Source organism: Pistacia vera, unplaced genomic scaffold (genome assembly GCF_008641045.1).
Source record: "Pistacia vera cultivar Batoury unplaced genomic scaffold, PisVer_v2 Contig1214, whole genome shotgun sequence".
Lineage (NCBI taxonomy): Eukaryota > Viridiplantae > Streptophyta > Magnoliopsida > Sapindales > Anacardiaceae > Pistacia > Pistacia vera.
The window spans coordinates 1-60,640 of NW_022195265.1; the positions used below are offsets into that span (position 1 = coordinate 1).

At 35.2% G+C, this 60,640-nt stretch overlaps 4 protein-coding genes across 4 annotated transcripts; 3 read left to right on the forward strand and 1 right to left on the reverse strand.

Moving 5' to 3' along the window:
• Positions 1-2,497: 2,497 nt before the first annotated feature.
• On the forward strand, positions 2,498-4,153 carry LOC116114216 (calmodulin-binding transcription activator 3-like). The gene is made up of 7 exons (XM_031400374.1): positions 2,498-2,537; positions 2,616-2,738; positions 2,830-2,945; positions 3,033-3,121; positions 3,391-3,433; positions 4,042-4,098; positions 4,145-4,153. The coding sequence occupies exons 1-7, from the start codon at positions 2,498-2,500 to the stop codon at positions 4,151-4,153; spliced, it is 477 nt and encodes a 158-aa protein (XP_031256234.1).
• A 10,392-nt stretch (positions 4,154-14,545) lies between these two features.
• LOC116114228 (calmodulin-binding transcription activator 3-like) lies at positions 14,546-23,233 on the forward strand. Its single transcript, XM_031400384.1, is given in 15 exon segments — positions 14,546-14,585; positions 14,668-14,787; positions 14,879-14,994; positions 15,081-15,169; positions 15,439-15,481; positions 16,088-16,309; positions 16,562-17,092; positions 17,577-17,784; positions 18,124-18,452; positions 19,357-19,860; positions 20,062-20,759; positions 21,220-21,619; positions 21,622-21,807; positions 21,958-22,275; positions 22,767-23,233. Coding segments are annotated over 15 exon segments (3,996 nt in total). The 3' UTR covers positions 22,959-23,233.
• A 1,325-nt stretch (positions 23,234-24,558) lies between these two features.
• On the reverse strand, positions 24,559-29,253 carry LOC116114283 (ubiquitin carboxyl-terminal hydrolase 4). The gene is made up of 6 exons (XM_031400443.1): positions 29,017-29,253; positions 28,102-28,218; positions 27,518-27,616; positions 26,271-26,459; positions 25,803-25,984; positions 24,559-25,343 (listed from the first exon to the last, which is right to left on the reverse strand). The coding sequence occupies exons 1-6, from the start codon at positions 29,131-29,133 to the stop codon at positions 24,938-24,940; spliced, it is 1,110 nt and encodes a 369-aa protein (XP_031256303.1). The 5' UTR covers positions 29,134-29,253; the 3' UTR covers positions 24,559-24,937.
• Positions 29,254-32,026: 2,773 nt separating this feature from the next.
• Positions 32,027-32,956, forward strand: LOC116114246 (zinc finger BED domain-containing protein RICESLEEPER 1-like). Its single transcript, XM_031400408.1, has one exon. It carries the CDS (start codon positions 32,027-32,029, stop codon positions 32,954-32,956), a length of 930 nt encoding a protein of 309 aa, XP_031256268.1.
• Positions 32,957-60,640: the final 27,684 nt, after the last annotated feature.

Here is a 60,640-nt window from a genome sequence, read left to right on the forward strand (position 1 = left end):
ATGTACCCATGATCAGTATTACTTGAATATTCCTGGAAACAACGGTTATGGCTTTTCACAAGACTGACATGGACTATTGATGTGACTTTTTCGTACATGCTAGTACGTAGATTAGTCAATAAATAATAAAGTGATGAGTAAAGTGTTGAATACCACCAGGATGGAATGCTAAACAAACAAATAAATTGGATAATTTATAAGTGACGGAAAATTGCGATATGAATTTAAAATTTAAAAAAACAGAAATTACTAGAAATAAAAACAACTAAAATAACACAACAAAAGATCATTATACAATGAAAATATTAAGGGTTTCATTCTCCCTAAACCAATGTTGATAACTATGTAACGTAAACAATAATACTAATCTCACAAATATCTCACGCTAACACCTCTCACTAACCCTATGTGGTAGCTTGCAATTGGTTTGGTGAGGTGAGACCCATTGTTGGACAGGTGAGGCTCATGCGAGTTGAGCAATTGTGAGCTGACACGTGGTATTTGTGAAAGAAAGTTAATAAGAAGTGTTTGTGAGCATGGTTGTTAGTATCCTACGATACCCGATACATATCATACGATACGATTCGATACAGGTCGTCAACGATACGTATCAGAGAGTGTATCCTAAACCTTTCGATACGTTGATATGTATCTTACGATACGATACGTATCCGTTCGTATCCTTAAAAATATCGATATAAATCGATACGATTTTATTAATTTGGGCCAAAGTCCAAAAAAAATTCAAGTTGAAACCGGGTCACCCAACTCGATTCACTAAAACCTGTCCAAATTTATCCATTTTGCATGGAGAAAGTGAAGAGGAATATGTATTACCCATTTTACATGATAATAATAATATAAGTGAAGATATAGATATTGACATTGATCTTGGAATTTTGTGATTAATTTTGATTATGTAATACCGTAATTTAAAGCCAATAATACCACAAAATTCTTTAATTAATCTTAGGGATGATATTAATTTTTAAAAATTTTTGATTATTTTATTAATTTTTTTGAAAAAGGCGTATCTTACGATACGATACACGATTCAAAAAATTAGGTTTTCGATACACGATATGATACACGATTTGATAACCATGTTTGTGAGTGTAATATTACTCGTAATGTAAAAATCAGATTCATAAATTTATTGATATAAAGATGACTAAATTCCTGAACTTAACACAATTGTGAAATTCATTAATAGTTAGATTTCGCTCCTGCTTAAAACCTAAGCTGGCCACATGAATTTTATAAAACTCTCCATAGTATCCTATTCAATTTCTAATCTATGTTATTCTAAAGACCTAAAGTAATTTCACCACCCGATTCATCATTACGTCAATTAAACAATTGAACGTAATAAAACCCTAATCAAAAGGTTTCTAATCAAATTTCACCGCCCGATTCATCATTCAATAAAAACCCTAAATAATTAAGGAAAAATCAAATCCAAAAGCATTATGTAAATAACATAAATTCTTGTAGAACAATAAAAATTATGAATACTTTCAATAAAATTGAAAATCAAGTCAACATGGTGTTCCGTAGAATCTAATCCTTACAAAAGAAAACTACTCCATAATCAAAGTAACTAGAATCATTATGAAATCATCATTACGAAAATTCCAAACTGAAAATAAAGGTAGATTAAATTGAAATTGAAATTAGAATCTTAAAGGATTTATCTCTAGAAAGATTCCACGCCAACTTCTCCTAAATGAATAGTGCTAAACTCCCTCCTTTGATCTCCACTTCTCCCTTAATGTCTTTTCAAAAGCCCTAGCCTCTCTAAAATATTGCTAAGGACCTCTATTTATATTATTCAGGTTGTGAGCGTATTATGGTAAGAAGTCATACTTCAATTAAAAACACATAATAAAAAATCTACTTGTCTTTCATGCACTAACGTAACTTTTAGCTTAATTGTTAACAATTTTCCAAGTTGAACTGGATCCCGACTAAAACATGAAAGTTGTAACCCTGTCTCTTAACTTTCAAACGCAATTAGAATCAGGTATTAGAAAGTATTATAAAAGTAAATATCATAAATTTATGTATATTACTTAATTAAAATCATAATTTTAATTATAACTTTATATGCAATCTCGTAAAGGGAAAAAAAAACCATAAAATTCTCAATAAAAGAACAATATGTTGGGCGAGGTTGGTCTCCATGGGGGCGGGATTGACGGGCCGGGCTGGGTCGGGAATTTTAAGGGACCATCCCCAGCCCCATCCCCAATATTTCCAGGGATTCTCCCTCCCATTCTGACCGGGTCGGGCCAGATCTCCGTGGGGCTGGGGCAAACGCCCATGGCTAAGTATGTGGATTGAAAACGCGTTTATAAACAGTGTCTTTAAAAGTCAAGTAAACTATAGCTCGCAAAGTCAAGGGAGGCGCGTAGTGTAACAGTGTTCAGTCCCCATAAGCTAATTTTATCCTATAAATAACGGTCTTACATTTAATTTTAACAGAAACAAACTGTTAATGGCGGGGAGTAGGCGCTTTGCTCTTGGAGCTCAACCAGGTAAGACAACTTCAATCATTCTGTGTTAGTTTCAATTCTTTCTAGAAATGGAATGATTTGAATTAATGGTGAGTGCAGATGTTGAGCAGATACTGTTAGAAGCACAACATCGGTGGCTTCATCCACCTGAAATTTGTGAACTGCTGCTTCGAAACTATAACCAAATTCGTATTTGTCCTCAGCCTCCTAACCTGCCGCCAAGTATGGAAAGAGAGAATTTTAGCAAATAGTTTTTGTAAATTTATTGTCACAAAACCTTGGCTTGAATCTTGATTAACATTTGTGATTTCAGGTGGCTCGGTTTTTCTTTTTGATAGGAAGGTGGTGAGAAACTTTAGAAATGATGGCCATAAGTGGAGGAAGAAGAAAAATGGGAAGACACTGAAGGAATCTCATGAAAAACTGAAGGTGAGTAACCAAATTAATTAATTTTTTTTTTTTATATATAAAATATATTCAAAAGAAGAAGCTTTGTTGTGGGGTTTAATCTTTCAGGTTGGGAGTGTAAATGAGTTGCAATGCTACTACGCCCATGGAGAAGATAATGAAAACTTTCAAAGACGAAGTTATTGGATGCTCCAAGAGTAAGTCTCTGAGATTTTGTTCGCTGGTGTTCGCTTACATTAAATTAGCAACTCTGCTGCTAAATGAAGCTTATGTTTATTTATTTCATCGGCAGAGCTAGCTATTTGTGCTCGAAATGAGATGCTGTGGGGTTGTGTGATTAGTATTACTACCAAAATGAATGCAAAAATGTGAACACCCCTTAAGCCAGTTGCGGAATCAGAAATGTTCAGTTTCTGTTAAATTCTGCTGTGATATCTTATTTAATTGACCCTATTGACTATTGCAGGGAGTTTTCAAACATAGTTCTTGTCCACTATCGAGATGTAAAGGTTAGAGACAATCATCTCTTTATATTCTGTGCTCATTATGCCATCTTTATATTACTTGAAACGTATTATAAGCTCAGTGAACGAAATAGAGATATATGAAAAACAAAATAAACAGAAAACACGCAAACGCAGACTGTAAAGAGAAAGAAAAAAATGCACGATTTACTCTGATTCACCTAATTAACAGGCTACGTCTAGCAGAGTCCATATTGTTTCGATATTGTCTCACCTCTCTTATTTGCAATGAATGAATTTGCCCTATTATTTGCTAGTACTCGTTATAAGAGAAAATTTTGTTTATATACTAGGTTTAAAAGACTAAAACTTAGTATATAAACCTGTTGAAGTGGACCCTCGAATGTGTCTGTGTAACCCATCAATGTTGAAGTGGTCGACAACTCCAACACTTAGAAACCTGTAGTCCACTATAATTTATCTCTCAGCATCTTGTATTTATCCATGTTGCTAAAAAATTCACGAATTGGCAGCTAAGCCTTTTCCTTGCTTGCTTTGTGCCTTCTGCAAATCTTGTATGGCTTAAAAAGAATATACTGATACTTGAGAATGCACATTTGATGGTTTTATGCTATGTTATCTTTTTGTGCCAGCCCCAAAAAGTTCCTAACTTCCAGCCACAGGAATATATGGAAAAATGTGATCTCGATGTTGGATCTCTGCCTTCTCACCCATCAATTTCTTCAACTCAAACAGAAACCATAGGAAACATTCCTGAACAAGGACATGGAATTTCGGAACAGCTTTTTGCGAAAAGCTTTGGTGAATCTGAGGAGTTTGGGAGTCACCTACAGTTTCTTGGGGAGTGGCAGGTACAATATCATATAGCTCTTCTTTGGCCATAGTTTCAAGGTTGGTAGAAACTGTTTAAAATAGAAAAAAGATTTATGAAGTTCATTCTACAGTATCTTTTGGGTTTTTTATTTGTAATTACATTACAGTGACAAGAATGGATACTTTGGAAGCTGTTAGGACTGAGAAATCTAGTGCTTTCTTGATACATCACATTTCTTTATCTACTTAAGTTCAATTATTTTTTCAGACTTCAATTTTTCTTGTCGACAGACATTTGAAAATGATTCTGCTAGCAAATATTTCACATATTCAGACTTGGATCAAGGTCTTACTTCAAAGTTGTGTGAGCAAGACAGCGATTGTGTCGATTTACTTGATTTCTTGGTCCCTTCCTATGCACATCCGTACAATCAAAATGATCTTCAGAGACAGCTTCCAAATGCAGAACATGCACAAATTTTGCAATCAGATTCTGAAAGAATTTCGACTGTAGAGGGAAAAGCCATCTACTCTGATGCTATGAAACAACATTTATTAGACTGTTCACTAACGGGAGAGGGTTTGAGGAAGATTGAAAGTTCCTATGGGTTGATGGGTGAGGAACTTGCAAGTGCTGATGTTCAGTTCAGTTCTGAGGCCTACCGGGAGACAGGTGATACTGAGAATAGGACTGATGGTTCTAGCATTCCTACTCGACTGCACTTGGATACCTCTATGCCGAATTCTTCTCTTTCTGAAGACCAGCTATGTGACATTATTGATTTCACAACAAATCGGGCATGTGTGGGCTCAGAAACAGAGGTATACTAAAATTTATGTTCCAATTTGATTGCAATATGTCAACTAAGCTCTAGGCATCTCAACTATTCAATACAGGCAGGAAAATTAACCAAGTTGTCAGCGTGAAGCTTTATTTCCCTTATGCAGTAATATTCAGTAAATGCTATTATCAAATTTATGGTTTCTTTTTTGTTTGATTTTATTCTGACTTTAATTTTCATTGTAAATAGACATCTAAAAATGATTCTTCACATTTATCCAAGCGCCATATGGAACAGAAGTTATATTCAGACTCAGCGCCTGATCTTACTTCAGGCTTTTGCAGTCAAGATATTGATCATTTTGATTTACTTGATGTGTAGGCCATATTTTGAAATTTTTGCACTCATGATCGTTGCAGATCGTCCCATGATATGTCATGTTCAATGGCATTATTACTGCAACTCTATTTCACTTATCTTATATTTCAAGTCTTATTATTATTTTTTTTCTTGAATAATCAGGGAAATAGGACAAATTATAACCGCATTAAAGCAACTGAAGAAACTACTCCTTATTCCCAAGAAATCGACAAAACTATAGCCAGTTCTGAGATAGAAGGTTCTATGTCTTCCAGTTTCCATCCCAACAATTTACCTTCACAAACTACAGAGACAACAAGCCTGACCAGTGCTCAGGCATCAGAATATGGGAATGCTGAATCAGGTGCATTTCTTGAATCTTTTTATGTCTTAGCTCTCAATTGATCATGAATGTCTTCTGTAAGATTTCTTTTTTAGGAAGAATGCCTCAAAAAATTTCATAATCATATGAAAGATGATACTTGATGCAGTGTATTATAACCATACAAGTTCCAGATTCCGCTCTTCTCTTGATTTACAGCACCCTGTAATAGAGAATATAGATGCTGGATTCTCAGATCCTTATTACCCTGCACCATTCACAAGTAAATCAGTTTTCTCATTTTTATTTTAGTAAGATTACGTTCTGGTTAACATGTCTGTTATTTAGTTGGTTCTTGCGTGAGCTGACATGCCAATTTTATAGTCATACTCTGTTGTTAATAGATGATTACCAACGAAAGTGCTCAGATGTTCCAAAGACAGATTTTAGTTCACTTAGTCAAGCAGATAAAAGTAAGGATAGTAGTGATGCTGGGTTAACATATGACCTCTGGAAAAACCTTGAACTCCAGTCATGGGAGGATGTCTTGGAAAATTGTGCTTCTGATGTTGGATCACTGCCTTTCACCCCAAGCTCATTTGCACAACCCTCTTGCGTCACCGTCGATTTTTTAACCGAATTTAGCATTTTTCTGTGAAGTTCGGTGATAAACAATGGAACTGCCCTTGCTGGCGTGCGTTGGGAATGGAGATCGATGGGTACTTTAGTTTTTCACAATTTGTCTTTTAGCAGATGAAAATTCCTAATAGAACATGACGAAAAGTGAGTGTTGTCATTTCTAAACCTTTTGAGTACCACTTTGTCTATACAACAAATTTGGGTATGTGTAAGTCGTTCCCCCATTCTGAATACTTTCAATAAAATTGAAAATCAAGGCAACATGGTGTTCATAGAATCTACTCCTTACAAAAGAAAACTACCCTTAATCAAAGTAACATAATCAAAAACGGTTGTGAAATCATCATTACAAAAATTCCAAACTGAAAATAAAGGTAGAGTAAATTGAAATTGAAACTAGAATCTTGAAGGATTTATCTTCAGAAAGATTCACGTCAACTTCTCTGAATGAATAGTGCTAAACTCTTCCTTTGGTCTCCTTATCTCCCTTAATGTGTTTTCAAAAACCCTAGCCTCTCTAAAACATTGCTAAGGACCTCTATTTATAGTATTAAGGTCATGAGAGTATTATGGTAAAAAGTCATACTTCAATTAAAAAACACATAATAAACAATCTACTTCTCTTCATGCAATATCATAACTTTCGCTTAATTGTAACAACTTTCCAAGTCAAACTGGATCCCAACTAAAATATGAAAGTTGTAACCCTTCTCTTAGCTTTCAAACACCATTAGAATCAAGTATTATAAAGAAAATCATAAATTTAGGTACATTAATTAATTTAAATCATAATTTTAATTATAACTTTATATACAACGCGTAAGGGGAAAAAAACATAAATATTCATAAAAAGAACAATATGAGGGGCGAGGTAAGCCTCCATAGGGGCGGATTGACAGGCCGGATTGGTTCGAAAATTTTTAGGGGACCATCCCAGCCCCATCCCTGATATTTCAGGATCCCCATCCCATTTTGACCGGGTCGAGCTAGATCCCCATGGGGCCGGGGCAAACGCCTGTCGCTAAGTATGTGGATTGAAAATGTGTTTATAAACAGTGTCTTTAAGGGGGCGTTTGGTTGAGAATGTTAGATTACTGGGAATGTTGGATTATTGAAAGATAGATTACCTTGAAAGATTACTAGGAATCTTTAAGAAAATGTGTTTGGTTAGTTGGTGGGTATGTTATATTAATATGGTTGGTTATGGGGATAAATTGGTAGGTAGTTATTTAAATTACTAAATTGTCCCTTTACAAATATTAATATAATTATTTTTATTATTAATTTTGAATATTTTTTTAACCCCCAATATTTCAGATTTAGTTAAAACACCCTTGCTTATATAAAACTTTAATTTATTACGAAATCACCCCCGCCTCCTGCCGCCACCGCAGACCACCGCTGGAAGTCTCCGAAAGTCCCCATCAGCAACTCACCGTGACCAAGAGGCTTCGATATGGCCGAAAACGGCCATAGCGATGACTCCGGAGCCTCCCACCGAAACTCTCTTTTTTAGGGACCCGACGAGTTTTCGAGGCGGTGTGGTGGTTGGCCATGTAGGCGGTGGTGGTTGGGTGGCAGTGGTGGTGGTGGTGGTGGTGAGTGGCAGTGGTGGTGGTGGCTGAGTGGCATGGTTTGTAAATTGTTTTAAATTCAAGGACATTTGTCCAAATTTTAGTTAAATAAGGGTAAAATTGAAATAGGATATTAATGTAAATTATTTTAAAATGAGGGCATTATGCCAAATTTTCATTAATAAAGAATAAATTGTAATAAAAAAGGATACCATGGTAATCTAAGAATACCTAAGAAAATGAGGTAATCAGATACATTCCAATATTACCAATAGTAGTTATATTAGTATTTGAAGATTACCGAATCTTATATTACTGACAATCAAACGTGGTAATCAAATAATATCAGATGACATTACCCCAATAATCTGACATTACCGCCAACCAAACGCCTCTAAAAGTAAAGTACGTAGATTGAAAAAGCGTTTATAAACAGGTCTTTAAAAGTCAAGTAAACTATAGCTCGCAAAGTCAGGAAGGCGCGTAGTGTAACAGTGGTCAGTCCCCATAAGCTAATTTTATCCTATAAATAACGGTCTTCATTTAATTTTAACAGTAACAAACTGTTAATGGCGGGAGTAGGCGCTTTGCTCTTGGAGCTCAACCAGGTAACACAACTTCAATCATCTGTGTAGTTACTTTTAATTCTTTAGAAATGGAATGATTTGAATTAATGGTGAGTGCAGATGTTAAGCAGATACTGTTAGAAGCACAACATCGGTGGCTTCATCCAGTGAAATTTGTGAACTGCTTCGAAACTATCACCAAATCATATTTGTCCTCCCTCCTAACTGCCGCCAAGTATGGAAAGAGAGAATTAGCAAATAGTTTTTGTAAATTTATGTCACAAAACCTGGCTTGAATCTGATAACATCTGTGATTTCAGGTGGCTCGGTTATTCTTTTTGATAGGAAGGTGGTGAGAAACTTAGAAATGTGGCCATAAGTGGAGGAAGAAGAAAAATGGGAAGGCACTGAAGGAATGTCATGAAAAACTAAAGGTGAGTAACCAAATTAATAATTTTTTTTTTTTAATAAAAAATATATTCAAAAGAAGAAGCTTTGTTGTGGGGTTTAATCTTTCAGGTTGGAATGTAAATGAGTTGCAATGCTACTACGCCCATGGAGAAGATAATAAAACTTTCAAAGACGAAGTTATTGGACCTCCAAGGTAAGTTCTGAGATTTTGTTCGCTGGCGTCTACTTACATTAAATTAGCAACTCTGCTGCTCAATGAAGCTTATGTTTGTTGATTGCATCGGCAGAGCTAGCTATTTGTGCTCGAAAGAGATGCTGTGGGGTGTGTATTTAGTATTACTACCAAAATGAATGCAAAAATGTGAATACCCTTAAGCCAGTTGCGGAATCAGAAATGTTCCGTTTCTGTAAAATTCTGCTGTGATATCTTATTTAATTGACCCTATTGACTATTGCAGGGGTTTTCAAACATAGTTCTTGTCCACTATCGAGATGTAAAGGTTAGGAGATATTTATATTCTGTGCTCATTATGCCATCTTTATATACTTACAACTTATAAAGCTCAGTGAATGAAATAAAGATATACAAAAAACAAATAAACAGAAAACACGCAAACGCAAACAGTAAAGAGAAAGAAAAAAAAGGACGATTTACTCTTATTCATCCAATTATAGGTTACGTCCAACAGAGTCATATTATTTCGATATTGTCTCACCTCTCTTATTACAATGAATGGATTTGTCCTATTATTTACTATTACCATTACAAGAGAAAATTTTGTTTATATACTAGGTTTAAAAGACTAAAAACTAGTATATAAACCTGTTGAAGTGGACCCTCGATGCGTGCTATACATTAATGTTGAAGTGGTCGACAACTCCACACTCAGAAACTGTAGGTCTATATATTCTCTATAACTAACATACAAATACAGATTTTTACATTGCTCAAGCCTTATTTACTTTTGTCTTTTTCTTTATGTTAATCACATGGCAACTTAAGGAGCTCAATACTTGGATCATTATATTCAAGTTACAATATCTAATACGACCCAGTTCATGTTTCATTAAACATGTTTATTTCTTCTTAATGCAGGATAAAGCTCTCAACAATTCAGAAGTTTCAGCAGATTTCGACGATGACCTGATAGATATTGAAGCATTATTAGATGATGACACTTTCATGCACACTGCTTGAGTGAGATAAAATGTGGGTTCACTCCATAATCTTGTAAAAAAAAAAAGATTGTATTAATATCCGTTGGTAAAAGTTGTAACTTCTCAATTAATCTGATTATTCCTTCACAGTTGAAGTGTGAGTTAGGAATTGTATCAAAATCAGCTGTCTATCTTAGACAAGGTGTGACTTGTATCATTAATAATATCCTTTTAACATGAATGTAAATTACTCAGTTCAATGTCAAGTGGCATATTAATACATTACTGCGATATCAGTACCAATATATTAATGAATACTAGCAAGTAGGAACCATCTTTATAGTAGTAGTGAGTGAGTTGAGCAAATTGCAGTTTTCTAGTGTTAAATTGACATTCTCAAGCAGGAAGAATACAAATTGTCTCTGTGATAATCTCACACACCATACACACTGCTGCTTTTTTTTCCTCTTATTGTTGATGTTAGAATTTGAGTTGTGCCTAACTCTTCACCTAAAAGGCTTTATTGAGTGGGAGGATTGTCCATTCTTATAAACCCATTGGCTTGAACGTGTCTAGTCGATATAAGATCTCTAATACTTCCTCTCACGATCAAACTCATATGGTCCACTTGTCTATGAATGGAGGTAGTTTGACAGCTCACCGCTGGTCAATCACTCAACTCAAATGGGACTGGCTTTAATACCATGTTAGAATTTGAGTTGAGTCTAACTCTTTACCCAAAATGCCTTATTGAGTAGAAGTATTGTCCACTCTTATAAACCCATTGACTTAAGCATGTCTAATCGATATGGGATCTCCAAACAGTTGAACAAAAAACAAAAGGACAGAAGGGTGCTGCCACCACCATCCACTGTACATCCTAAGTATACATTTTTCACAACCCATTTCCATTTCCATCTCTCCCTCTCATTCATAGCTCTTCTCACAGGTTGAAAAAAACAAAAGAAAATTAATAGACATCGACAGTAAAACTTAAAATCGAGTCCGAATGATTAAAAAAGTAACTAATAATTGTAATAAAACCAAAGCCCTTCCTCTCCTCTCAATCTCCTCTACCCAGCTCTTGTTACTAGCAGTCTAGCACCGATGCTGTCATAGAACAAGATGTACCCATGATCAGTATTACTTGAATATTCCTGGAAACAACGGTTATGGCTTTTCACAAGACTGACATGGACTATTGATGTGACTTTTTCGTACGCTAGTACTTAGATTAGTCAATAAATAATAAAATGATGAGTACAGTGTTGAATACCACCAAGATGGAATGCTAAACAAACAAATAAATTGGATAATTTTTACATTATTCGAAGTGACAAAAATTGTGATGTGAATTTAAAATTTAAAAAAATAAAATTACTAAAAATAAAAACAACTAAAACAACACAACAAAAGATCATTATACAATGAAAATATTAAGTGTTTGATTCTACCTAAACCAATGTTGATAACTACATAATGTAAATAATAATACTAATCTCACAAATATCTCGCGCTAACACCTCCCACTAACCCTATGTGGCAGCTTGTAATTGGTTTGGTCTAGTAGGATCCATTGTTGGACAGGTGAGACTCATGCGAGCTGAGCAATTGTGAGCCGACACATGGTATTTGTGAAAGAAAGTTTGTGAGAAGTATTTGTGAGTGTAATATTACTCGTAATGTAAAAATCAGATTCATAAATTTATTGATCTAAAGATGACTAAATTCCTGAACTTAACATAATTGTAAAATTCATTAATAGTTAGATTTCGCTCTTGCTTAAAACCTAAGTTGGCCACATGAATTTTATAAAACTCTCAATAGTATCCTATTCAATTCCTAATCTATGTTATTCTAAAGACCTAAAGTAATTTCACCACCCGGTTCATCAGTACGTCAATAAAACAATTGAGCGTAATGAAACCCTAATCAAAAGGTTTCTAATCAAATTTGACTGCCCGATTCATCATTCAATAAAAACCCTAAATAATTAAGGAAAAATCAAATCCAAAAGCATTATGTAAATAACATAAATTCTTGTAGAACAATAAAAATTCTGAATGACCGAACGACTTTCACCTACCCAAAGTTTGGCATAAAGACAGATTGATACCTAAAAGGTTTGGAAATGATAAACAAATATTTTCTGTCATATTCTGTTAGAGATCTCTGTCTGCTAAAAGATAGTATAGTAATTTCATCTATAGTCACAAAATTTTTAAATTTTAAATCTTTTTCTCCGTATCAATTCTCACCCCAAGCTCATTTGCACAACCCTCTTGCGTCACCGATCGATTTTTTAACCGAATTTAGCATTTTTCTGTGAAGTTCGGTGATAAACAATGGAACTGCCCTTGCTGGCGTGCGTTGGGAATGGAGATCGATGGGTACTTTAGTCTTTTCACAATTTTTGTCTTTTAGCAGATGAAAATTCCTAATAGAACATGACGAAAAGTGAGTGTTTGTCATTTCTAAACCTTTTGAGTACCACTTTGTCTATACAACAAACTTTGGGTATGTGTAAGTCGTTCCCCCATTCTGAATACTTTCAATAAAATTGAAAATCAAGTCAACATGGTGTTCCATAGAATCTACTCCTTACAAAAGAAAACTACTCCTTAATCAAAGTAAACATAATCAAAATCGGTTGTGAAATCATCATTACAAAAATTCCAAACTGAAAATAAAGGTAGAGTAAATTGAAATTGAAACTAGAATCTTGAAGGATTTATCTCTAGAAAGATTCCACGTCAACTTCTCCTGAATGAATAGTGCTAAACTCTCTCCTTTGGTCTCCTTATCTCCCTTAATGTGTTTTCAAAAACCCTAGCCTCTCTAAAACATTGCTAAGGACCTCTATTTATAGTATTAAGGTCATGAGAGTATTATGGTAAAAAGTCATACTTCAATTAAAAACACATAATAACAAATCTACTTCTCTTTCATGCACTATCATAACTTTCAGCTTAATTGTTAACAACTTTCCAAGTCAAACTGGATCCCAACTAAAATATGAAAGTTGTAACCCTTCTCTTAGCTTTCAAACACCATTAGAATCAAGTATTATAAAAGAAAATATCATAAATTTAGGTACATTAATTAATTAAAATCATAATTTTAATTATAACTTTATATACAATCGCGTAAGGGGAAAAAAACATAAAATTCTCAATAAAAGAACAATATGAGGGGCGAGGTAAGCCTCCATAGGGGCGGGATTGACAGGCCGGATTGGTTCGAAAATTTTTAGGGGACCATCCCCAGCCCCATCCCTGATATTTTCAGGGATTCCCCATCCCATTTTGACCGGGTCGAGCTAGATCCCCATGGGGCCGGGGCAAACGCCTGTCGCTAAGTATGTGGATTGAAAATGTGTTTATAAACAGTGTCTTTAAGGGGGCGTTTGGTTCAGGAATGTTAGATTACTGGGAATGTTGGATTATTGGAAAGATAGATTACCTTGAAAGATTACTAGGAATCTTTAAGAAAATGTGTTTGGTTAGTTGGTGGGTATGTTATATTAATATGGTTGGTTATGGGGAATAAATTGGTAGGTATGTTATTTAAATTACTAAATTGTCCCCTTTACAAATATTAATATAATATTATTTTTATTATTAATTTTTGAATATTTTTTTTAACCCCCAATATTTCAGATTTAGTTAAAACACCCTTGCTTATATAAAACTTTAATTTATTACGAAATCACCCCCGCCTCCTGCCGCCACCGCAGACCACCGCTGGAAGTCTCCGAAAGTCCCCATCAGCAACTCACCGTGACCAAGAGGCTTCGATATGGCCGAAAACGGCCATAGCGATGACTCCCGGAGCCTCCCACCGAAACTCGTTCTTTTTTAGGGACTCCGACGAGTTTTCCGAGGCGGTCCGTGGTGGTTGGCCACTGTAGGCGGTGGTGGTTGGGTGGCAGTGGTGGTGGTGGTGGTGGCTGAGTGGCAGTGGTGGTGGTGGCTGAGTGGCAATGGTTTGTAAATTGTTTTAAATTCAAGGACATTATTGTCCAAAATTTTAGTTAAATAAGGGTAAAATTGAAATAGGATATTAATGTAAATTTATTTTAAAATGAGGGCATTATTGTCCAAAATTTTCATTAATAAAGAATAAAATTGTAATAAAAAAGGATAACCATGGTAATCTAAGAATACCTAAGAAAATAGAGGTAATCAGATTACTTCCAATATTACCAATAGTAGTTACTATTAGTATTTGAAGATTACCGAAATCTTATATTACTTGACAATCAAACGTGGTAATCAAATAATATCAGATGACATTACCCCAATAATCTGACATTACCGCCAACCAAACGCCTCTAAAAGTAAAGTACGTAGATTGAAAACGCGTTTATAAACAGTGTCTTTAAAAGTCAAGTAAACTATAGCTCGCAAAGTCAAGGAAGGCGCGTAGTGTAACAGTGTTCAGTCCCCATAAGCTAATTTTATCCTATAAATAACGGTCTTTCATTTAATTTTAACAGTAACAAACTGTTAATGGCGGGGAGTAGGCGCTTTGCTCTTGGAGCTCAACCAGGTAACACAACTTCAATCATTCTGTGTTAGTTACTTTTAATTCTTTCTAGAAATGGAATGATTTGAATTAATGGTGAGTGCAGATGTTAAGCAGATACTGTTAGAAGCACAACATCGGTGGCTTCATCCACGTGAAATTTGTGAACTGCTTCGAAACTATCACCAAATTCATATTTGTCCTCAGCCTCCTAACCTGCCGCCAAGTATGGAAAGAGAGAATTTTAGCAAATAGTTTTTGTAAATTTATTGTCACAAAACCTTGGCTTGAATCTTGATTAACATCTGTGATTTCAGGTGGCTCGGTTATTCTTTTTGATAGGAAGGTGGTGAGAAACTTTAGAAATGATGGCCATAAGTGGAGGAAGAAGAAAAATGGGAAGGCACTGAAGGAATGTCATGAAAAACTAAAGGTGAGTAACCAAATTAATTAATTTTTTTTTTTTAATAAAAAATATATTCAAAAGAAGAAGCTTTGTTGTGGGGTTTAATCTTTCAGGTTGGGAATGTAAATGAGTTGCAATGCTACTACGCCCATGGAGAAGATAATGAAAACTTTCAAAGACGAAGTTATTGGATCCTCCAAGAGTAAGTCTCTGAGATTTTGTTCGCTGGCGTTCACTTACATTAAATTAGCAACTCTGCTGCTCAATGAAGCTTATGTTTGTTGATTGCATCGGCAGAGCTAGCTATTTGTGCTCGAAATGAGATGCTGTGGGGTTGTGTATTTAGTATTACTACCAAAATGAATGCAAAAATGTGAATACCCCTTAAGCCAGTTGCGGAATCAGAAATGTTCCGTTTCTGTAAAATTCTGCTGTGATATCTTATTTAATTGACCCTATTGACTATTGCAGGGAGTTTTCAAACATAGTTCTTGTCCACTATCGAGATGTAAAGGTTAGAGAATTATCTCTTTATATTCTGTGCTCATTATGCCATCTTTATATTACTTACAACTTATTATAAGCTCAGTGAATGAAATAAAGATATACAAAAAACAAAATAAACAGAAAACACGCAAACGCAAACAGTAAAGAGAAAGAAAAAAATGGACGATTTACTCTTATTCATCCAATTAATAGGTTACGTCCAACAGAGTCAATATTATTTCGATATTGTCTCACCTCTCTTATTTACAATGAATGGATTTGTCCTATTATTTACTATTACTCATTACAAGAGAAAATTTTGTTTATATACTAGGTTTAAAAGACTAAAACCTAGTATATAAACCTGTTGAAGTGGACCCTCGAATGCGTCTGCTTAATCCATTAATGTTGAAGTGGTCGACAACTCCAACACTCAGAAACCTGTAGTCTACTATAATTTATCTCTCAACATCTTGTATTTTTCCATGTTGCTAAAAAATTCACGAATTGGCAGCTAAGCCTTTTCCTTGCTTGCCTTGTGCCTTCTGCAAATCTTGTATGGCTTAAAAAGAATATACTGATACTTGAGAATGCACATTTGATGGTTTTATGCTATGTTATCCTTTTGTGCCAGCCCCAAAAAGTTCCTAACTTCCAGCCACAGGAATATATCGTGGAAAAATGTGATCTCGATGTTGGATCCCTGCCTTCTCACCCATCATTTTCTTCAACTCAAACAGAAACCATAGGAAACATTCCTGAACAAGGACATGGAATTTCGGAACAGCTTGTTGCCAAAAGCTTTGGTGAATCTGAAGAGTTTGGGAGTCACCTACAGTTTCTTGGGGATTGGCAGGTACAATATCATATAGCTCTTCTTTTGCCATAGTTTCAAGGTTGGTAGAAACTGTTTAAAATAGAAAAAAGATTTATGAAGTTCATTCTACAGTATCTTTTGTGTTTTTTATTTGTAATTACATTACAGTGACAAGAATAGATACTTTGGAAGCTGTTAGGACTGAGAAATCTAGTGCTTTCTTGATACATCACATTTCTCTATGTACTTAAGTTCAATATTTTTTCAGACTTTAATTTTTCTTGTCGACAGACATTTGAAAATGATTCTGCTAGCAAATGTTTCACATATTCAGACTTGGATCAAGGTCTTACTTCAAAGTTTTGTGAGCAAGACAGCGATTGTGTTGATTTACTTGATTCCTTGGTCCCTTCCTGTGCACATCTGCACAATCAAAATGATGTTCAGAGACAGCTTCCAAATGCAGAACATGCACACATTTTGCAATCAGATTCTGAAAGAATTTCAACTGTAGAGGGAAAATCCATCTACTCCGATGCTATAAAACAATATTTGTTAGACTGTTCACTAACGGGGGAGGGTTTGAGGAAGATTGAAGGTTCCTATGGCTTGATGAGTGAGGAACTTGCAGGTGCTGATGTTCAGTTCAGTTCTGAGGCCTATCAGGAGACAGTTGATACCGAGAATAGGACTGATGGTTCTAGCATTCCTACTCGACCGCGCTTGGATACCTCTATGCCAAATTCTTCTCTCTCTGAAGACCAGCTATGTGACATTATTGATTTCACAACAAATCGGGCATGTGTGGGGTCAAAAACTGAGGTATACTAAAATTTATGTTCCAATTTGATTGCAATATGTCAACTAAGCTCTAGGCATCTCAACTATTCAATACAGGCAGGAAAATTAACTAAAGTTGTCAGAGTGAAGCTTTATTTCCCTTATGCAGTAATATTCAGTCAATGCTATTATCAAATTTATGGTTTCTTTTTTGTTTGATTTTATTCTGACTTTAATTTTCATTGTAAATAGACATCTAGAAATGATTCTTCACATTTATCTAAGCGCCATATGGAACAGAAGTTGTATTCGGACTCAGCGCCTAATCTTACTTCAGGCTTTTGCAGTCAAGGTATTGATCATTTTGATTTACTTGATGTGTAGGCCATATTTTGAAATTTTTGCACTCATGATCCTTGCAGATCGTCCCATGATATGTCATGTTCAATGGCATTATTATTGCAACTCTATTTCACTTATCTTATATTTCAAGTCTTATTATTTTTTATTTTTCTTGAATAATCAGGGAAATAGGACAAATTATAACCGCATTAAAGCGACTGAAGAAACTACTCCTTATTCCCAAGAAATCAAAAAAACTATACCCAGTTCTGAGATAGAAGGTTCTATGTCTTCCAGTTTCCATCCCAACAATTACCATTTACCTTCACAAACTACAGAGACAACAAGCCTGACCAGTGCTCAGGCATCAGAATATGGGAATGCTGAATCAGGTGCATTTCTTGAATCGTTTTATGTCTTAGCTCTCAATTGATATGAATGTCTTCTGTAAGATTGCTTTTTTAGGAAGAATGCCCCAAAAAATTTCATAATCATATGAAAGATGATACTTGATGCAGTGTATAATAACCATACAAGTTCCAGATTCCGCTCTTCTCTTGATTTACAGCACCCTGTAATAGAGAATATAGATGCTGGATTCTCAGATCCTTATTACCCTGCTTCTCATTTTTATTTTAGTAAGATTACGTTCTGGTTAAAATGTCTGTTTTTTAGTTGGTTCTTGCGTGAGCTGACATGCCAATTTTATTGTCATACTCTGTTGTTAATAGATGATTACCAAGGAAAGTTCTCAGATGTTCCAGGGACAGATTTTAGTTCACTTAGTCAAGCAGATAAAAGTAAGGATAGTAGTGATGCTGGGTTAACATGTGACCTCTGGAAAAACCTTGAACTCCAGTCATGGGAGGATGTCTTGGAAAATTGTGCTTCTGATGTTGGATCACTGCCTTTTCACACATCGTTTTCATCAATGCAACCTGACACCATGGGAAACATTCCTAAACAAGAGCATGAATTACTGGGACAGCTTTTTACCAAAAATTGGAGCTTTGGTGAACGGCATGAGTTTGGGAGTCACCTACCGGCCCGGGATTGGCAGGTAGAATATGATGTACCTTGTAGGTTTATATTATTGGCATCAAAAGCTTATATATAATCTTACAAACTTTTTTCTTTTTTTGCTATGATTTCAATGTGGGTAGAAATTCTAGGAAGCATTGGTTCATACAAGTTACAAGTGAAATTGAGTTGTTTGAATAGAAGTCTGCAATTTGGGTATTTCTTTATTTTTGAAACCTTATTTTAGTTTGTAAAAGTCATTCATCTTTTAGGATTCTGTTTTTTGATTTTCTATCCTGACTTCCATTGATGTGATAAGAATAGATCATTTGGGTTAAAGTTTATCCGACTCTAGAAAGGGATAGCTGGATATTTAAGATGTAACAAGTTTTGAGGACCGAGAATATATGTGTGTGTGTGTGTGTGTGTTTTCTCATCTTAAATTGCGTTTGCGTGCTAGTAATATCACATTATGTTCCTTAGTTTTGATGTTTCAGGATTGTTACGACTTTCGTTTATTTATCGCATTAAAGCTTTAGTTTGATGAAGTTTTATGAGCCATAAATATTTAAGTTGTGTATATTGGTGCTTTGGCATTTGTGCATAATTTGTCTCAGGTTACTCGGTTATCTCTTCCTCTTTAACTTTATGGAGTAAAGTACCCTGAGGCTTGCTTACCTAAAAATTAACCATGGTTGTGTTATGTTTTCCTTTCTATGGTGATATGATAACTTACTGTAGTGTGATACTCATTGGTGGTTATGTTGGTTTCTGTCAAGTCATTAATTCTGATCGAATAAGCAATTGTTGGTTTAAAATTATTTTTAAATAATCCTTAAACCTTTAACATATATACAAGTGTCATGATGCATCATTCCAGAGATTGTAGAATTCATGTTCTTTTTAATTCATCTTGTTCAGGCTTTAATTTGTCTTGTCAACAGACATCTCAGAACGGTTCTTCACTTTTATCCGAGTGGCCCATGGATCAGAAGTTGGCTTCAGACTCAGCACATAATATTACATCAAGGTTTCATAAGCAAGGTAATGAGAATGATCGCCAAATAGAGCTGTCAAACACGGATCGTGGACATCATTTGCAGTTAGATCAAGAGAGCAATTTGGCCATACAAGGGAAATCCCTCTTTTCCTCTTCTTTAAAACAGCATTTGTTTGATGGTTCTCTAAATGATGAAGGTCTGAAGAAGACTGATAGTTTCAATCGCTGGATGAGTAAAGAACTTGGAGATGTAAAAGAGTTGCATATGCTGTCCAGTTCCGGGGCTTATTGGGACACAATAGCAAATGAAAATGGAATTGAGGATTCCAACATTCCCCCTCAAGTACGCTTGGATACCTATATTCTGGGTCCTTCCGTCTCCCAAGATCAGCTGTACAGTATTATTGATTTTTCACCCAACTGGGTATATGTGGGCTCAGAAATCAAGGTATAATTCTGTTTAGTATTCAATATGCATAATATTGTCAACTAAGCATTAGATGTCTCAGTTATTTTAACATGGACAGAATATTCACTGAGTGCTTGAGTTAGAAGCTGAACTTCCCTGCTCAAGAAATATTTACTATTTAGTAAATACATTTTTTTAACTTTTAGTTTCTTTTTCTTTATTTTTGTACTCCTTATTCAGGTCCTGATCACGGGAAGATTCTTGATGAGTCAACAGGAGGCAGAAAATAATAATTGGTCATGTATGTTTGGGGAAGTTGAAGTTCCAGCAGAAATTTTAATTGGTGGTGTATTTCGTTGCCATACTCCTGTACAGAAGGCCGGGAGGGTTCCATTTTATGTTACATGTTCTAATAGGTTAGCATGTAGTGAACTGCGAGAATTTGAATATCGAGATAGAAATGTCCAAGATGTGGATCTTGCTGATAGTAGTGGTAACATCACAATTGAAAGTCTCCGTATGCGATTGGGAAAGTTATTGTGTCTAAGTTCTATCAGTACTCCAAATTATGATCCTAGCAAACTAAATGAATTATCTGAATTGAGCAGTAAAATTAGTTCATTGCTGAAAGAGGACAATGATGATTGGGACGAGATGTTAAAACTTACTTCAGAGGAGAAATTTTCATTAGAAAAGGCTAAAGAGAAGCTTCTGCAGAGGTCTCTGAAGGAAAAGTTGCATGTATGGCTCTTGCAGAAGGTAGCTGAAGGTGGAAAAGGCCCTAGTGTTTTAACTCAGGATGGCCAAGGTGTGCTACATTTTGCAGCTGCTCTTGGCTATGATTGGGCCCTAGAACCCACAGTTTTTGCAGGTGTAAATATCAACTTCCGTGATGTAAATGGATGGACAGCACTTCATTGGGCGGCATATTGTGGCAGGTGAACACCGTTAGAAATTTTCTTTCTTGTTTCTTTTGAATTTTTTTGTAGTAACTTCTTCCTATATGTTATACTTCTTCCTGGCCTGCCTTTCAGTGTAGAAAACAGCATATTAGGGGAATGGGTTTGGCACCTAGTTTAACTGAATATTGAAGTAAAAAAAATTGTCAACTAATAATAGAGGCTTTGAAAAGAAAGTAGTTAACTGGGCTAACATATGATAATAATAGACAGAAGTTGGAAATTTTGACTTCGGCCGCATAGAGTTTATTGGTTGAAGTGACTATATCAGTAAAGCTAGTAGAAACATTTTTCATATTTATACATCATATCATGTCCTTAAAGAAGAATTAAGGGGTGGGTCTTAGAATAATTTCTCTTGCACCTTTTTAGTACCATTTTGTGAACTATTTTATTTCCTTTTTAATATCTTCTTTCATGAATTTATATTTGATACCAGAGAGCGTACAGTTGCTTCTCTCATCTCTCTTGGCGCGGCTGCTGGAGCACTGTCTGATCCAAATCCCAAGTATCCTTCAGGCCAAACTCCTGCCGACTTGGCTTTTGCCGGTGGACACAAAGGAATTGCCGGTTATCTTGCAGAATCTGATTTATCTGATTTGAGTTCCCGCCTTTCATCTATTACGATTGAACAAAAGGGTGGCAAAGCTTCAGAATTTAGTGGAGCTAATGCAGTTCCTACAGTTTCTCATCGAAGTCCTGCTCCTATGACTGATGAGGACTTACGATATGGATTGTCAATGAAGGACTCATTAGCTGCAGTCTGTAAAGCAACTCAAGCAGCTGCTCATATTCATCAAGTGTTTCGAGTGCAGTCCTTTCAGAAAAAGCAGTTGAAGAGTATGGGGAAGATGCATTTGGAATTTCAGATGAACGTGCTCTTTTACTTGTTGCAGTTAAGTCTCACAAGGCAGGACATCATGACGAACCAGTGCATGCTGCTGCAGTAAGAATACAAAATAAGTTTCGTAGTTGGAAGGGTAGGAAAGATTTCTTGACAATTCGGCGGCAAATTGTCAAAATTCAGGTGCATTTCCGGTTCTCATGGTTTCCTGGCTCATGTTCTTCTAGGCATTTATCTTCTCTTTAAATCTATACTGCAAGCTCCTTTTTTTTTTTTTTTTTTTCCCTAATGTTAAATTTGTGAAGTCTAATTTAATGCCTTTTTGTCTGATAGGCACATATTAGAGGTCACCAGGTAAGGAAAAAGAGTATAATTTGGTCAGTAGGAATTCTGGAGAAGAGTATCTTGCGTTGGAGACGAAAGGGAAGTGGTTTGCGTGGATTTAAGTCGGAAGCACTTACAGAGAGTTCCAGCATGATAGATACTTCCACAAAGGAGGATGATTATGATTTCCTGAAAGAAGGCAGAAAGCAGAAAGAAGAAAGGTTGCAGCAGGCACTTGCCAGAGTGAAGTCCATGGTTCAGTATCCTGAGGCAAGAGATCAGTACAGTAGACTGCTGAATGTTGTCAATGAAATCCAAGAAACAAAGGTAACTGAACTCTCTCTAGTTAACTATATATATATATATATATGCACCTACACAGTATTCTCTTGCACTCTTTTATGAAAAGGATTTTGGAGATTAATGGCCTTGAGGCCTGGAAATTTGTAGGATCTAGAACTTCTTTTCTTATTTGTAGAGTTCATTTTCTTTTCTTCTTTATAAAACTACATGATTGATCATGGAAGGACCAGATTAAAGTAGGGTAGAATTGCTTAGTTTTCCTGTTCCCAAATGGGTCCTGCTACCATAAAGACAATGGTCGAAATTAAACATGAGAGTATGAATTCCACATTATAGTTTAACATACAAATACAGATTTTTACATTGCTCAAGCCTTATTTACTTTTGTCTTTTTCTTTATGTTAATCACATGGCAACTTAAGGAGCTCAAAACTTTGATCATTATATTCAAATTGCAATATCTAATACTACCCACTTCTTGTTTCATTAAACATGTTTATTTCTTCTTAATGCAGGCCACGGCTCTCAACAATTCAGAAGTTTCCGTAGATTTTGACTCATTGTTAGATGTTGACACTTTCGTGTTCGGTGATGGAAATAATGCAGGTTATTGCTTTGAAAATTCAGAAGTTTCCGCAGATTTCTACAACAATCTGATGGATATTGAAGCATTGTTAGATGATGACACTTTCATGCCCACTGCTTGAGTGAGATAAAATGTGGGTTCACCCCATAATCTTGTAAAAAAACAGATTTTATTAACATCCATTGGTAAAAGTTGTAACTTCTCAATTAATCCGATTATTCCTTCACAGCTGAAGTGTGAGTTAGGAATTGTATCACATTCAGCTGTCTGTCTTAGACATGGTATGACTTGTATCATTAATAAAGATAATACTACATTGAGGCTGTGTTTGGTTAGGGCTATGGGCAGTTAACTCTTTTTATCTATCTTTGATTCCAGACATTCTTTTGTTTCTTTTGACAGTAATATAAGATTACGTGAATGTTTCATTCCCAATAGTGAATACTGTTAGTTAGTCATTTTGGGGGTTATCAGATGAGTGTTAATTTTTTTTAACTAAGATTATCTTTTTTTTTTTTTTAAACCAAATTTGCTCTTAAATATAAACCATTTTGGATTTTTTGGATTTAAGCTCTTAGATGTCTACCAAATAACAATTACCCAAATCCCCTATATTTGAGAATTTAGTTAAAACACCATAGTCACTAAAAGTTTAAAAGATAACAAAATTCCTCTAGCCATCAAAGACCGCTACTGATTGCAAGCCACCATTGTTGGCCGCTAAAAATAGGCGTCAGATTGACGCATGACTAGCGAGATCTGGCCAACCCTGCGCCGATTTGATTGTTTCTGGCCATATCGAAGGTTGAAACAACCAAATCGTCGTGGTTTTGGTCGAAAACAACTAGAATATATCTAGTTGTTTGTGGCCGTTTTCAGCCAAATCCATGATGATCTAATTGTTTTTGGCCTTCAATCTGGCTAAAAACTGCTAGATTGGCGTGGATTTGGCTGGATAGATCCATTGTGATTTAACTGTTTTCGGCCTTTGATCTAGTCGAAAACAGTCAAAATGATGCACAGCCAGCAAAATCTCGCTATTCATGTACTATTTCGATGACTGCCGCCACCAATCGGCAGTGGTGGCCGATAGTCGGTGGTGGTCTTGGGTGATTGAGGGATATTTTATTAAAATTTAAACTTTGTTATTAAGGGTTTTAGCTAAATTCTCAAATATAGGCGGTTAAAAAAAATTATTTAAATAATAATAATAACATTATAATTATATTGTAAAAGAAGGGCAATTAAATAAAAGTTTCTGTCAATAATTTTTTATTCTTCTCAATCAAACATCTTAATTATTTATACCCTATAATATAACTAAACATATTGATATAACATTCCCCCATAATCTTTAAAATAATTTATCTCACTATTAATCTTATATTTTCAGCAATAAAATATTTTTCAAATCAAACCCAACTTAAATGTAAATTACTCAGTATCTATCTTATAGATTACTGCAACATCAGTATCAATTCATGTGTGGACCATGAATTGTATTTTATCAATAATCATGGGTAGACCATGAATTGTATTTTATTAATAAATAATAATCAAAATTTTGTGTTACAATAGCTAAATCCGTCAATTAACAATGCGAACAACGTGATGATCCAATTTTATCTATAAAAATAGAAAACTTCAGCATGTTGAATTTAATCAATGCAAAATCTAAATACTAGCAAGTAGGAACCATCTTTATAGTAGTAGTGAGTGAGTTGAGCAAATTGCAATTTTCTAGTGTTAAATTAACATTCTCAAACAGCAAGAATACAAACTGTCTCTGTGATAATCTCACACACCATATACACTGTGCTGCTCTTTTTTTCCCTCTTATTGTTAAACAAAAAACAAAAGGACAGAAGTGTGCTTCCACCACCATCCACTGTACATCCTAAGTATACATTTTTCACAACCCATTTCCATTTCCATTTCCATCTCTCCCTCTCATTCATAGCTCTTCTCACAGGTTGAAAAAAACAAAAGAAAATTAATAGACATCGACAGTAAAACGAAAAATCTCAGTCCGAATGATTAAAAAGTAACTAATGATTGTAATAAAACCAAAGCCCTTCCTCTCCTCTCCATCTCCTCTACTCAACTCTTGCTACTAGCACTGATGCTCTCATAGAACAAGATGTACCCATGATCTGTATTACTTGAATATTCCTGTGCCGACCCAAAAAATGTTTGCACGGCTGACTCGTCGATCATCTCCACGTTTTCGTCATCAAAAAACAACCAGTGGTTATGGCTTTTCACAAGACTGACATAATGCCCATGGTTTGGCCCACTCCCAACATGGACTACTACAGCAAATAGTGAATACTCGATATCTGAATCTTCCATTGTGTTGCTAAGCTTAAGTTCAAGTGGAAAGACGACCCGGTATGATAACTTCTTGTATCGCCCAAGCTGCTCGATGTATTTAAACCGCTTTAGATGGATGACCAGGATATGAGGAGGCTTCTTTATCTTCATCCTCTTCTGCGCTTCTTGCAAGCTGCAAGATAATGAAAAACAGATTCACTATGTTATTGAATGGAAAAAGTTCCAACCCATGTCGACAACCGGCAGTGCCACCTCTTCCCCCTATAATTAGATAGTCAGAGTAATCTTTCGATGGCGGCGTTGAACACAAACTTTAGATAACTTGGATCGGGTGCAGAAATTCATATAAAATGATTAGTCTCTATTTTGTTACCAATAAAACCTAAAGCAAAACAGACGACAAGAAAAGGAAATTTCCATGTTCTAATGAATGTTGTTTAGGTCAACAAGCAAATTAGAATTCCAAAGGAAGCAGGATGCATTCCAAATTATAGAACGGAGTAATTTTTTAGCAGAAAACCAGATCCAAATTAGTTAGAAACAAGTAAACAATAAATAATACCATAAAAGTATGATGCATGTAATATTGACTGAGGCAACAGTAATTAAGAATTTAGTATGAATCACAAACCTGCAACACTTGTCACAGAAAAATTTGTCCTCTGCATTCAAAGTTTCTGTGGAGCTAAAATTTTTCAAACAGCTTGTTATTGAACTGTTTTGTTCTATATCAAGACTCAAGTCAAAAAAAGTTTCATCTCTAGCTGTCACTGTCTCACACCGCAAGCACCTTGTCTCATTAGTAAGTATTCCCTGATTTGTTAAAAAAAAATCATGATTCTTGTACAGGATGGCAAATATAACAATTTATAAAGCATTACACAGCAATACACTTTTGTTTTTAATGAAAACAGCAATATTTTTTTTAAGGAACTCATGAGCTTCCACCGTAGAAATACAAACACCAGTAACATTTATAGCAAAATGTATTTAAGAAAATAAGAGCTAAATGATATTATTCCAGCATTGTACTATCCTGTTAACTAATTAAAGCAAAAAATGATGAACAAAGATACATGAAATGGACAAGAAATATCACCTGAAAATTTTTGTGCACCCAGGTAACCAACGGCTCTTTCCTAACACCATTTGCATGACCATTCTTCGGCCCATTTGCAATCTTTTCCGGTGGTGATGAAGTTTCTGGATCACTTTTTGCAGCTTGAGCCTCTTTCTCAAGTATGTCAACAAGTTCATTCAGCAAGAAATTCAAGAATTCATGAGCATCCTACAAACAGAAGGGGAAAATGAAGGAAATAAATATTTATTCCTCTCTCTGATCTTTAAATTACTACAAAAAGCAAATACAATGTGGCAAAGACAACGGATGCATTAATAATAGGAGGAAAACGAACATCCACCTTATACTTCATTACATGTTGCAATACATAATTTAGAGGGCATTTCCTTGAGCCTAAACTGGTGATGGTAGCAAATTTGCAAACATGACCAAATTGTCAGTCCTCTCTAAATAACAAGCAGCAAAAATTGGCAAAGGAACAAGATAAAAGGTGTTCTAATATACTGTCTTGCAATAGCCAAATATTGTACTTTGACTTTTCCAAATGCAAAACATGCTTCAGGCTCTCCAGATATTGTGTCACCATTCTCAATTGGCGATCTGAACCTTCAGAACTCAACTGGTTTTCCAGTAATTGTCCAAAGCAATCAAAAGCATTGCAAAATAAGGTTGATAACTAAAGTCCTATATAATGACATCATTACAGTATAAAATAGAATTCCCGACTAATGTTTCAACAAGTCCACAAGCTCCAGCTACTCTAAAGTGCTTGCTCACAACTTCCGCAGTGGATGCCAGCATCTGCAACTACAGAATTTACCAAAGCGAATTTCATGGAAGTATGATTTGCCATTTTACCTGTTTCACTAACAACAAACAATATGTAGTAACACCAACGAAACCCATGAAGTAACATTCTAAACCAGCAGCAATACTTTGCAGAGAAAAATCCACCCTATATTAATAATCATCTGGGGGAAAATCTCAAGTAATTCTGGAAGCTTAGGAAAAGAAAATACATCGTTATAATGTAGTGTAGCTCCGATGTCACCAAAACCTAGCCACCAAGTAGTTGCACTAGTAACATCGATCTTCAAAAGGATAAACAAGATTTTATGAATAAACGGTATCATTTTCATCATTCTTAATCATGCCCTCATTTGTTAGCTTCGACTGCCCTTTACATCTCCGACATCTTTAGCCTTCTCATATAAATTCAACATTTCCAGCAATAGCTCATATAATCAGTTACTGATAAAACGTACCTGGTGCATATAGCTGCGGAAAAGCTCATTTTGTTTCTTCAATCTCTGCACAAAACGCTTTGGGGCAATGACACCTGTTTTCTTCTTCTGAGAACTTATCTACACAAACAGAACAACAAACCTACTGTTAATAGTGGACTGAGCTAGATCCTTCTGTGAAATTACTCACATTATTATTATAAGAAAATAAATTAGATTGAATGAGAATAATCATACTTTCCATGACACCTAAGAAGAAATCTCAATTAGTTCCCTATCAACTCACATTGATTGCATCAAGAGGATAATTACTCAGTAGTCCACCACTATAAATACTTATTTGAGAACTTATTGTATGTCTTGAGATAAGAAACAAAGGAAAAAATTAAGAAAGCATTCTCATATGGGTAATATAAAGTTTGGTCATTTACATAACAACTGCAGCAAAAACAACCTATTGTACAATGAAGGGAAAGTTTCTACCTTCAATATGCAAGATTCCTACGCTTAAAAAGATGGGATTGACTCTATGGTGGGTAGTATGTAAGAGCAAAACGAAACAACTGTGCCAAAGTAACTAACAGGAACTATAAGTAGAACTTTACCTGCGTAAATAAGTCTGCCAAACATGTCAAGAGATTCTCTTCAGCATCCCCTACGTTTTTATTATTTGAGTAGTACTCTAGCAACTGTTCCCGAAATGGAACACAAAAATAAAGTGCCTGCATAGAAAGGAAAAGGTTTGAGGGAGTGTGAGCGTACCCTTAGAACACTCATTTTCAAACATTATAATGGAAAATGCTTTCTATTTTATCCCATAAGAAATATACTGACTCTAGTCTCTTAGACATTTTCAACAAGTACATAAAACAAAACCTTTTGAGTTTTCAGCTCCCTTCCAATATGAATACATACAAGCACAACGAAACTGGCATCTAATGGATGCTACTATAAACTGACAGAATAAGAGGAACTAAATAGCAATTGTTGGCAAATAAATCATGAAATTAAAATAAGGGATGTCTTAGAAATCAAAGCAATAAGGGTATTTCAAAGATGTTAAAGTAGAGAAACAATACATTCAAATTCTTCCAATATGGATACTACGATATGGAAAAACATGACGTGGAGTTGCTAGCAACTGACTCCAAAATGTGAGTAAAACTGTTTATAAAACAATATCCAGAAGAAAGGCCAGTCAAATTTCTCATAATTAACATGAAGTAAACCAAAAACGAATCATACTGTAAAATGCTTATTCTTCTTCACTTGTTATTTTTAAATTTATTTTCAGTAATGTAACCCAGTACTTGAGCATAAATACTACCAAAAATGACAGCGTTTTAATCACAAAAAAACACACCACAACGACAATACAACACCAAATCAACTACATCTAAACTAATAACTAAACCCGTTTCGGTCAAACAACAATGAAGAATGAACAAAAACTCAAATTAAAACCTAATTTAAAATGTCTCCACAAAAGAACTCAATCACAAAACTAATAAAAATCTGACCTGCAAAACGCTGTTGCAATAACAAGTATTGCCAAAATTCTCGAGGCCAAAGTAACGCTCGCCTTCGGGGAACTGGTCGCCGAGAGCCTTCTCGAGTTTGGAGCCGGCAGCGCCCATGAGTTAGACGACGGAGAGAGTGAGTCAGATCTCGTATCGCTCCGATTCAACTCAGCGATTCGCTCTCCATAAACAGACAACGAGTGAGAATTGAATTGGACTGAATTGAATTGAATTGGTTNTAGGCGTGCGTTTTCTAGGTTCTCAATGGCCAAGGGATACTTAGGAAATACCCGGCTAGGGAGGGGTTTTACACGTCGCACGTCGCAGCCACATTCTCTGTCTCTCATTCTCTGTCGGACTCACTTCACGGCTCACTCACCTCAAACCTCAGTAAGTCTCGCATTCTCTCTTAGATCTGTGTTTTCAGTGGATTTTAGATCTGGGTTTTCAGGTCTGTATTGTCACTTGTTTATTCATGTTTATTTGCAACCAAACTGAAGAAATTTATGGATTACTTTTAATATATGATCCCAACTCATCCGACAGATTAAAGATATACAGGTTCTCTCTTTTTCCTTATGAAATCATATTACGTAAAATAAGTCAACTGAAAATGATTTTGTTTAATCTTTTTGTCTAATAAAGGAATGTTGCACGCCCATTATCTTCCTTCTTTCTCTTCCCAAAAGTTGCTCAATTTGTTTTGTCTGCTTTGGACGGTTGGAACTCTTAGCGCCAAGAATGATTCCCGATAATTAATTGGATCAACAGGAACCCTTTTAGTTCATATTCATGTTATAATAATATTAATACATAAATCCAATACAAGATCACAGAGAGATCGAAAGCCTCTGCATAGTTATGACATCTGTCGTACTTGTATGATACTGTATGATCATGATATATAAAACTAGTTTGTTCCAGAATGATGAGTTCTATCAGCTACCCCTCACGACATTAAATCTAAGATCTTTTGTTTCCTCTTTGTGAATTTAAATCAGAGATCTTCTGTTTCATTTAATATATGCTTATGAAACCCAGTCTTGTGTTATTTATATGAATATTTATTCTCTTTCCACATATCATCTATGTAAGGGAATAAATTAAGTCCATTAAATGACACTACTAACTACTATAATAAGCTATTGCATAGATGATTAAAGATCATACAAACTACGAAGGAGGAAGTTGGAATCATTAGTCAATGACTCCTCTTCGGCGGTACAAGTGAAGTTGCAGAAAGGAAATACGTTACATTACAATTATCACGACGAACGAAAGTGAAAGCAAGAAGGAGATTTATATAGCAAATCAGGTTTCATTTCTTTTTGAACTTTGAGGTCGCTTATTATGCCATATGCAAATATCTACTTTAATTTTCTGGTTAATGAAGAATCAATTAATTGTCTAAGCAATTTGCACTTTTCTTTGTAGATTATTAACTTTTCCTGAGTCTTAATTTCTAGTGCGTTTAATTTGTGAATTCTAGCTTTCAAAATGAAATGGTGCAATCCTATTGAAGGACTGAAAGAGGCATACGAGAAGTTGTCCTCTCCTGGGTAATTTAATTACTTCATTTTTAGTGTAACTGTATTTTATTTTGTTCATTATTTGTATTGATTTTTGTGTATAATTAATCGTTTCAGGAATTCAAGTGAGGAAGTCCCAAGTACTACTGATTTAAAGAAGGTTAGTGAGCTTTATTACATTGGTAATTTTGTGTACATGTTGAAATGTTAGTTATTTCCAATTCCAATTCCAATTTTCGATTATATCTCTTTGACTGTTACAAGATTTTGATTCTTAGAATAATATAAATGCATGGTGCCTTAGACTATTGGGCCTTGACTAACCACAAATAGTTAATGCATATTCCTTTTTTATGCCATTGTAGATATCTTCGACTAGTGATAATAACACACCCACTTTTGACACTTCACATGACACTCAAGCACCTACACCAAGACCACCCATACCTTCAGGTCTCAAACATGCGAAATCTACTATTAGTAGGAAATATACATCTGAAATGTGGGATCACTTCACCAAAAATGAGTGTGAGAATAAGGATGATTTGACGGCAACATGTAACTATTGTCGGAATGTTCTTGCTTGTCCAAGTAAAAGTGGTACAAGTTGTCTACATAACCACTTAAGTAGGTGTAAAAAGTATCCTTTGAATGTGGTGGACAAGAGACAGAAGACGTTATTCTTTCAACAAGCATCACGTGACCTCTCAAGTGAGGCTGCCCTCTCTACACAATCTTCATTGTTGTCATGGAAATTTGATCAAGATTTTATTAGAAAAACTATTGCCCAAATGATCATTATCGATGAGCTACCGTTTAATTTTGTGGAGCATGAGGGGTTTCGCCATGTGATGACTACGGCATAGCCTAGGTTTCAAATGCCCTCCCGTAAGACTGTGGCTACTGATTGTTTCAAGATTTATCTTGAAGAGAGTGAAAAGCTAAAGAAGTTTTTTAGTAAGTTCAATTACACAGTTTGTCTCACTATTGATACATGGACAAGTTGTCAGAACCTCAACTATATGTGTCTTACGGCTCTTCATCGATGACAATTGGCAACTACACAAAAGGATTTTAAACTTTTGTCCTATAAGTAGTCATAAAGGTTTAATCATTGGGAAGACTGGAGAGATGCTTACTTGATTGGGGTATTTCTAAAGTATTCATAGTAACGATCGACAATGAGTTCTAATGATGTGGGTATAAGCTATCTTAGGACTCGGTTATCAAGTTGGCAGGGAAATGTCTTGGGTGGTCAATTTCTTCACATGAGATGTTGCGCACACATACTAAGTTTGATTGTAAAAGAGGGGTTAAAAGATATGGATGACTCCATATTTAGAATTCGTGCTGCAATAAGATATGTGAGGTCTTCTCCAGCAAGGTTAATGAGATTTATGGAGTGTGTGGAGAAAGAAAAAATTGAAAGTAAGAGTCATTTGGTGCTTGATGTAGAAACAAGGTGAAACTCTACTTATTTGATGTTGGATACCATAGTTAAATTCCAGAGAGCATTTGAATTATTGGAAATAGAAGATAGTAAGTACAGAGATGAGCTTTCTAATGGGGACAGGTCAAAGGGTTTGCCTACGTTTAGTGATTGGGAATATGCCCGATACTTGTTACCGTTTCTGAAAATTTTCTATGATGCTACCATAATTGTGTTCGGATCTTTTTATGTAACTGGTAATGAGTACATGCGACAGATATATAGCACTGGGATGAAGATTTCAGAATGGTCTCACAGTCATGATCTTAGCTTAAGTTCTATGGCCGTAAGGATGAAGGGAAAATTTGACAAATATTGTTCAAATGTTGATAATATCAACATAATGTTATTCATTGCGGTTGTTTTAGACCCTAGGGACAAGTTAGAATGTGTTGACTGGGTGATTGATGAGTTTTATGATGTTTTTACTGCTGATAAGTTAAAGAAAAAAGTGATGGAAATTTTGTTGTCTTTATTTAACCATTACAATTTGTGTAAGGTGGCTGGGGCTCTTACTACGCAGTCAAGTCAGCAATCTTCAGGTGCAACTGCAGTTGATCATGGTGATGCTGATATTGATCCTCAAGAATGCATGAGGGTTAAGTTTAAAAAGAGAAAGATTGAAAGCCAAGCTAATAAGTCTAAATCAGAGTTGGATAAGTATTTAGCTGATGACGTTGAAAATGACAATGACAAGACATTTGATCTCTTGAAATGGTGGAAGATGAATTCAACAAAATATCCAGTTCTCTCTTTGATAGCACGAGATGTATTGGCTATGCCCATTTCAACTATTGCATCTGAGTCGGCTTTTAGTACGGGGGGTCGTGTATTTGATCAATTTCGTAGCTCCCTTACTCGAAAATGGTGGAAGCTCTTATCTACACACAAGATTGGATTCGGACTACGCGTTCACCATTAGCCATTGAGGACACCTTGGATAAGTTAACAAAAATTGAGTCAGGTAAAATTTTTGCTTTACTTTCAATTAATTAATTATGTATGTGTTGGATTTGTTAATTATACTTTCAATTATTTAATTATGTGTTTATCCAATTTTTTGCAGAATTTCCATCTTTCATAGTAGAAAGTACTCGTCCTCAACTAAATGATTGAAGGGCAATCCAAATTTCCAATAACGAGGTATATATTATGACTTTATTTAGTTTCATTTGTTCTTCTATTTATTAATTTCTAGATTTGATTGGACAAACTTATAAAAAGAAAGAAATTTAAAATTGAAGCTACCTAACAAGTTGTGGAACTTTTTTTGTTTTGACAGTTGACATTTGACAATGGATTGGCATGTGCTTGGAGTTTGACAGTTATTGCTTGCTTGGAGGCCTCTTTTGAAATATTTTTGTGGATTTGTTATATTTATATTTGTCTTTGTGAACTCTGTTTGTGTATCTTCTAAGTTTGCATTTCATTATTTGATTTGGAAATGTGCTTGTTGTGTACTTAGGTTTGTTTTGTGGAAATGTGTTTGTTATGTTTGTTTTGTTGAAATGTGTTTGTTATGTTTGTTTTGTGGAAATGTGTTTGTTATGTTTGTTTTGTTGAAATGTGTTTGCTAGTTTTAATCATGTGTTTGATTTAGATCTTGTGGAAATCTGTTTCTTATTTTATTCATGTGTTTGATTTGTAATTTTAGGGTGGAAACTAAGTTGGCAACAGGGGACTATTTTTTAGTTTGCATATGTTTGATTTGAAAATGTCTTTGTGTACTTTATAATTTGAAATCGGAGTTTGTATCATGTATTTGTTTTTGCAATCTTTGATTTGTAATTTTAAATTATTAATATTTGATGTACATTAAAATTTTATGAATTCAAATTATTCAATTACAATAAATATAATTTTAATTCAAATAAAAAAAAATTGGAAAAAAAAGGGGCCAAATTGGAGTGTGACCGAATTGGGCCAAAAAATGTAGCCCATAATTCATAATTGGGCCAAAAAATGTAGCCCAATATTTAACCGGTTTAAAACAGGTTAATCGAACCGAATTTTCGGTTCGGTTTTTTTGAACCGAAAATCGGTTTGGTTCAAGCTTCCAGTTAACCAGTTTTTTCCACCCCTAAGTTTAACGATAATATTAACATAATTAAGTAAAATAAGGAATATTAAGAATATTTAAAGTAGTTGCTGTTATTGTAATTTCTACAATCCCTTTTAAAAAAAGGTGGGTTAACTAACGAAAGAAAGATGGAATCAGATGCTTTCTTAAAAGAAAGCGCTTTGCCGATGAAAAGAATAATAGACTTAGATCACGATCGACTAAAAAGAAAGTCGCCCCAGATAGGGAAATATTTATCATCTGTAAATTATATTTACTTAAATAATAAATGCTTAAATATTTTTAAAAGAAATCATTAAAATTAAAAAATTAAACAACTAACAAATATTTCTAAAATATAAAACAAAAAAATGTTAAGAAAAATGTTGAATATTTAAAGGCTTAGTAATTCAGGGGTAACTGGCATATAAATTCAGAACAGCAAACAGCAGCTCACGCAATTGAAGAACAATGGAGAATGTAATGTCCCTGCAACTCCGTAACCATAATATCCCTTTTAAATACAACTTTTTCTCCAAAACCCTAACCACAAAACCCATAACTTATTCTCTCCATAATTCAACCAAACACACAACTTTTCTCGTTGAGACCTACCATCAACACCAAGCACTCAAATCCTTGATTCAGAGGCTTAATAATAAACGTTCTTGCCCCTTGAAAATCCTTCAACATGACGGAGATTGGACCAAACCTTACTTCTGGGCTGTCATCCGCTTCCTTCAAACTTCCTCTAGGTCCACTTTAATTCCCCAGGTATTTTCTCTTCAATTCAATTTAAAACTTGTCTTTAATTTTAGAGAAAAAAAAAANATGCAATAATGCTTAGAATCAACATCATAATTGTAATGATAATAAAAGTGATTTGAAAACCCACTTTGTGTATTTATGGAGATAATGATTAGAGCACTTCACTCCATGATCCTAATCATACTAACACAAAGCTTAATTGTTTGTTTAGTTTTAAAACCACGTCTTGTATCTTTATCAATATTAACTAATCCACTTTTCAATACTAAAGATGAATGAAAATACCTTTGTAGAGAGAGTTGAAGTTTGGCCAGATCGGAGAGATCAAACTAGTGGAAGAAATCAGCATTGGCGAACGGCAATGGCGACAATATGGGTTAGGGTTTGTTCTTGTTTAATTGTTTAGGTTGGGTTTATATAGGTATAATAATTGTATAATTAGATGAAATATATGGGAGTGTTAGTAATTAGTGAAAAGTAAATAAATAAATATATATATCATAATTTTAATTCTCATGTAACCCATTGCATCATCCAAGATGCAATCGACTGATTAACAAATGTGGATGGCCACTGACGACATTGGCAAAAATTTAGTTTACATTTATATAATCTTACTCTTTCTTAGGGTTTGGAAATTTATTAATACGAGAATGATTGAGTTGTTGAGATCTTGAACAACGTTTAATTCAATTAATCAAATGCCTAATTGGTACCATGTATTAGTCTATTTTATGCACAAATTGTTTTATTTTTTTTAAAATAAAAATTTTATTTGAAATGGCCATTTTAAGTAGTGATGTTCATGGTTGAGCACATGTAAGGTAAACTTTAATCACATAGACAGCTGGTACCTATATTAGGAGGCATATTTCATATTATGTATAGGGTTTAAGTAGTGTGGGGCTAAATTAAGAGCATCTTTTTCTTTTAATTAATATAATTAACAACTAATTGTCATTATATTAACACCCCCGAATTACACAAATCCATTGCCAAATGCTGAAGCTTTTATCTTACTGGTTTTTATTTACTTTTCTTTGTATACGGGGCGGGAGAAAGGCATCACCCACCCCCGCCCCATCCCCGGGAACCGGGATTACAACACCTCCCACCCCCGCCCCTATCCCCAAAAAAAAGGGCCTTCCCCGCCCCATATGGGGCGGGGTGAGACAGGTCCCCGGAATTTTGGGGACTATTGCCATGCCTAGTCTTTAAGAGAGAGCAGTTTCCCTCCCTACTCGAATTAATCTAATGCTGCCCACGTTCAGTTCACAGTTTCTTCTTAAAGAGATCTATTTATGGAACCAAAAAAGCATTGACCTTTCGCCTCAGGTATAGGAGTGGGATCGATCCCATCTACCATTCCTTTAAGAGTGGTTATGCCGATTCTTGCAAAATCCATTATCTTCCCTATTGTACTTCCTTTCTTTTTCCCCTTGCTTCACTCTCCCTTCTGTCTTTCTTCAAGAGTCAGATAAGAAAGGAAAGCCTGGCCAGGCCAATGGAAGTACTTACTTAGCCTACCGATTCAGAGCTAATATGGATTTGTTCACTCGGAGTTCTTTCTTCAAGAGTCAGATAGGTTCCTTGAGGCGATGAAAGTAATGGAATGTCCACAGATTCGGCTTGGTAAAAATCCCACGTGCAAGCCGGTCTTAGTCTTAGGAAGAAGAAGTTGTTCTTATACAAGATCCAGTCTTCTCTTTGATTCCGAAAACCGGATGTACACTAGAAACTAGAATAAGCCAATTCTCCCTTTGTTAAGTCTTTTCCATTCCCAGCCGCTTCACTTCCAAGCCTTACCTTTCAACAAAGCAATCTTCCTCCTGCCTTCTTTTCTTTCAAGAACGAAAGAAAGGAATCAAGTGCTTAGTAGCACGGTTCTTAGAGAGTAACCAGTCTCCAGTCGTTTGGAGTCAAGCCATTATTTGCTTCGTAGGAAAGTCCCAGTATCCTGTTTGTGCTTTCTTTTTCTGCATTAACTATTTTTTTATAAAAGGAGATTTCCCGCATCTAGGAACAAGGGATTTTGAAAAAGGAATTCTATCTATAAGCACTTCTCACTACCTTTCTTTCAAGATTAACTAGTTCAGAAAGAAGTCTTAGCATGCTTCAGAGAGGGACCAACTTTTACGTGGACCAAGCTGAGACAGGGATTGTCCAAGATCGAGGAAAGATTGTACCGTGGTTTTTGCAAATCAAAATGGGGGGAATTGTTTCCTGAAGCCATTATCACTCAAAAAATCCTTTTCATTTTGAGTTTATGTAGACCAAACATCAAGATTTTGAGAATCTAGTTAGTTATGCATGGTCCCAACTTACCCATAAAACCTTCACCTAGATACCTCGATCATCCCTGATCAGTCCTCCCGTAGCCACAAAGACGAGGCTTTTGATGAAAGCGGGGCCATTGAGATTGAACTTATTAAAGAAAATCCCAAAGAGACGGTTTTTTATTAAAGTAGCATGAACTATAGTGTAGTTATCTTCATAGCGCACTAGTTGGTCAGTGGGAGTAAGAAAGTGTTCCGTTAGTGTTCTCAGTGACCTTGCTTGGTCTTCCCTCACGTGATCTACCAAAAAGACGATTTTCATAACTGTATAGGTTAAGTGAGACATAGCCCAGAAGCTCATAGACTTAGGCGCCTATTGGTAGGTGCAAAAGAGCCCTCGTAAGGACTAAAACCTTGTTATGTTGAAAATGGTAAAGGTGCAACAACACTTTGGTCGTGAGTGGAAACTGACTTTCTGTCTGGGGCTGTGAACCATTGGTTGTTGTATACTCCTCTTGCAGCTGCTACTGCTCTTTTCTTCTTACTATTGCGTCCTTCTGACTTACAAGTCCTTGGGTCTGTCATATATACATCTCTCGAACTCTTCAACCTTCTCTTTCTTTAGGAGTTCAAACCTGAAAGGAAAAAGAGGGTGTTTGTGCGGAATCGATAAAAGATAGAACCCCGGTAATGCCGCATGCTAACACCGGTAAAGCCGCAATTCCGGTAGAAAGAGACAAAGCGATTGTTGATCTCTTTTGATGTCTGGCATTCACGTTTGGGCCATCATTCTTTGCACGTATGAGATGGGATTCTTTCTTTCAGAACCTTCCTTTCCATTCCCTTTACTCCTTTCCCTTTCGTAGGCTAAGCTTCCCGCCTTCCTTCATACAGGGGAAGTTCTCCTATCCTCGAGGAACTTTCGCTAGAATGAGGAGCAAACTCAGTCGCTTCCTTCTTTCTTCGCCCTAATGGTCTGCTTTCTATTCAATATAGACTTTTTCGAAATGCTTTACTCATGTTAAATAGCTGTTAGCCTCACTTCATCCGCTGTAATAAAACTTGGAAAAGGAACTTCCCCAAGCTCACTGCCTTGGATTACTTTCTAAAACATGGGAATGGTGAATGGAATCTTTTTCTCTAAAGCATCGTGCACTTGGTGTGAGGAAGCTTGGCACGCACTAACCAAGAAAGGACTATAGCTAGAAGTAGGCCCTAAAACACTCTCTAAAAAACATTTCTTTCTTTCTTTGCTGCCTTTAACTCTAAACCCTAAAAGTGGTTACCCAACCCCACATCCCCTAAAAGTGTTCTCCCCGCTGTTTCTAGAGCGACCTGTGCTTAATACACAGGTTTTCATAACAAGGTTTGCTTCAATCTAGGATTTTTCATTAAATAAAGGTCCTTACCTCAGCGGTGTCGAAGTTGTTGGGTACGTCACGGAAGTCACTCCTAAGGCTGATCCATCCACTTCTACTACTGCTAGTGTAATTTATTCTAAGGCCCTTCGAATTTATTCACTATCTGGTAATCCCTTACAAGTCTAAAGACTATTCGGTCACCGGAAAGTAGTTGCACTTTTTGGCTTTCTATCCTGTTAACTACAAAAGAGATGTCTGGTCTAGTTAAGGTGAGATATTGAAAAGAACCTACTATACTTCTGTAAATTGAAGGTTGCTAAAGGACTATCTTAAAAATGTCACTTTGTACCCAGTGCCATTGGAGTGTTGCAACTATGAGCTTCCAGCATCTTTGTCTTAGCCAAGAGATCAACTGCATACTTTGTCTGGCTAAGATGAATTCCACTACTATTTCTATATGCTTCAAGCCCCATAAAATAATGAAGTGATCCCAAGTCAGAGAATTTGGCATTGAGATGCTGAACCAGATTCTGAATTAGAGTGCTATCAGGACCAGTGAGCAGAATATCATCAACATAAATCAGCACATAAAATACCTTATCATCCTTCTTGTGAATAAACAAATTGGAGTCTAACTTGGAATTAATAAAACCCCAATCAAGTAAGGCTGTCTTCAGCTTATCATACCATGCTGACGGAGCTGAGGCCATATAAAGCTTTGTTCAGCTTGCAAACATGACTGGGATATGCAGAGTCAACAAATCCTTCAGGCTAAATCATATAGATTGATTCTTGCAACTCACCATTGAGAAAAGCATAATTCACATCAATTTGACTTACTTCCCAGTCGTATGTAACAACCAAAGTCAGAATGACCCTAATAGTGGCAGTCTTAATTACCAGACTGAAAGTTTCAAAGTAATCAAGTCCTTTGTTGAAACCCTTTTGCTACAAGCATAGCCTTGTACTTCTGCAAAGTTCCATCATCATTCTATTTCAATCGAAATACCCATTTGTTTCCCAATACATTCATGTCAGCAGTGTGAGGCACTAATGTCCATGTGTCATTCTTAATCAAAGCACTGTACTCTACTTGCATTGCATGTAACCAATCTGGATGAGTTAAGGCTTCAGAAACACTAGCAGGTTCTTTAGGATTCTAAAGACTAGAAAGATAAGCTTGACTGTGAGTAGGATAACAGGCAGTTTTTGATCTGGTGAGCATTGGATGACAATTTTTAGTTGGCTGTGGTTGTGAAGGTGGTGCAGGAATATGTAATATGATTGAAAGTGGTATAATGGTATAGCTGGATGTAGTAGGGACAAATTTTGGTAAATTAGAAGAGGAAGAGAGATCAGGTGATGATTCTGATGCAACATGTTGTGCTGAGCCAGTAGAATAAGGAGAATTAGAGGATATGGGTGAAGTAACTGATTGAGCTTCCAAAGAAGAATTTCTTATTGCAGAACCAGAATGCCAGACTGATTGTAAGTAGGTGCCAGGTGAAGTAGCAGTATCAGTAGAGGAAGAATCACTTGAATGCTTGGTTCCAAAATAAGCATTTGTAGAAAAAGGAAAAGAGGACTCATCCAATTTAACACTGGCTGAAATGTAGAGATCTGCACTTAAACATTTATAGCCTTTATGTTTATGAAAGAGACTATATCCCAGAAACACACATTCCAGCGTCACACGATGAAAGAAGTCTACTTGGCACCATTTGATCTCGCACGCAAAAATTCCACCATCTGAGTGATGAAGAGTTCCTTTGATGCGGGGACATGATACTAAGGTTAGGGACGATTCACTTATCTGTGGAGTTTGTAGACCCCTGTGCACCCCTAAACTACAAGCCTTGAAGCCTCTACTTATTTAGATTTTTGGGATATTTGAAGAAGCCCCTTTCTACAAACCTTTCTATAATATAAGGGAAGCTCGAAGAGCTTTCTTAGCATGTTTGAGCGCATCTTTCCCCTTTCTATTTTCTATTAGTAAGGTTGTCAAAAGGCGAAACTTGAGTTCCTTTATGACTAAACTAATATAATAGGGGTAGGGGGCGCTAACGAGCAAGAAAAGGCCCCTTACTTATAGATAGAGATAGGCTAACGCGCCTTTACTAAATTCTTATTCAAGGCCCTTTTAAAGTGAAAGTGAAAGTCAAGTTTCTCGCTTGTTGCTTTAGAAAGATTGCAGGGGCGCTAACGCGACCTTCCTTCAGCTGGCTCCGCCTATTCATCTCTTTTTTCAAATGGATATTTAGGGATCCTTTTTGTTCATAGATCTTGAAACCAGATCAATATCCATTTCTCAATATATCTATCTATCTATCGATAGAAAGATATAGATCTCTATCTGGATCTATCTCCATATCTAAAGAAGAACCAACACTTAAAAGGCGTAACCAACGGAAGGGAAGGTTCTCACCCTGTCCCCGACAATGTTCTCAGACGATGTCCCCTAGGAGAAAGGGGCCACCATTCTCTTTCTTTCTTCAATCGTTACGATCAGGACAAATGGGTTGCTTCGTTTCCTCCTCCTATCTACGCAATTCTCTGTCTTCGTTCGTGATCATGTTAGGCGAAAGGTAGTTGTAGAGGAGCAAAACAGCTCAGGCAAAGGGAGAAGAAGCTCCCCCCTGGAGAACGCTTAGGAGTTGGTCGGTTCCCTCAAGCTCGCTCAAGCCGGTTTCAGTCGGTTTTTTATTATATAAAAGTAGCATCAAATCTTTCATCTTGAATCGTCTGTTAGAGAATCATCTTTTAACATATGATTTATCTTTCTTGATAGCCAGCTTTTCATAGCGTAGTTTCGTACCTTTACTATACTATGGAATGTTCTTTTCTTCCCTATAAGACAGAAGCAATCGGTTTATGACCTCTAGCTCATCTCAGATACTAAATGGTATTAGGAAAAAGACGCTGTTAGGAAGAATACGTTGTTTTCACGAATCGGCTATATCTGTTATCAACAACTAATCGTAGGGCACGAATGGCATAAGATTAGCTAAGGAGGGCCCGTGAGACTTCTCAAATGTGATCGTATTAGCTCTTACTGCTCTCGTAGCCAGTGTTAGAGTAGAAGTTGTGATCCTTTCTGCTGTGATTGAATCACTAACCAGAAGAACTGGTATCATATTTGAAAACCAAAGAAGGATCTTCCTCAATAGGAATAGAATTGAATGATGGCCTGAGCTGCTGGTGAGCAAGCACTTCATACAACCCTTACCTTATTTCGGTTGGTGTTCAGTGTACCGGTCACATTCAATAGCTGTTGAATACAGGATTGGTTTCTTTTTCGCATTTTTAGCTAAATGAAGAAAATAGACAGCCCTTTAGAGATAGGGGGGGGGCACCGGACTAGTTCTACTTAAGCCATTCTATATCTGACAGATTTAGCCGAGGATTCAAAGGCGGATCACTCATCCGCAGATGCCTAGATTCCTAAACTAAAGACTTTCCACTCAATTCATTATTTCTTCGAACGAGTCAAGCTCGCCTCTTCATCCCACAATAAGGCCTTTTCGAAATGCCATGAATCAGACCTGCTTTTTACTTTGTTTTGATACCAGGGAATGCTTTTCAAAAGATCCACGAAGCATTGCAAAGGGCATGATCGTCTTTGTCTTTGCTTTAGTACTGCACAAAGTTTTATCCTTGTCAAGTGGCATCACTACCTTATTTGTAGGTGTCGTATTTGTGGGGGACGACAAGGCTACCTGCCGGAGATGGTGGCCAGAGTGCAATACACTTCCGTTGGGCTGGGATCTGGGCTGTCTTCCAGCTCAAGTTCACCACCGAGGGGAGGAAGTGCGCTGTTTGCAGTTTGCAATCCGTTAGCATGCGTGTAAGCCTTAAGAGTAGTTCCTCCCTTGTCTGTAAGCGCTCGAATGGGAGGACCTTTAGGTCTTGCTTTTAAGTTTAAGCTTTCAGTTATGAGTAGAACTAAGTATAAGCCAATTTGTTTTTTTCTATTCTTTTCATAATTATAAAAAAAAAGGTTTCAATTTGTAATTTCAAGACCAACCCGATTGGGTCCGAGTAACATGGGATCTGGCTGGGATCGACCCATATCAGACTAAACTGTAAACTTGATTTAACAGGCATACAAAACTCAAAGTGGGAATAAAATGGTTAGTGAAGCAACAATGGCAGCGATGATAGCAAGACCCTCGTCAATAATGGTGCTTAGCAGACAAAAACCGGGAGCCAGAAGCAGATGGGTCTAGAGCCCTTTGGCCTTTTCATCATCACCAGCTTCTTTAACAAGAAAGCTGGTGCTCTACTCAAAACTCGGATGCTGTTTGTGTGAGGGCATCTCCAACCCAAAGCTATTTTGGTGTAAGTGTGCAAAAATGCTCAAACCCAACATAAAAAACTACACCCAATTGATGTAAGTGAACAGTATCACGCCAAATTTGGCCTTATACTATTCATCCACACCAATTATCGTAGATGAAAATGTCTAATTTCAAAATTTTCTTGTTCAATATAGACAAATCAAGGATACAGAGGCTCACCATATTTTTTGAAATACATTAATTGATCATTTGTGAAAATAATATACTAATTCGGAAAATTATATTACTACGATATGGAATTTTACTTTTATATTGTTGTTGTCTTTTTTTTTTTTGACATTTTATATTAGATATAATGTTTTCTAATATTAAATATAATGTTTATTTGATTAAATAAATGTTTAATTTTATTGAATTAGTATAATTTTCAAAGTAATTATTATTTAATAAAAATATCATTTCTAATATTTAATTAATATATATAAAAATAATTAGTAAAATAGATTAATTGTTGATTATTAATTAAAAAAAAAAGAATATTCTGTTTTGTTTAATATTTGCAGGAGATATAATAGTAAAATACAACAAAAATCACACTAAATTTGGTGTGAAACTTGCACCAATTTGGTGTTGTGGTTAGAGATGTTGTGATGGCCTCAAAGAAAAACTTCAAGCTGCTTTTTTACTCTCTGGCCCTGATTCTCTCCATGACGTTGATCTACAGGTACCTCACCTCTCTTCCTCCACATGCATTTGTGATACGTGTGTATGTTAGCGTTGAACATTTGTGGTTGGGTTTTGTCGGGTGAGGGATAGAACCACCAATCGTGAGTGGGAAAAGGCTTAGCAGTATCAGATACCTGTGTTGGCCAAAGTACTTTCTGATGGCACGGAGGTTAGTGGTTTCCATTTCCGATTTAGTTATTTCTAGTGAAATTTGTTTTAAACTTTACTTTGAGTTGCCTGTTGACTTTTGAAAATATTTCAAGATTCGGTTATTTGCACTTTGAAAAGCTTGGTAATGCAAGACTTAGTAATATGCACTGATAAAGTGATTATGTAGTACTAATGTAGGAAAAGAATGAAGTTAAGAAAGCTCTACTGCTGTTATTACCTTATCGAAATATACCAGAAAAGTGAAATTTATATAATAGTAAGATTCTTCATGATGACTAAAGATTAGAAAAGTATCTGCTAGGAATACTCATTGCTAGGAAAGTGAGTTGTTGAGGTTGTTTCATAAGGGCTCAGTCATAACTAGGTGGAGATGACTTGACATTCCATGCCAACTTGATCAGTCATGTTTGTATTTCAGCATCTTTTTCTTCTATTTTTTCTATAACAGCAGCCTCTTTTCCAGTTTCTCTTTTACACTTCATCTGTTGGAGAGATAGAGGAGGAAACAAAAGAATATGGAGTACTGCTTGAGAATAAAATGATGAGAGAGAAGGAATGATGAAGGATGTATACCAATTCAAACTAGTTGAACTCAATCATATCCATAAATGGGTGGAAGAAGGATAAAAAGAATAAATCTTGTTAAAGTGAGAAGACATTTATTCCGCCTAAAATTTGTTATAATGAATAATTTTGTACAACTATAGCATATAAAGGTGCAATGGTCAAATTAAAAAATAATGGTTTCTAATGATACTCTAGTTTCCCTATCTCAATCTCCTTTCTTCCTATCAAGCATGACCTTAGGGTTTCTATTAATGCTTTGAGACTTGTTGACGCTTGATTTTGGACGCCAACGACTCGCACGTGGGAAACGCTGAGCTGACTCAGGAGACACACGTGATGGATCCATGAGATTTGAATATGGAGCTGAGATTATATAGTTTGCAGAAAAAATAAATAAAAGATTGGCAAGAGGGGTTTTTATAGTGGTTCGGATGCAACAAGCGACTCCTACATCCACTGTTATTTTATTGATCTCTGACTATTTCTATGATTTTGCCCGTAAGGCATACAAAGATGAAGAAATACAGTGTTTTTACAGAGAGAAAGAATTGAAGCTAAATNCTTTACTTTGAGTTGCCTGTTGACTTTTGAAAATGTTTCAAGATTCGGTTATTTGCACTTTGAAAAGCTTGGTAATGCAAGACTTAGTAATATGCACTGATAACGTGATTATGCGTACTAATGTAGGAAAAGAATGAAGTTAAGAAAGCTCTACTGCTGTTATTACCTTATCGAAATATACCAGAAAAGTGAAATTTATATAATAGTAAGATTCTTCATGATGGCTAAAGATTAGAAAAGTATCTGCTAGGAATACTCATTGCTAGCTGAAACACAGCTAGGACAGTGAGTTGTTGAGGTTGTTTCATAAGGGCTCAGTCATAACTAGGTGGATATGACTTGTCATTCCATGCCAACTTGATCAGTCATGTTTGTATTTCAGCATCTTTTTCTTCTATTTTTTTATAACAGCAGCCTCTTTTCCAGCTTCTCTTTTACACTTCATCCGTTGGAGAGATATAGGAGGAAACGAAAGAATATGGAGTACTGCTTGAGAATAAAATGATGAAAGATAAGGAATGATGAAGGATGTATACCAATTCAAACTAGTTGAACTAAATCATATCCATAAATGGGTGGAAGAAGGATAAAAAGAATAAATCTTGTTAAAGGGAGAAGACATTTATTCTGCCTAAAATTTGTAATAATGAATAATTTTGTACAACTATAGCATATAAAGGTGTAATGGTCAAATTAAAAAATAATGGTTTCTAATGATACTCTAGTCCTATTTCAATCTCCTTTCTTCCTATCAAGCATGGCCATAGGGTTTCTATTAATGCTTTGAGACTTGTGTTATAGATATTCAATTTGAGTTTGAGGACCTTATAATTAAGGAGTCCTCAGATATAAAGGAGCACTCTACTTAAGCAGAATTTACAATTGACTGTTAGATTTTGTTAAACTGAACTTATTTGGCATACTGCAAGCAAAAGAAAAGAAATTAGTTGTTCAAAGGTCGATGAAGCTCTAGAATTTGCTTCTTTTACGGGTGACTGAAGAAAATATGTACTTAGTGACACATCCTAATAATGCATTTCGAGGTTGATACTGGTTTTTCTCTGATAAAGGAGCTCATAAGTGGCTATTCCTTTTTAATTATGAAAGGAGGCATGTCTGCCATCTTAAATCTCGATTCTCAGATAATGATCATTATATTCTAGATTTAGGTGATTTGATGATTAAGTTGCAATGGGTCCATGGTTGATTTAATGCTCATAAAATTAATCACATATTCTTTTTCATGCTCTTTTCTTTGCTCTTTTCCCTATCCGAAGCAACTGTTCCCCTTCATAGAGAGATACAATTTTCAAAATCCACCAAAAAGGAATCATGGACCTGAATCCTAACAGATTAGTGTTTTTGGGAGGTCCAGCCAAAGGAAAGAAAAAGGCTACTTCTAACTAAGGGTAATAAATAAACTTGAAACAAGATAAATGTAATTGAAACAACTTCTGGCATCACCAAAGGAATCAAAATAACATTCATAGGCTAGCCATTTTTCTGGCNTCTAGATTTAGGTGATTTGATGATTAAGTTGCAATGGGTCCATGGTTGATTTAATGCACATAAAATTAATCACAAAGATGAAGAATCAGTTAAACATATGCCTGTGGATAAGTTTCTATTTTGCCATCGCATTCGGAGTTTTAGGCTCTGATTCACTATGATTTTGACTGTAATGACGACTTTTCTTACAGATTTGGTTCACATGTGGAATGATATTCTGGACAGAAGCCTTTGACATGAAAATCAATTGGAACAATGCATGAATTATACTTTGATTAGATGATGGAAGAGGAATCACCTCTGGATACTGGGTTTTGGGAAATCAGTCTAATGGAGGATCATGCTAATTGATATCTTTCATATTCCAGTCAACTTTGCAAAATTCACTAGTCTTAAGAAGACAGATATCGAACTATCTGGTATAAAGAAACTAGGCCACATAAGACTTGAGATGCCCCAAAAAATTATGAATGGGTGCTAATAGGTGACCTTAACTAGTTTACTATTGAGGCCTAATGAAGTTCAGTTAATACCCCAATCCGAGGTGTGGCCTATGTTGTGATTTGTGAGCTAATATAGTCAATAGTGGTTGAAGATGCCTCTGTGCATATTGCATCATGTATATGACCCTATAGATTACTGATAAGAGGTTCTATTTATCCTGTTATTCTTCTCAAGTATGATTACAGTTGAATTTACTTTCATGATCCCTGCTGAGAAGCCAGATGTTTAAATTAGTTATCTAGCATGATAAAAGCTTTGTTTTTCATATAGAAAAAGCAGTAACAGTAGTCTATATGTACTGTTCCTTTCTGAATAGGATTGATAGCAAGTCAATGTTCATTTCATCCTCTTTTCCATTTTTCCTGCATTTGCATGCCTCATTGGGCATTAAGCTTCTACATTTATCAGTAGGTCTTGTGATTCTTATCAACCTAAAATTTATTTTAATGGATGAAACCCTGTGATTGTTAAGCACAAGCTATTTAGTCCAATAATATAATGAGAACATCAATGTGGTGACCCGAAATGCCATAGAGGCTTTGTTGAGTGTAAAACTAGAGGCACAAATTTAGCTTTTAATATGCATTCATAAAGTCAAGGTTTTTTAGGTGATGTTGCAAACAACCCTTTTTTTCCCCTTAAAATCTCACTGAAAATCTTTCTTTCAGGAAACTCTACCGAGATTATCTCCTCGGATTGGTGTGGAGCTCATTCAAAACAAGATAGCAGCTGCGTTGAGACAATGACTGCCCTTAGTGCATCTTAAAATCAAACCAACGATCTTCTTTGATTATTCATGGACATTATTCTATCATGAAAAATAAAATAAAATAAGAGTTAAATAACTTGATCTGTTCTTTTTTCCCCTAAAACAACACTAAGAAGATACTATATGATATAAAATAAAGTATGACCCAAAAAAATAAAAAAAGATTACAGTACGCTATAAGATCTTATATGCATGATTTGGGTAGTGACAAATATAATAATAGTATGATAAAAATTAATGCAGTGGAAGAGCCAAAAAACTGTAACTAGTGGTAGTGGGGCAAGATTATAATGGCCATCTGTTGTTATTGCTATATATAAAATTTTAAACAACCATTATCAATAATAGTATGGAAAAAAGAAAATTCCAGAAACAGTATTCAAATCAAAATATCAGCCAGCTTATAATTATCATTAATTGGTAATGACATTTTGTACTGTTGGTCTAATTAAGTAATTAGGAATTCTGATTAATTTATCACATGCAAATTCATAATACACGTGTAGACATCGATCTATCGATCGGCAAAGTAATTGAAATAAGACAATGATAGGTAAAGGAATATGTAGTTTTCAGATACTTTCGAGATTGAAAATTATGAAAATATGTGTTAAGAAATAAAGTCTTTACAACCTCAAGGAGTTGGCTTGATAGCCAAAGACCAATGCTCATTTTTTTGAGATTTTAGATTTAAATCTTAAGATCACAGTAATATTGTGGCTTATTAATCTTTTGAGTTTATAAGAAACAGCCAATTACCGGTGTTATGCCACAAAAATATAAGGGCTGACGTGAGGTTCAGTCAGCATGCAAAAGTCAGGTTATGGGAACGCCCGCAGTCTACTTCTGTCAGAATAGTGGGCACGCGCCAGACCAGCCAAGAGTTGTGATGATCTCACATGTCCAATCCCTGCTCCAAATCTCGCAAATCACTAGAGAAGGTGGGCAATATGACATAAAGAAGGATTTTGCACGGATAATCTCACCAACGCGCAGATTCAGTGATGATTGCCTCAATCCATTCCTCTATAAATTGAGAGCCCTCTCTCATTGAAGGGGATTCGCATATTTTACATTTGATTAGCTACTCTCTCTCTTTCTCTCTCTAGAATTTTTCAGTATTTGATACCTTGTATTACCATTGTAAAGTCAGTCAGTCAAAGCGACCTGACCCTTACCATCAATATAAGCATCAGTGGACGTAAGACTTGCTACCTTAGCATCCGAACCACTTTAGAAACTGTCCCCATTACATTTACTTTCATTTTTCTTTACATTTACGTGTGTCTTTTGGGTCAGCCCAACATTTCACACGTGTATTTCGTTGGTGTAAAAATTACGCATCAACAACCGGAAAAAAAAAAAAGCCTTTAAGATTTGGTAAAGAGATGTTTTCGGCTTTCGCAATGCAAAGAATCTGATCGATTATCATCTTTTTCATGCGTCATTTCATCTCTGCTTTAGTTTCTTGTTTGAGTTCCTGGTTCATTTCGAGCCCTTTCCATTTTAGTTTTCCTTCCTTTCTTCATCTGCTTTTATGTCGTAATCTCATAAATCAATTGCATGGATGCATGCATATACTGATAGATGCGTGATCAAATTAACTTCCTGCCCTATTTCTGATCAATATCAATATCGGGATATTGCTTCATATCAGTTCTTATGAAATGATTTCTAGGGCATTTTTATTTGCATTTGGCCGTCTGATCTTATAAACTTAATAATTCGCTCAATTGATGGAACCCTTCTGCCGTTTAAAACTCCTTTAATTAAAAATGAATGTAGTCGCCTATCATGTAGATTAATATATTATAAAATTATGTTAGCTTTCTTTTGCTTGCAAATGAAATATACTATGCAATACGTAAGACAGGACCTATCTTTTTTTATAAATTATCGTTTAATTGCGTACCCAAAACCAGAAATTTAATTGAGTGTTGTAATATGAAACTCTATCTGTATGTTTGTGTCAATTTTGGAACTGTTATGTCTCACCGCAATTTTTTTCTTCCTTTTTTTATTGAAATATCTCATACAGCCATCTATTACTCTTTCAGGAAGCTCAATAATTAGGGCTAACTCCCATTCCTTTTCCTCTCCTTTAGTTTATTTTGTTTGACGTGTTTAATTTTATGACAAAAACATATCATTTTTTTTTTCTTTTTATTTGTTTAATTTTATATATATAATCAATGTAAGAGATATTACTTGAAAATGCTATTTGTAATACAGTTTGCCTTAACTATTAATTATAGTTACTATTAATTATAGTTATTTGCTTAATAATAAGAGTCGGACCCATATAAGTGATATTATGTGTTGATATACTTAAATGGAATATCGAAGATGATATCGTAACCTATTTACACAATCTCTAATTCACCCGAATATTTATGTAAAAACACTTCGAACAAAAATTGTTGAAATCCTCATTTGGCATATCATATCCAAAGAAGTATTTTGCAAAACATTAAAAGTACTTTTGCTGTTTCATATTTTCTTTCCCAAAGCAGTACGGTAAAGCATAAAGGAAGCATTCTAAGATCTAATTTGAAGCTCTTGTCAAATCAAATATGCCTTATATAATAATCAGTTTTTTTTTTTTTTTTTTTTTGTACAAATTTTGTTTAATTCCCCACAAAAATTATATAATTATATTTTTCTATATCTTTTTCACTATACGAGGTTGGATTTGATTCACTTTAGTACCTACAGAACAGATTCAGGACACAAGTTTTCATATTTATCATATTGGTCCAATAAAATAAAGGCAATAATACTATGTTCAAATCTAATGGAATTTTTAAAATATCTTTACAATAATACTAGATGTACAAAAAAATCATATAAAGATTTGTATACACACTGATGTGGTACAAACTAAATGGAAGAGTAAATACAAAAAATCAAAATCACCATATTCACTCTTCCATTCATTTTATGTCACATCAGTTTGTACCCAAAGCTTTATAAGATTTGTTTATACATGTAGCATTACTCATATATTTAAAACCATTTGCTAGAAATAATATTAAATTACAATATAAATTAACATAATAGAATTCACGATCTGCATTAATTATGCAAGTTATATTAAATATCAACCATTCAAAGTGCATTAATCCATCTGCTTAGAGCATCTCCAAAAGACTTTTTATATGACTCAAACTCTTTATTATAAAGAATCTATCCATAAAAACAAGAGTTCAACAGGCTCTTTATTTTTAAAATATAAATTAGAGATTGAGTTTGACTCTCCACATTTAGAGAGTCAAATTTCACTCTCTATCCTAATTTTAATTAATAAACTATAAGTTCCTATGCATTTTATTTATTAATTCTCTCTCTCATTAAGTCTCTTTCTTAAAAATAAAAAACATCTTCATTAAATTTAAAGAGTCTATTGGATTTGAATAAAAATAGTGTTCTTTATATTTTAAAATTAATGAAGATGCTCTTTATTTATATGAAAGATGCTCTTCAAAATAAAGAGCACCATTGGAGATGCTCTCCAACGGTGTTTTTTATTTTAAAGAACATATTTCACATAAATAAAGAGCATCTTCATTAATTTCTAAATATGAAAAACAAAATTTATATTCAAATTCAATGGACTTTTTAAATTAGACTTAATAAATAAGAGAAAGACTTAATAGGAGATAGAATTAATAATAAAATGCATAGAAATTTGTAATTTATTAAATAAATAGGGATAAAGAGTGAAGTTTGACTTTCTAGATATAAAAAGTTAAACTTAATATTTAATTTATATTTAAAGAATAAAGAGTCTATTGAACTCTTATTTTTATGGATAAACTCTTTATAATAAAGAATTTAAGTCATATAAAAAGTCCTTTGAAGATGTTCTAAAGAGTCAAATTTCACTTTCTATTCTAATTTTAATTAATAAATTACAAGTTTTTATGCATTTTATTTATTAATTATCTCTCTTATTAAGTTTCTTTCTTGAAAAACGTTTTTCCTCCCCACAACGGCCCTTAAAATAAAGAGCACCATTAGATTTGAATAAAAATTTTGTTATTTATATTTAGAAATTAATGAAATACTCTTTATTTATATAAAGTATACTCTTTAAAATAAAGAGCACTATTGGAGATGCTCTTATAAGTTGTCATATTTTGTGTAAAAAAAGTGGTGTTCCCAAAAATATTAAAAGTATATTTCAAATTTATGAGTCATATTAATGTTAGAAATTATTTTTGGATAATAAATAAAAAAATTGTGTTAAAATAGGGAATGCAAAAAGATATTCATGTGTTTTGATGTACCAACTTGGGCCAATTGTGTCAACAAGCATTGATAATTGTATTGTGATTTGATTGAAGAATAAGAACAAGATAATTTTTATAATGCCATTGAAGTTGCGATCTTACTTTAATAATGTAGCCACTTGATGACTCTAAATATGAGTTTTAATTTGTTTATAATCACCATATAATGGGCTCAATATCTACTGCCTATTAAGTCCATGTGTATTTCCCATTAATGGCAAGTTGGGTTAGACTTTCTAAGGACCCAATAGAAAATCTAGCCCTAGAAGAACCAAAGAAGAAGAGAAGCTTATTGTCATGGGCCTAAGAAAGTCCAATCTTTGAGTTGGGGTTTTAGTCCAATTCCAACCAAGCAAAGAGGAGAAATTTATGTCGAACACCATCTGCACACCATCCAATAAAAATGTCACGTATTTTTTAATATTCTCTTTCATTCATACATAATACCCTGCATGTTTGGCTTAATATTTTTATCCCTATTCTGGATCCTATTCTCCAAATAATGTTTGGCACATTATTCCAGAAATATTACCCTATTTTTTTAATTACATTTAAACCCCATAAGGTTATTAATTTCACTAAATACTCCCTGAAAAAAAGTTTAAAAATTAACAAAAACACCCCCATCAACCCAACTTGTCAGATTCCGACAACCACCATCGGTGATAGCCAGAATCTGTACAAACGGCCTAACTTCCGACCAGAAATGGCCGGAAGTTCACTACTGTGGCATTTTCCTGCCAGATCCACCGCAGATCTGGCCGGAAAAGGCCAGATCTGGCCAGAAAGCGACGGCCAAAGAAATGGCCGTCGTTGACCTAAAACGACGGCCACATCTTAAGATGGCCCTCGTTTGGCCTTTTCCGGCCGTCGACGGCCATAACGACGTGTTACGGCACAGATCCGACCGGTCTGTGCCGTAACGAAATTTTTCGGTCAGATTCCGACGGTGGTGGCCGGAATTTGACACTGCAGGTGGTGGGGGTGTTTTTGTCATTTTATATGTTAGGGTCTTTAGTTAAATTAGTAAACCTAAGGGCTTTTTCATAAATTTTTAAAATTTACCTCGTAATACTCCCCTATCCAATAACCCAATACTATCCCTAAAATCCTATCCAAAATACTAAACCAAACGCACCCACCGTTATTCCTCAATAATTATAATTTATTGTGAATGGTTTCATAAAAGTAACAACACTACGCGTACACTCTCTCTTACAAAGAGAGAGCGTACAAACGACATGGCGTGCCACATTAGTGCCATGTGGCATGTGGGCTACGATTCTTAATCCCCAAAAATTAATATATATATGTGTATATATATATATATATATATATATATATATATATATATAAATTATATATATATATATATACATAATGTGTGGGTGTTGTGTGTTGTGTGTGTTGGGGTGTGTTGTACTTATATATAATTTCAAACCCAAACTTTCCACATTGTGCGACCTAAATCAAACTCCCTTCCCTAATTTCATCTTAATCTTAAATCAAATTTTCCATCCCAAATTTTACAATTCCTACCTCATCAACATTTCCATTGATTTATGAAATTCCATTTTTTTCCTAAAAAGCCACCCTCAACAGAAGATCTTGTTGATTCAGTTTAGGCGGAGTAACAAAAAAGAGACTGGGGGAAAAGGAGACACAACCACTTTTTTCTTTGTGCCCCAAGAGAGAAGATTGGGGGAAGAGGAGAGGTATTAATTACTCATCTTGCTTCAAGATGCACCTATAAAGACGAATAAGTAGCTCGACCAGTGAAGATCTCCCAACCTTTAAAAGATAGGGGGTGGATGGCATCAGGAAGAAAGACGGAAAGGGTTAACTAGAAGGAATGGCTAGTCAAAAAAAGGCCTCAGAAAGCTATCTGGCATTGGGTCTCTTGTATCCTCAATAAGCCGATCATGAGCCCGAGTGATGAAACAGCAGGAAAGAATAGGCCAACTAGTTCGTACTTTTTTTGTATAAAGGTGATTAAAGGGCTTCTCCTAACTCATCTCTTCCAAACACGACGAGGGAGCTATCATAGAAGGAAAGCCTATCAATAGGAGATCCGTCTCTTATCCATTGGAGGAAATCAATGCCAGGGGAAACATGTCACCAGCAGTGAGACTAGTGCCATCATCCTTGCTTGTTCCAACATCCCATTAGCATTGATTAAGCAGCGGCTTCACTTAACAAATAAGACCAGTAGCCAGCCATTGATCTTGTCGATCCACCCGCATTAGTGGCAGAGGAAGAAGCTTGAAGCTATTTTACTAAATTCACTCGAGACAACCACCATGCGACCACTACTCTTAACGGCTCCTACTATGCGACCACCACTCTTAATGGCTCCTACCGCAGCCGGATACCGCTGGAGCTCAATCACCATAGCCACTGCCACTATTTGTATGTGTACCTTGAATGTTTTCACTTTCACTAATTGTACATATCTCAATCTTCATTTTTAATAAACAAAGTCATTACTCATTGCAGAACTGGGTCATGAAAAATGAAGTTTTGGATTCATATTTTGAGAAGGTAAGATTTTGATGAAAGAAGGAATCGTTTTAGGGGCGTTTGTTTGTGGGGTTTTGGTGTTTGGTTGCAAGAGAGTTTTTGATGTGGAAAGTGCAATAAATACAGGGTATGTAGGTTGATTTCATTGAATTAAAATTTGCATATTGGTTGGATTTGGTGAAAATGACTGGATTTGGTGAAAATACATAATTTTTTGGTGTTGCTGAATGTGATGCTGACGGTTCTAGTGTTGCAACTACATTGTTGCACTGTAGGTAGATTCCAGGAGTGTTTTCAGTGCAGTGTTTGTGTGCTGGAAGTGAAGGTTAGACTTGCTTTTGTGCATTTGAGGAGGTATATCCAAGCATATGAGGAGTCAACCTGCATTCTGAAAGTGTTTTTGTGCATTTGAGGAGGTATATTCGAGCATTTGAGGAGGTATATTCAGGCATTTGAGGAGTCAAGCTACATTCTAACAATGTTTTTTTCTTTTTGGTCAATTGTTCGTGGCAGTTGAAAATTGAACTAGGTCGGCTCAAGCAAGAAGAAAGTCTAATATCTGACCTTGTGCATTATTGTTTGAATATGATGTATGATGAAGTCTTGAAGATGGTGTTGAGCAATGTAAAGTAGTCAGGTGAATCCATGTGCAAGTTATTTGTGTACTCTATATGCTTGATGCCTTATTGGATGTAATCTATAGAGTTTTATTTTACTAGTTTTATGAGGGCTTTTGGTTAATGCAAGGATTTGTAAACTTACCCTATTTTGGGAGGAAAAGAAATAAAGAAATTCACAAAATGCATTGTTTCAATTGCAGTGTTTTATATTACATGTACAAGATGCTTGCTTGTGTAAATGATACTTCAGGGAAATGGAACCACTCTTCAGAGAGGGACATTAAACAAAAAATCACATAACGCAATATTGAATTGCAAAAAGAAACAACATCCACCAAGGATATACATCCTTATACACAAAAGCAACACAAACACAAGACAACCAAAATCTACAATCTTTAGAGCCTTTAAAAAACAAACCAACAAGGGAAACCAGATACATTCTAAGCTGCCCAATTATCCTAGCAACAACAAAAGATCTACGCAAAAAGAACAGCTTCAATACCAACAAAGAACAAATGATGCAGCAGCATAACAAAAGTTGTTGCTACCACTCCAACCTGCCCAACCAACACTCCAACAAGCAAAACACTACACTACATACTACAAAAACTGCAAATGCATAACCTAAAACCAACACTTTACACACTACACAATTGCAAATGCACAACCTGCACCACCAGCCCACTAAACATTGCACAAACTGCACTTACAACCCATCTGTCCTATTTTTTGCAAGGGACATAACCCATCAATCCTCATCTTGTATATATCAAGACATATATAAAGAAGACAATGCAATATTAAACTCTAGAAATTCAACACCTAGGCTTTCAACGGTAGATTTACTTAACCAATCAACTCAACTTAACATCATAATATGCAAATTTAAATTCAATGATTTTTGAAATTTCAATCACTATTCAATAGCCAAAAGGATATACACTTGGTAATTTTATACAGAATAAAATATACAAACTAAGAAATGAGAATTCTCTAAAGGAACCAAGTTCCTAGGACATGCACAAGAGACTAAGCTACACAAAAAAACCAAGAGCAACAAAAGGATTTACACTTATATACAAAACCTATACACAACCAACTGAAACACCAAAAATCAACTTCTTGCGGCTGATTAAAAAGTGCACAAGCTGCTGAGATGCAACATCCACTGTATAGATTGCTAAGACACAAAACCAGGCTAGCCAAAGCTCACATCAATAGCCAGCAAAAAGTCATCTGCAGCCCACCTGGCTATGGACTTGGAAGTAGTTGGTTGCTTTTAAAGCAACATACCAAAAATGAGAAACAATGTTCGAGCTCTTCCCAAACCACAAACAACATTGCAACTAGATTGCAGGTACACATGAGAAGAGTCGACGTCCTAGTATCCTGCAACATATATGTTGAAGTCATGATATTTATCAATAAATAGAGTACAAATAATGAAATAGTCAACAAAATAAATAATTACTAAGTTTTACCTTCATGCTTTATCCTCTTTTTCTTGCTTTTGCAATTTCTTCTTTTTTAATTTACGAATAATTTGTTCAAGGCTCGATTGCTTTCTTTTGAATGGAAGACGACCTTTGCTATGAATAGCCTGTGGATTAAGAATATTACTACTCCCTTCTTTCGAAGCACCACCAACACTTTCACAATTCATTTTACTATGAGACAACAAGTTTTCTCTTCTATCATTACCACCAAAACTTTCAGTCGATATCAATTTGTTCTTAGGATCATTAATCACATTCATTACCATATTACAATCATCCTCATTAGTAGATGCCAAGTCTACTATAGTAGAAAATAAATTAGACAACTTATCAAATCGTTGTCCGTCAATATCGGTACTCCAACTATTATAACTTATCTTAACCTTTGTATGACATCTACTTATATTTTTCTTCCATCGTCTTAAAATGTACTTTCCAGGCATATGAGAAATTCTCTTATGAATTAACACCATGATTGCATGTCGATATAAAAATCCCCTAAACTCAAACAATTGACAATTGCAGCGAACATCAGAACTTGCTCCATCAAAGCAAACCACAAAAGGAATAGGACAGTGAGTCTCTCTAACCAGAACATTTTTTCTATTATAAATCCCACATACGAACCAACCTCTTTAGAAGAGGATATTTGACAATAAAGCTTACTAGCAAGTTCTTGTTGGAACTCCTTGAATTTGGCAGTGGTATATGCATCTTGAAATTGTTTCTCAATAGCATATGTGCTTATGCAAGGAATCCATGATTTGAAAGGTTTAAAATTAGCCTCATTTTCTTTCTCCACTTTATCATGCAATGCATTATCATATAGTTCCACAAACTGTTTTAATGTGGTTTTTGAATTAATATATCCATCAAAGACTGCATGCATAATTTCACTACGTTGGGTAGTAGGCATACCTGCGCAAAAAGTATTTTTCACAAATGCCGACACCCAACATCGCCGTTCATTATACATCCCAAGTAACCATTCATTGGCTTGGAGGTTGTGTTTGTCAATGAAACAATTCCAGCATTCTTCAAACTCTTCATGTGTCAACGAATCATACACAACATTTTACAAAGAAAACTTGATAGATTCATATTGGCTATAACCTCTTAACTTTTCAGGCAATTTCTTCATTATATGTCACAAACACCATCTATGTTGTGTATTAGGAAATAGAATCTCGATTGCATTTTGCATTGCCCTATCTTGATTAGTGATTATTGCTTTCAAAGCACAAGTCAACATACATGCAAGCCAAGATTGAAAAAGCCATACAAATGTCCCTCTGTCCTCATTGGAGATTAACCCACAACCTAATAGTATTGAATGACCATGATGATCAACACCAACAACAGCAGCAAATGACATATCATAATTGTTAGTCAAATATGTTGTGTTGAATGTCACAACGTCACCAAATTCTTTAAATGCGGCTCTGCTCCTTACATCTGGCTATAGAACATTCTTTAATCGATCATATTCATCTAAATCCATTATATAGAAAAAAATTGGAATTCTCATTTTGCATTTTCAAAAAATATTTTTGAATTTCATTAGCATCTCCACCACTAAGTCGTAGCCTCCTAGCTTTTTCAATGTAGTTTCTACAATCTTACTGTAAGAAAGGCAAATTCTCAACATCGCCTGCTTCAACTACCAAGGAATTGAAATTTTTATTTGGCCTAATCCTAGCCTTATCATTCACTTCGAGCTTCCTTTTCACGTATGGTTGTATTTTTCGACTGCTCTTGGAAAATCTAATTTTGCCAAGACTATAGAGTTCATGGTTATGATCCAAGACAATTGAACATATTTGCCATTTCCCATCAGAACATACAGAAGCACTGATCCAAGCTTTACAATTAGTTTTTGTCATTGGTTTCATTTTAAAGGCATTTCTACAAATGCTATTCCGCTTCCCACTACAAGAACAACACAGTGTCGCATATTTCAACTCTCCATCATCTCTTTTTCTTGAAGATCTTATGATGACTTCAAAACCCATTTTATTCCCATAGCCTTTGTAGTCTTGGAAAAACATATCAAATGAATAAAAAATCATTCCAGGCTCAGGCTCCAGAACATCTTCTACAATTCTTGTATCTTCAATTTCTTGCTTATTATTATCCTAATAAATTGGTATTATGATAGAAAAAATTAGAATATAATAATACTTAAAAAAGGGAAGAGATAATACTATCAAAAAAATCTTAAATCATATAATACTGAATGAAAAAGGATTGCAAAGTGAAAATTACCTTAGCGACATTGATTTGAGAGGAAGAATTCTCTGATTTTTTTTTTTTTTTTTTTTTAACTACATTCTTCTATCTTTAGTATTTTGATGTAAATAGAATACTCTAAATAAAAGATACATTGTATCAAACATTTGCTCCCTAGTTAGCACGCATCGACATTCAATGATATATTACTAAAAGATACATTTTGTCAAAATCAGAATTCAATGTAAAACCCGATGCAATTTTGCTTTTAGGAACAAAGAATGGTCTTGAAACAAGTGGTCCTACTCCAACATAATTGATGCAATAGCCTGGATTGAATCACATAAAAGGGATTTCTTCTACAACTCTCTAACAAATACAACACATCTTTTTTATTTTCTTTCTACGCTTTGAAATTTTCTTCTAGAGCAAATAAAAGCCCACTAACATATACACTATAAATTGTCCAAATTGTTAAGTAATTTCAATGAAAGCAATATGCTTGTAAAGCATCGCTCCTAGTCTCAAATAATATTATGAATTCACAAATTTTGTAAGGAACTTCTAAATAAGTCATAGTTACGGATGAATCACAAATTCCCAATTGATTCAAAAACAAATAGAAAGTTAAGAGAAGAGTACAAAATTGAAGTAAAGTTACTAGGTAAACATAGAAAACATACCAGTTCAGCTTTAGGAGCAAAAACCATGAGAGTGTAGAATGGCAGCACAACTATTATTCTTAAAGTAAAAACACTACTAGCTAAAAAGATGTGGGGACGAAACATCAGAATATTGGTAACAACTTCAGAAAATTATGAGAACGATACAAAATTGAAGTGAAGTTACTAGATAAACACAGAAAACATACCAGATCATCTTTAGGAGCAAAAACCATGAGAATGTAGAATGGCAGCGCAACTTTTATTCCCAGAGTGAAAACACTACTAGCTAAAAAGATGTGAGGATGAAACATTGAACATTAGTAACAACTTCAAATCCTTTACAGCAAAGAACTTCGACAAAGCAAGATCTGGTCAAAGTCCAAGATTCGAATTAGTTCAACACCTGGCTTACTTCCTCCTTTGGTTCCTCCGGGGATCTCTTTGAAAGTTGGAATATCTGAGGCTAGAAGTAAGTGAAAAGAGGAAGTGGAAGGTGGGTTGTTAGTTGGTTGCTAGTGTCAAAGGTAAGGGGGTTCAACTCCTCTGTAATCGATCTGTCGTTTTTTTCAATTGAAAAATTAGGTTGCTAAATTGAATCAATGGAATCATTCTATCGTTTTCTTCCTTTCCTCCCCCACCTACTGAACACAAAAACTAAGAGCAAACTAAGGGGCAGGGCCTTCCCTACCAGCTTTGGATTCACCTTCTAGGAGATATTAATTAGGACACCGTTCTATTATGTCCAAAAGTTTAGATTCCTGAGTAGGAACTCATGAGCATTCTTTCACAGATAGAGATTTGATTAGAGGAATTACAAATTTTGATGGTTAGGGTAAATCAAATTTGGGAGAGAATTTGATTTAGGATGAAGATGAAATTAAGGAGGGAATTTGGTTTAGGATTATTGCGAGAGTTTTGGTTTTGTAATCGTAATTTTTTTTTTTTTTTTGGGGGGGGGGGGGGGGGGGGGGGGGAGGGGGATGGGGGGATTAAGAAGTGTGAGCCACATGCCACATGGCATACCACGTCAGTTTGTATGCTTTATCTTTGTAAGAGAGAGTGTACGCATAGTTTTATTGCTCATAAAAGTTATCAAATCAGATTGTTTTGGCTACAATGTAGTACCATACAAGATTACAAGTGAGCTTCACCTTTACTAGTAGAATATGAAATTAAAACTCTCATGATTATGACGATGAGTTGCCTGCATAA

Excerpts from the sequence above, each read along its gene's own strand:
- LOC116114246 (XM_031400408.1), top strand. The coding sequence starts at position 32,027 with ATGTTGGATACCATAGTTAAATTCCAGAGAGCATTTGAATTATTGGAA.
- LOC116114216 (XM_031400374.1), top strand. The coding sequence starts at position 2,498 with ATGGCGGGGAGTAGGCGCTTTGCTCTTGGAGCTCAACCAG. Across the intron at positions 2,538-2,615 it reads TGCTCTTGGAGCTCAACCAG|ATGTTGAGCAGATACTGTTA; the intron begins GTAAGACAACTT and ends TGGTGAGTGCAG. Across the intron at positions 2,739-2,829 it reads GCCTCCTAACCTGCCGCCAA|GTGGCTCGGTTTTTCTTTTT; the intron begins GTATGGAAAGAG and ends TTGTGATTTCAG.
- LOC116114283 (XM_031400443.1), bottom strand. The coding sequence starts at position 29,133 with ATGGGCGCTGCCGGCTCCAAACTCGAGAAGGCTCTCGGCGACCAGTTC. Across the intron at positions 28,219-29,016 it reads ATTGCAACAGCGTTTTGCAG|GCACTTTATTTTTGTGTTCC; the intron begins GTCAGATTTTTA and ends CTTTCTATGCAG. Across the intron at positions 25,344-25,802 it reads TTCTGTGACAAGTGTTGCAG|CTTGCAAGAAGCGCAGAAGA; the intron begins GTTTGTGATTCA and ends ATTATCTTGCAG.